The sequence below is a fragment of the Pungitius pungitius genome, chromosome 15 (assembly GCF_949316345.1).
Source record: "Pungitius pungitius chromosome 15, fPunPun2.1, whole genome shotgun sequence".
Classification (NCBI taxonomy): Eukaryota; Metazoa; Chordata; class Actinopteri; order Perciformes; family Gasterosteidae; genus Pungitius; species Pungitius pungitius.
The window spans coordinates 7236173-7305740 of record NC_084914.1 but is presented as its reverse complement, the minus strand read 5'-3'; the positions used below and the strand labels follow the sequence as shown (position 1 = coordinate 7305740).

General features: G+C 42.5%; 6 protein-coding genes across 8 annotated transcripts; 3 read left to right on the top strand and 3 right to left on the bottom strand.

Moving 5' to 3' along the window:
• Positions 1-14845: 14845 nt before the first annotated feature.
• On the bottom strand, positions 14846-24027 carry LOC119204668 (WW domain-containing adapter protein with coiled-coil-like). The gene is made up of 13 exons (XM_037457304.2): positions 23682-24027; positions 23179-23212; positions 22638-22827; positions 22075-22166; positions 20413-20522; positions 20090-20187; positions 19616-19894; positions 18971-19087; positions 18314-18465; positions 18121-18212; positions 17441-17624; positions 16850-16977; positions 14846-16232 (listed from the first exon to the last, which is right to left on the bottom strand). The coding sequence occupies exons 1-13, from the start codon at positions 23720-23722 to the stop codon at positions 16163-16165; spliced, it is 1587 nt and encodes a 528-aa protein (XP_037313201.2). The 5' UTR covers positions 23723-24027; the 3' UTR covers positions 14846-16162.
• A 321-nt stretch (positions 24028-24348) lies between these two features.
• Positions 24349-42748, top strand: LOC119204632 (MAGUK p55 subfamily member 7-like). Of its 2 annotated transcripts, XM_062557504.1 has the most exons (19): positions 24353-24478; positions 24963-25060; positions 25687-25721; positions 25976-26094; positions 26775-26852; positions 27922-28002; positions 30224-30358; positions 32338-32419; positions 32564-32649; positions 33042-33116; positions 33775-33971; positions 34070-34134; positions 34769-34813; positions 36854-37027; positions 38678-38758; positions 38841-38934; positions 39056-39164; positions 39629-39772; positions 41189-42748. In XM_062557504.1, the coding sequence occupies exons 3-19, from the start codon at positions 25697-25699 to the stop codon at positions 41417-41419; spliced, it is 1821 nt and encodes a 606-aa protein (XP_062413488.1). In that variant the 5' UTR covers positions 24353-24478; positions 24963-25060; positions 25687-25696; the 3' UTR covers positions 41420-42748. The 2 variants fall into 2 exon arrangements, with proteins under 2 accessions (XP_037313199.2, XP_062413488.1); XM_037457302.2 differs by having other exon boundaries at positions 24349-25060.
• An 863-nt stretch (positions 42749-43611) lies between these two features.
• LOC119209497 (homeobox protein Mohawk-like) lies at positions 43612-51072 on the top strand. The gene is made up of 6 exons (XM_062557689.1): positions 43612-45328; positions 45642-45801; positions 45938-46091; positions 46204-46542; positions 50212-50245; positions 50488-51072. Exons 1-6 carry the CDS (start codon positions 45099-45101, stop codon positions 50798-50800), a joined length of 1230 nt encoding a protein of 409 aa, XP_062413673.1. The 5' UTR covers positions 43612-45098; the 3' UTR covers positions 50801-51072.
• Positions 51073-52472: 1400 nt separating this feature from the next.
• Positions 52473-56700, bottom strand: LOC119209498 (ras-related protein Rab-18-B). Its single transcript, XM_062557688.1, has 7 exons — positions 56486-56700; positions 56011-56066; positions 55842-55903; positions 55298-55370; positions 54917-55035; positions 54539-54605; positions 52473-53893 (listed from the first exon to the last, which is right to left on the bottom strand). Exons 1-7 carry the CDS (start codon positions 56551-56553, stop codon positions 53721-53723), a joined length of 618 nt encoding a protein of 205 aa, XP_062413672.1. The 5' UTR covers positions 56554-56700; the 3' UTR covers positions 52473-53720.
• Positions 56701-57466: 766 nt separating this feature from the next.
• Positions 57467-60401, top strand: LOC119209783 (patched domain-containing protein 3). Its single transcript, XM_062557563.1, has 4 exons — positions 57467-58186; positions 58272-58393; positions 58473-58618; positions 58882-60401. Exons 1-4 carry the CDS (start codon positions 57467-57469, stop codon positions 60399-60401), a joined length of 2508 nt encoding a protein of 835 aa, XP_062413547.1.
• Positions 60402-60783: 382 nt separating this feature from the next.
• On the bottom strand, positions 60784-69228 carry LOC119209371 (ATP-dependent zinc metalloprotease YME1L1). 2 transcript variants are annotated; one of them, XM_037458657.2, is made up of 18 exons: positions 69015-69228; positions 68472-68609; positions 68148-68325; positions 67354-67443; positions 67011-67120; positions 66270-66420; positions 66091-66174; positions 65597-65770; positions 65334-65486; positions 64747-64879; positions 64191-64253; positions 63895-64007; positions 63486-63641; positions 63138-63289; positions 62889-63015; positions 62669-62742; positions 62318-62404; positions 60784-62203 (listed from the first exon to the last, which is right to left on the bottom strand). In XM_037458657.2, the coding sequence occupies exons 1-18, from the start codon at positions 69045-69047 to the stop codon at positions 62060-62062; spliced, it is 2160 nt and encodes a 719-aa protein (XP_037314554.2). In that variant the 5' UTR covers positions 69048-69228; the 3' UTR covers positions 60784-62059. The 2 variants fall into 2 exon arrangements, with proteins under 2 accessions (XP_037314554.2, XP_037314555.2); XM_037458658.2 differs by having other exon boundaries at positions 65597-65749.
• Between the last annotated feature and the right edge of the window lie 340 nt (positions 69229-69568).

Below are 69568 nucleotides of genomic sequence, written 5' to 3'. Positions count from 1 at the left end.
GAGGCGGCGAGAGGAGAGAGGAGCCTACGAGTGTTTAGTGAAATGAGCGGTCCTTCCCTCAGAAAACTCAAACAAAATGAATTGTGGATTTTATTTCAAAACCACATTTAGCACTAAAGTGTCCAATTCATGTATCATTTAACATCACCACTGTGATGGTGAAAAGAAAATCAGCCAATAACTCAAAACGTAGAAAAGGGAACGTTGAAAATAGTTGCTTGTTTTCCAGCTTTTTGCTTTGCGTGTGTGTGTCTTTAGACGATCATGCAGGTGTGTAAAGGAGGAGGTCAGATGAAGGAAACGTGCTGTCCCTTTCATAGCGACCGGAACAGGCATCCAACACTGGATTCTAGGGACAGACAATCCAATTCAGAATATATGGTTGAATCCGATGCATGTGTAACCCTGGTTAGTTCAAAGGTTTCTGTAAATTACAGTACCATAAAACTAACCAGGGTTACACTCTCTCCCTCTAAACTGCATGAGTCTCTGCATGCATACCTGCCCCTACAGGGACGTGCGAAATGGCAGCTCCTAAAGCCTGGAAGAATGAACTGATGGCCAAGGTTAAAGGCTTCCCCAACTCTTCATAAGTGAGTTTCCGAGGCGGACGTCTCTCTCTAACAGAACGCCTGATACTTGTGGCCTCTGGCTCTAGGCTCACAGATGTTAAATCATCAATGTCTACGACTACAGGGTCTGTGGTGATGAGATCTGTATTCTCATATACCTAAATTTTATAAATGTATCTTAGGTTACATTTTTTCCAAATAAATATACTTAATATTCTCTATTCATGTCAAGTTCAACTCCTGCTCACGGTGCAAATGACACAAGGACAACTCAACTTGCTGACTCACTTTAAACTTGACTTGACTTTTGAAATTTAAACATTTACTTAACATCGTATACTTATAATTTTGAAAAATGAAATATTTAAGCAAAAATCCTTTAACACAAAAGGAGGGAATTTAATGCCGCAATGTTTCTCCCCCAATCTACTCAGTTAAGAGAGTACACTTCTTACATGTACCGTTTTCCGTAAGAGAGGCAGAGGCAGTGTTGTGCCTGAACGCGTTCATTGAACGATAGTTCATGAACTCGTTCATATTTTGGGCGAACGTGAACTGAATATTAATGCCCGATGAACGTTACTGTGAACTCGTTCATTCTGGTGTCTGAACGGCGCGTTCTTTCAGGTTAACGTTGTTCAAATAGGTTGCGAGATTTTTATAGAAAACACACCGTAAACGCGCCTTAATAAGTAGCGGAAAAAATACCCAATCTGGCAACACCAGCCTCCAGCGTTGCACTGCGCATGCGTCATCAAAAAAAGCTGCGTGTAACAAAGAGGCGGCGTATAATAATTTAAATGAGTTTTATGAAGTTACTGACGAGGTCGGTGAGGATGGGAGGAATCTGCCCTTTCTTTGCAAACATTTGCACCTTAATGATAACTGTCGTGTTTTTATTGCTTATTTAAAAAAGAGCATTCAAGCAGCATGTGTTTGAGAATGTACTGTAGGGGTGAACGCTGCAGCTGCTGCTAGTGTGGAGTGAATGGACAGCAACATTAAAGCAACAATCCCCTTAATGCTAATGTAAACCCTGGTTGGATAAGGATTCAAAACTGGATATGAAGATGAAATCTGATGCATAGCTTCAGTGTTAAACCTGATAAAATAATTGCTGTCTGTGGTTCTGGGCTGTGGCAATCATTTTGAAAATAATAGCTTGCAGCAACATATGGGGAAAAAAAGAACTGAACTAGAACTAAACTGTGAACTTAGTTTACATTTTTAAGTTTGAACTATGAACTGAACTAGTTCATTTTAAAATTTGTGAACTGAACTTTGAACTAGTTCATGTAGAAAGTGAACTTTCCCAACACTGGTGACGTGTGCTGGACTTTGCACCCTAAAAGCGGCGTTGCGGTGCAGGCTTCTTGTCTGCACGCGTTAATTTTTCACCAAAAATTTGGTGATCCTTCTTCGTGGCAAGACTGTCTTGCCACAAAGAAGGATCGTTGGACGCAGAAGGGCCCACCCACCACCAGCTGGTCCTCAGGTTGTTCGGACGAACAGCCTGAGGACCAGCTTTCTGTTCGGTCCTTCCGAACAGCCTTCTGCGTCCAACGATCCCTTCTTCGCCGCAAGACAATCTTGCGTCCGAAGATCCGACCGTTGCGGACCATGGGGGTGCGGGCTGCCGCACTCCCAATGCTCCCGTCGTAGGAAGGTCAAAAAGCCCTCCGGCATTTCAAGACACCTGCGCCAAAGCTGTACCTGCCTCTAGTTTGACTACGTGTCAGTTGATGCTTGTTGCATATAATATATACATATCAACAAACAAAAAATGTCTCCATCCCTTTTCTGCAGCTTATTCAGTTGCTGAGGCGTCCTCCGGTTCTGCCTGGGGAGTCTCAAGGTGCTCCCAGGCAAGCAGCGACATTTAATCCCCATTGTGCATTTGAGGTCCCTCCTGTCGCCTTTCCATAGTTGGAAGGAAGCTGAATCACGTTATCCACCAAAAGCAGAAATGTCCCGAGGCAACCGTACCAGACTCTCTCCGCCTCAAGATTGTGTCCACAAAAATCCCCAAACAATGGAGGCGTCCTGTTTTGTTTCCCTAAATTAGTGTAATTAAATACAGTATCTCACTAACTGTCGCACAATGGACCTTGGGCCATTGAAATCCCCAGGGAGTCCTGGGCCCCGGCAGCTGCCTGCTTCCTCAAAGAGTTTGTGTTCAGCTTCATCCTCGTCATCATCAGTTTGGGTTTCTGGTGATGCCTCCTTCAGCGATCTTTTATAAGCCGTCCATCTGAGGAGAAAAAAACAATATTAATTCAAAAACGTGTCTTTGGTTATTTTAAGGATTAAGGAAACCTGCAGAGAGTTGTCTATTTGTCCCCCTTAAATGGACCAATGAGCACAGTTTTGGTGCGTTGAAGAACTGCAGAGCAGTAATGTGGAAACTTCAGCTGTAATGCAGGGCGGCTGCGGCAGTAACAACCTACGTCCTTGGAGACAGAGTTCGTTATACAACCAGCATCACTGACACCACCCCCCCCTGTGAGTCTGACAGGTGAGACGTGAGATTAATGGTTTGATTTTTGCACTTTCGTAGAAAGCCCCTGACGGTTGTGGCTGTTGTGGCAGAGAGATCCAAGGTGATAAAGTTATTTCACACGTCAAAGGTGCAATGAGGCCTGGGATGAAAAGTCAAAAGCAATTTTAAAACAACTGATGAACACCTGTTAGTTCGTGCAACAGGTATCGTTATCGTTATTAGGTCGACGCACCTGTCTTTAATACTGATACAAAGGGATCCATCCCCCAAATTTGGACTTGACTGTCTCAAAGTCATTTCTTCTTCATCTGAGTGTAAACATGTAATAAAATGGTGGCGTTGAGCCCAGAGCAGCAGTGTAACACCCTGTAACTTGTTTCTTCACAGCACCCGGGTAGATTCTCATCTCTTGCAGCGCTCCGTGGACGGCCTCCAAATTGTTCAAAGGTTGGGGTGATACTCTATTCACCTGTATTGCCGCTGCGATGGGGGTTTGTTGTGCTTCGTCATGCCCTTGGTTTGCTTAAGCTATACACCTTGTTCCTGGAGATAAGTCAAGAAAATATTCATGATAAAGGATAGTTTATTAACGGTGTGTGTTTTCGCTGACTCCTCAGCCTCACGGGAATACAATATTGTAGCAAGCTAAGAGACATATTTTTTGTATCCATAGTTTCTCATATACTGCTTTATGCAATAACAACTTCAAACTCTTGTGGAATCAGGGTCACAGCCATAAAAGACAGAAAGCGTTAATGATTGTGTCACTACAATAGCTGGACAATCACCCTCATCCGATTAAGACCTCAAAACACCCCCGTAAGATCCACTCTCGCCCTCAAAAAGCCGCCCGTGCCGGGGGGTGGGGGGGGGGTTGCTAATGGCTGTGGGCTTTAGCTGTTGGTGAAGGCCTCTCTGGATGGGTGAAGCTCATAGATCCCGGAGCCGATGGGTGTCACCAGGAAACAGTTCCCTGGGATTGATATGCCAGCTGACAGACAGACGAGCGCTAGCTGAAACAGGGTGAGACTAGGATGTGGTCACAAGGTCACGACGCAGCATCGATGGCTGGGAGACAGCCAGTCTGAGAGGACTAAACGCATGCACACACACACATACACACACACACACACAATGCGGTTGTGGAAAGTTATTTTGGTCCTGGGCAGGTAGCCTCAAGCTGTTTGATATAATAGGTACATACAAATATTGAGTGAAACAGGAAAGTAAAGTAATGAGTCATGATGCCATCTCCAAAGAGCTGAGGGGGTTCAAGCTTCGTCTCTACGAAGGACCCCTTTCACACATAACTGAGCATCAGATCCTTCTTCAATGAAGAATATTGAACACAGGTGCTTCACACCACTTAACTAATTTAGTAATGAACAGTTAGCAACTAAATTACTTTGAAATCACAGCTAGCACCCGTTACTATACACTAAAGTAAGCTTTAGTACAGGAGGAATAGTTACAACATGTAGAGAAAATATAGTCACTTTGAAGCAACAAATGCCACTTTATTTATTTGCACCATACATCTTGCTGAAGTTGATGATGCCGTCCCTTTGAGAGCATTGAACAATCCCTGCCTTTTCACAGATGTAGGCAATAGAAAAGGTTGTGTGTCGTCATGGCAGCCTGACAAAAAAATTGAAAAGAGAAAGAGTTACGCCTACTCAAAATGGGTTCAATTGTTCAGTGGAGAAGCAATGTTAAAATTTTGTAGTTTCACCAGTTTGATTCACAGCCTCTGTGAATGTGTTCTTCATGTTGTCGTATTATCACAATTAAACATTGTGATTGCTACTTTTGTGAAACCCTGGTATGCTCAGGGATCCTTTGTTTGCTCCCAGATTTAATTCATGGTCACGGTCAAGAACATAATCCAACCGTAGAGTTTTCTGACAATTTGAAATAAATACAATATTGGTGAAACCATCAAAGATTTGGAACAAAAAGACCTTGACGGATCGTTCAACTACACAGCATCGATAAAAAGGCACTGATTTAACAAGCGCAGTTTAATCATCACATGGAGTAGTACACAGTCCATGTTTTGGGAGCTTTGTAAAGTCAGACTGATTTGCAGGTCAGTGAATTGCTCACAATTCTGCCTTTTGTGTTTTATCAATGAAATACTACAAATACAAAAATGGAAAGAAAAATGGGCCGAAAGACATCGATGGGTGAATTCAAATGAGAAACACCTGTTTTTGCAGCGACTCAACCTGCACAAATGAGACAAAAATAAACCGTGTAATCATCAAAGCACCCCCAAGGCGTCAAATGTACCCGTAATCACACTGTAGCGTGTGGCCCATTGGGGCTCCTGTCTTATTTGAACATGTTAATTAGAGTAGGTGACGAGCATCCATTCGGAAGCAAAATTGGATCCAATGCAAATGAGCTTCGAAAAACAATAACATTTTCAAAGATTAGTGCTAACAGCTCTGCACGGTAACAGTGAAACTAATATTCTCTTCAGGGACTTGGTCAATTTGTGATGCAGTGAAGCTGAAAAATAAGATGAATCATATACACAAATAAGCAAATTATGTCTTCCCTTGACTTCCTTTCCAACCCTGCGCCTTCACATCCAACCCAGCGTGAAGCAAACGTATCCCTTCCCCCCCTCATGCAATGAGACTCATTCCCCTCGGTGTGAGAACTTCGCATCTCACATCAATGGGGCAAAAGCCTTTGTGTGTCATACCTCAAAAAGTGACAAATGCGTTCACAATCCATTCTTTGTGAATTCCCAGAGCTTGGGATTATATAGACACCAGGGAGATGAAATTACTTCTATAGTCATATCTCCCAGTGTTTGCGTTTTTCTCTGACAGAGAGAGAGGGAGCCTGAGAGAAGACAAACACTCTCTGTTTCATGGAACACTCCAGATAGTTTTGAGGCCAGTTGATAGGAAGGAGTTTTAGATCAATGTGAGGTGGTCTCATTTCCCGTGGGTGGAAGCAGTAATGACCACAAAGAAGAGAAGTGGGAATGCACTTCCTCTCTGCAGGGCGTCAATGAGATGCTTACGTTTCTGCACAAACAATGCCATCAGAACCCCGAGACCCGCAGCGGTTTGAAGGAGCTCAAAGGGGATTTATGAGTATAAACCAATAGCAAACAACTGCAACGGTGCAGACCGAGGGGAACGCCGCGGCGTCCAACAGACGTCCACTCAGCGTGAGTGCAGAGCGCCACGACCGAGCTGTAACCGCGTGGGCCCTCTCACGTTCACTAACGCACAGACGACGAAGCACTGAAGCAAGGCAGCTTCATTCTCCGCTCAGGTAGATATTTCTCCTCTGTAGTGTCACATTGCAAATACTTCCTACTGTATTATTGCTCTGAATGTCACAGGGAACCTTTAATTGTTGCAGGTGTCCGTCTGCTGTGTGTCGCTCTTTTGATTGACTCTTTTTCTTTTTGCTCTCTCTCTGTACTGGATAAATCAAAGTCCATCATCAAGATAGCAAAATAAACATTAAAGTAGTCTGAAGGTTGACAAGAAAATAAGAGTCATCCATCAAAGGGCTCACACACACACACACACACACACACACAGCCTGTCAGAGGACCCCTTGGGTTTTCCACAAACTCCCCGACCCTCTTAAATGTGGGACGACGGAGCGGAAAATCACCATGAGACGGAGCAAGCTGAGTTATAAAAACTAAATCAAATCTTAATATGCTGTTTGTTTGGTTAACTCCTCTGAACAGTTTGGGGTTGCACCTTTGTTAGAGGTATGGTGGAGGAGGAGGAAGAGGAGGAAGTCTTCATCTTCATATCAGACTGGGATCTTTATCTTCCTTCTACGTCCAGGCTTCCGCTGACAAATCTGACGTCTTGTTTTTTTTTTTACACCATCTGACTATCGCTGCATTTCGCTTTCAGAGGTCAGTGATCATTTCGGTTGTTGTTCATTCCTTTGTCACAGATAAGCTAATGTCGAAACAGTTTTGCCCTCCTGCCCAGATAAACACCACATGATTAATAACTTTTTAATATCCCCTTTAAGTCTGTTCTTTGTAGTGTATGAAGCTACGATGTACATCACACTGTTGGGAATAAACAAAGTATACTGTATATTTGCCACAAATTAATTCAAATCAATTACACAAATAAATGTTTTTAAACGCTCTTTTAGTGACGTTTTTAAAGACAAGGATGAGTTTGTAATACTGCAAATATATACATTTTACAATAATTGTAATAGTGGAGCATAGGCTCGATTACCATTGCGTTACCACCTACGGCGCTACATAAGGTTTATTTCAACTAAGTCTATGAGATTGCTACTTTAGGTGTATAATAATAAATCTTATTGCCATTTTATAATTTCCCTTTGACCTCAAATGTTTTTTTCTTGTTGATGCTGAGGGAAAGAATACACCAACTTTACCGGCGTATGGTTTAAGTAACTCTACTGCCTGTTCCGTCAGTACTTGTATTTGTACTAGTGTAAATGTATACAGTTGAATAAAAGTGAAATACAAGGTACTTAATGCAAATACTTGATAAAATGTACTTCATTGCCTTCCACCACTGACTATAAGATGACATGATCTACATATCATTAACATAATGAAAATCTAATCTTGATTTTCTGCTAAAGTTTATGCTGTTGGCAAGAGTCACTAAGTCTCATCTCAAACTAAAACAATGTCCGCATTTAATCTGATCCCTGTGAGGCCTGCGGACATTCATTTTCATTTCATTTTAGTCATTAATATCAATCTGTGTTGGTTTCTGGGGAAGACTTTATGTTCGGAATGGAGGTTCATGGAAGTCTGCCTCTCTAATTGGACGTATTAAGGTCATAAATCCAGTGACGAACAAGTCAAGCGACGGAGACAAAGGCAGGTCACTCACATTCTGACTCTTTGGCAGAGGACAAAAGGCTGCTGCCACCACCAGGAAACAATCTCGGCGGAGACACACAGTCACCCTGTGACCTCCGCTCTGTTCTACTAATTCACCGGCACTCAAAGTTACTGTATGTTAGGTAAGCACCTGCATGGGTCACATCTGGCATCGTAACGCACCCCGGGCCCTGACGATAAGGAAATTGGCTCCAGCTGACACCGAACGGCGACCCTGCTGCCAGTCACGTCAAGATAGACTGGCCCGATGCCACGTTCGGCCCGGCACATCTCACAGTACTGAAAAAAAAATAAAAAAATCCCTTGATGTCAACAGAGGATTTGCTGGCGGAGCCCATGCTGGAGTGTAGTCCCAGAATCCCAATTACAGCGTGATAATCTTAAAACCCCAGCAGAGACCTACAGCACCATTAATCACTGCCAAGTTGTAGGCCACAACCCATTAGTTTGAAATAGTTTTCCCTTGCACACCAATACTAAGCACCGAGAACAGCACACGCATCCAATATTCAAACCGCTGTGTTTGAGGCCACCAGACGTGCAAACAATGGTACCAAAAGGGCCAATAGGTAATATGCTGCTTTCTCTTCTATTCTCGTAAAAAAAAAAAAAAGCACTTTTTCTCACACTTTGTTGCCACATCAGCATCCCAATTACTTGAACTCCTGCTAGGAGAAACATCCGTCATGGAGCCAGTGATGTATTTTTGTGTGATTAGATAATAATCAGTAAAGAGGCAGATCATTTACTTAGGCTAATTTACCAACCGCTCCATTATTCGTCTGTTTGCTACAAAAACCGATGGTGGCGCATAACCTCAAATCGGAAAGCTGAGCAAATGAGATCTTCATTCCAGTGAGTTTATTCATTTTTATTTTTCCATTAACACAGCATAAAAATAATGAAAATGTAGGGCTTCGATTTGAGTTAATAGATCAGAATTTCTGTGTCACCAATGGTATTGTGTAAGTTCAGCGACCCTTTAATAAGGTGGAAGCTACACCTCTTTTGTGTGTGTGCATGTGTGTGTGTGTCTGCTTGTGAATCAGGGCGGTGAGGGGAACCAACAATGCCCTCTTTTTTACTTAATATTGGTACAGCTGTTTTCTCCTCTTTTCAACATAATGAATAACCCTCAGTTGATTCATTCATTCATTCATAATTCTTTCAATTCTATTTCATATATGCATGTTTAGCCCAATATGGCCTTTACAATCTGCACAGCATCAAACATCCTCTATCCTTGGTCCCAGGCATGAAGAAAGGAGACACATCCAATGGACACAGTTACATCTGCAGGCAGGAGGTGATGGGATCTTGAGTCAATGCTGCAATTGAGTAAACCAGATCATTTTCTAGGTATTGTGGATACACTTTGGTGGCAGATTTAAAAAGAGCATCCATTCTGGGTTTACCTTGAGCCACAGATTTAGAGCGCAGGGATAAAACGGGTTCTTACCTGTCAGGAATCTGGGAGGAAATTACAAGGGGAAAGAAAGTGTTTTTCAGGCAGCCAGCATCCAGATACACAGCTCAGCTCGTATCAATTAAGTATTACAATGGAAAACGATTTCTTTGTGTTTGTGCAGAATGGACAAAGGGAATACTTTGAAGGCATCTTGGGTTGAGATTTCATTGTAAAAGGACGGAAATGAGAAAACCGTATCAGTTACTTATTTTATAACGAAATAAAAACTGATCTTCTACAGTCCGTTTTTTTTTTACACAGACAAATTAACATGCTTTTAAACCAGGGGAACCCTTACAGTTTAAAAATAGAATTCAGAAATAAGCAGGCAGGTGAGGAAGTACAATTTACCCTGTAAGTCTTGTCGTTAATGTTGCCTTGACTTCCTGAGCTTCATTTTGTCAAGTGACTGTGATTCTGGCAGCACTTGAGAAGTGGCTCCACACTGTGATACGTGGCTTGTTTTTTCACAATCAAATTGGCTTCATCAGACAATTGGCTTGCAAACCAGCCGTTTGAGACTGGGATTGAATGTGTATTCATTCCTTTGTGAGTAAGAGTGCTGCTTGGGCAGCTTCACAGACACATTCCAATGTATTTGCATTTAAAGTTGTTTTGTCAATAAGCAGAAAGTGCACATGCACCAAAGGAAGAAAAAGCAGCAAAAGAGAAGTCCATGTTCCTAAAATAAAACCTCTCAAGAACAATAAGCAACTTGGAGCCCATTGAGCTGTACCAATCTTTTGCAACTTTTAAACAAAAAAGAGTTAATAAAAACTAATTAAAAGTAAAGGAATTTGGCCAGCTGGTCGAATAGTGCTCCGGGATGGATTTCTTGGTCTTTTATAGTTATTACGCATTAACATTTAAAGTCCAGCAGTAGGGTACATTCTAATGGCGTTTGTTATAATTTTAAAGGTTCACAGTCGCAGAGAGGATGAGGTGTAATTTCAATAGTTTATGAGAAAATGTTTCCATTGGTGAATGACAATTTCTCCCACAGTGGTGCCAAGATCACCACGATTGTCTACTACATACATATGTAGTAGACAAAATAAATGTTAATTTAAGTGATGCACCTCTGGTGGATATTGTCACTCTGGGATTCTTGCACAAAATATAAAACAAAATTTGAATCGCTCTGTATACATTTGCTGAAATGCTTTCACACATAGTTGGAATAACTGAGCAATATATTCATTATTAGTTATTCAACTGCTGTCATTTGGTGTAACTGAATAATGTTAAGCAGGCCTGTCCAGTCAACTCAAGTTGTGTCAAATAAAGACAGAGTTCATTGCAATTCTCAAGCCCACACACTGCCACCGGTTCAAGGCTGTACAACCAACACTATCATTGCACAAATATGACTATTAATGCACCCGTTTGATCCATGAGACCAGAGCTGGCAACACTCAATGGACAATTAGGACAATGGAGGCCGTACTTGGGGCCCTATCGTGTTCTTATACTTCAACTCTAAAACCTGCATGATTCTTACCCTCAGGCCAAATAGCAAGAAGAACTCTTGATGGCTAAGTATTTAAAAATGCTTTAAGATGATGTGGTCAAAGCACTCCTTTGGTCCCTGGATGGAGAGCAGATGGATGTTGACGGTCCACAGGGAGCTGCTTCCCAGGGTGACTTCATCAGTCGGCCCGGCCCCTGACTAACAGCACCCCCCTGTGGTCGGTCTGTGTCGTTACAGTTTCTCGAGAGACAAAGAGTCGAGACTAAAATCCTGCTTGGATGTTGCTTTCCTACATTTATTAGTTATTTATATTTCTGTAATGTGTATCCTCTGTCTTGCGCACATCCAGGGCTGTGTATGAATATATAATATATAAAGGTCTATTACACAGGTTTGTGTCAGGCCAAGCAATCCATTAAAATAAATAGCTCAGAAGATCTTTTGACATCGAACTTATTATGCTGAGATGTCTTTACGAATCCATTTTGTCTCTGTGATTTCTACACAAGCTATTTTTACCAGGATGACCGCCTGGTTACGCAACGTAATCATTTCTGTGCAATCATCAGCTCTCCAAAATAATGATGTTTTTATGCATTCTGTGTGCAAGTAATTTAAGAGATGAGCAATCACTGTGCAGATGGACAGATTTCAGACGTCCCCGTGGTGGGAAATGTAGATTAGTAAAATGACAAAAGACGCTCACAGTGGAAAGGCAATTTCAACTGTGAGAGCGTTTGTTATAATTTTAAAGGTTCACAGTCGCGGAGAGGATGAGGTGTAATTTGAATAGTTTATGAGAAAATGTTTCCATTGGTGAATGACAATTTCTCCCACAGTGGTGCCAATGACAACATTTTCGTACATATGTAGACACACAGAAAAGTTAATTTGGAGTTTTGTCTCCGGCCGCCTAATAAATTAAAGTCCTAATAAAGGACTTCATGTTGTGAGAGAACAGTGTGGCTCTTCAGTAGATAAATCCTTCATGTTCAATTCTTCTGTAAATAAACAGCTGCCTGTTGAAATAATTGCCAGTAAAGCATGAAATTGATACAGGAAAGATGTACCAATGCCCTGTAGAGCTGAGGGGAACTGCACAATAAGAGAATAATCCTTCCAAATATCTCCCTTGTTGCATATATGACTGTGATGTCACATGGTTTCCAACATAGCCCCGCCCACTTCAAACCAGGGAGAAAAGCCTGTAAACCGCTTAGGGAGAACAAGATGGCCCATAGGTTGAGATATTACATCACAAGTATCACCATTCTATTGGAGACATGACCTACACCAAGGTGTAGTATGCCCCCCCCCCCTACACGTCTCAATGACAGCCCAAACCATGTGAGCCTTATAATTCCCGGACCACCATCATGCGTCAAAAGTTTTACAAAGTCAACCTTTGTTTGCAACTCAGTTTTGGGGGGAGATCGGTCACCCCCTCAAGTACGGAGGGACAGAGCGGCCATTAGAAGAACCACAGGGAACGGGGGGAGAAGAGGAGAGAGCAAGAGTGTGAGATGAGGAAGAGGACAGGGAGGGGGGGCAGAGGGTACGGGTTTAATTGAAAGGAGGGGGGGGGGGGGTGGGAGGGGTTCACTTGGATTCTTGGGGATGAACAATCCTGTGACAACAATAAATAGTGTGAATGGTCATCAGCGCATTACTCACATCCCCGAAGGACATCACCGGCCAAAGGGGCCTGGGACATGGGGGACTGACTCGCACACCCCGGGGACGCAAGAGCTGAGGATCAACGCTCTACAAACCCCCCCCAGAGGAGAAGAAACTGAACACAGGAGGCAGGAGAAGATGAAGAGGACCTTTAACCATGCGCTGGATGAGATGAACCGCGAGGGATCGAAGGCCATCACTCACCTGCTGGGGAGACGTGTATCGGTTCTTAGGGGGGACACCAGTGATCAAGCCGATCAGGATTTAAGGAACAATATAAAGTACAGTGTTTCTGAGCTGCCCCCATGAGCTTGAAGAGCAATATCTTTGTCCAGAGTGCTTGTGACAGCATTTTTCATTTCTGCTGACATAAGAAAATACTTCAAATTTGTAATGCAGAATAATGAAAGGGGTCGAGAAAAGTTCAGTTAACATGTGAAATGACAATGCACTTTGCTATCCCATAAAACTGCTGGTTAGTCACATTTTCATTGCTTTGGAACTCGCAACATTTAACTTTCGTATCCTATATGATGAAGTAATGGGCAAAATTTAGCACATGAATAAAAATAATTGAATCCCCAGTACCTCGTGATGAGGCAGGCACTCTGACACAATGAGGAGGACACTGTGACTTCTGATTTAAAAAGGTGTTGCCTGCCGGAAGAGACCAGAACGATAAATGCTGGAAGCAAAGAAAGCGGTGACCGAGGAAGCAGAGGGAAATGCACAAGTGTGGGGAAAAAAAAAAAGTCAAACTAATGGGTCCACTCAAGAGTCGTAGATCAGATAATGACACACGGGGGTCTTTAATTGTGTCTGCTGCTAGGCCAGTGATGAAGCTGAAGCTATAAAGAGGGCTCGTAATGAGAGCAGCACGCTGGGATGGCTGCCGTGCTCCGTGCCACCTGATGAAGGAAAAATGAACAGCAGACATATTTGGTGGCTGATCGCTGCACATAAAGCTGCTGATGCATCAGCTAAACACTCTCAGGTGAAGACTCTCTTGTGCTTTGATTAAATGGTTGTAGTTAGACTAGGGGTAACTTTTAAATACCCTATAAGGAGTTGAAGATTGTATTAAAAAGATGCCCATGCTGACTAGTGCACATGAAGGTGGACCTTTTATTGGATGTGAAGCCCTGAACTTTAAGTATTGATGGGACACAACACCCAAATTCTTCTACTCTGTTGTAACTCAATTTGTTTTTACAGACACTCGGCTCACGCACATTTTTTGCAATTAATGCAAAATGGAGGAATCAGACATTCGTCTCCACGTTGGATGCAAAATTAAACATTTCAAACCGATCTAAATCATCAGAAGCAACCAGCCTCAGGACTAGTGCAGCATTTAGGTGAAAACAAAAATTCTGAAATCTTCACTGCACATATTTTTTTAGATGAATGATATAATTGAATATATATTCAAACATATTTAGAGAACCATTGACCCCAATCATATCTGCCGTCCCTCTGAGCGTCTCTTGGTAAGAACAGTCCCTTCAAAAGGTTAACTGAATACTTCAGGTACCTCTTAAGATTCCTTTTAAAGGTGAATGGATTGTTTTTAATTGTGATGCTAGTGCAACTACACTATTGTAGCCATTTATAAGTGATTAAACACTCAAGCCTATACACTTAATTATCCTGCTCAGTCCAAATTTTGTGTTTTATCATCAGCTTTGTATTTGTAGAGTGCATTGTCTTGAAATTGAACTCAATTCTGATTTCAGCCAGCTTTCTGCTTTGGTTGAGGCTTTATTTTACATCCCGATAATGAATGGGTTTTAAGAAGCTGAGACAACTAGAAACCACACAAAATAACCTGATGCAAGACTGCTCAACATTATCACCTTGTGGCCATAAGCTGAGGTGCATACCCAACATTAGTGTGGCAACAGTGCGACCACGGCAACCGCTACGTCAGTCAATCACCGACAAAAACGTCCATTCCCTTCAAAGCTCTACTCAACCCTCCCTTAGCTGCATAATTACAAACTTTCATTTAGGAAAATTACAAAATGCATTATTCATTCGGATGAATTACTGAGAATTACTCACATTTGCACTAACGCAAGCACACACAAACAAGTTCTAGAACAGCTGAACAGTGAGTAACTCCTAAGCAAGAGGTGTGTTATAGTATTTTATTCTCATATTTTATGGAATACAAAGCCCCCCCCCCCTCCCCTCAAAGAGTGTGCACATCAGATCTGGTGGAAACTAAGGACGAGGAAAAGAACAGGAGAGAGACCAAAGGAAGTGGTTTCATGGGCGTGGAAGTGTATGACAGCAATTTAATGTGTTGTTCATATAAAAAGTATACCCTCTCATCATGAATGAACCCATTAAAAAAAAAAGGAAAAAAAGCCATGTCTGGCTAAAGTCAGTTAATAAAAGGGAAGCAGCCATAACGGCTACACAAAAAATTATTTAACAAAACACAAGTTTCCTTTTTGTAAAAATAAAACTTTTCATCGATCTTTTCCATCACGACAACAAAGAAGTGTTCAATCATGCGCAACAATAATTTAGCTTTACATGACTGTAGATTCAGTCGCCTTTCCATTCTTTTACAAAATCTCTTGCAAAGCCGCACAACGGGAATGGAATATTTACCCAATCTGACTTGGGAGAAAAAAAAAAATGTATTACACGCACACAAAAAAAAAAAGAAAAGGACAAATAGCAGGAAGGGGTACGAAAACAGCCAGAAGGGCTGCAAATGAATGCAACCCTCGTATGTACTAGCAGCCAACCTAGGTCCAATAATGTAGCCTTCTTCAAAACGGCTCTGAATAATCTGGAGTGCGTTTGACAAACTAGCCAAAACGCTCCGGTGAATCTGTACTACTGGAACCACAACGCGGATTCCCATATACTGGGACAAAACTGAAGCACGTTTATCTATTTTCAGAGAAAGGTCTGGCCGAAGGTCTTTGCTAAACTCATGACATGAAAAACCAACCAGCTCGAAGACACCCTGGTACGGCAAAACCACGGACAAGTATAGTGAATTAAAAATAACATTAGTAACATCACTGCCATTGAATCCATACATTTCAATGGATGACTAAGTCCATTTCAGAAGATTGGGGAACCCCAGAATTGTGTCACACCAATTACCATGACATGGTTTCTTTTAGTTCATTTTCCCAAGAATGAATTGTAATTGTTTCCTGACCACTACACATCAAAACACACCAGAAAACAAGTTAACCCAATACAATACACACAATCCAAGGTTCACAGTCCGAGAAGGTGCTGTTTGAAAAGAGCCTCAGGTCCTATGTCCACGTGTTAAAGAGTCCGATCGGTGACCGGGCAGTTCCACCTTTCAGCCAGAGCAATTCATGTGGTGGACACTGAAAAAAAGACATTAAAAAAAAAAAAAAAAAAAAGCAGAAAAGAGAAAAGATATGTTCTGGAAAAATGGAGCTTCACCTCGTCAGCCACATCTTGTACGTCTGACAGCTTTTCTCAGTTGCTCTGGGAGGCAGAATAAACGGACCGCGGCAGCTCGCCGTCCATGTCTACTCCTCTTCTTCAATCTGCGTTTCAATCCAACCGTCCCAGGACCTCACACCATGTAGGAGTTCTGGTTCTTCAGCTTGTCCAGCTCTTTGCTCTGCTGCCTCAGGAACAGGATTCTGTGATTGAGGAGAAAATGGGTGTGAGAATAATGGTTGGGCCATGATCAAAGTCCCCACATATAAAAAATGATCGCCCGCCATATCCCACAAGGGCATGCTGGGATGAATAAGTCAGATCAACCCACCGGTAGTAATTGCCCTTATGCACTGTGGCCTTCGTTGACCAGCACATTTAGATTTTGTTTCCTTGGTTGATCACAGTAGAAGACTTAAAAATGTTGTTGGACGGTGTGTTAAATGACGGGTTGTTATTCTTTTTTATAGTTATATCTTTTCATTGCATAAATTCACATTTTCTGCACTTTATTTTTTCAAAAAACAAAGATTTGCACAATATATGTAATTGCATTCCGAGGTCCTCATTCCAGCTCTGGCGCCACTGGCTATTATTTAGGCTGTGCAGAAGAGTTTGCCACATAGCATTGACATCCAAATTATTATTATTGTTTATAACATACATATATGTTGTTTTCAATAGTTAAATGTATTCTACTTTAATCCATATTTTTACCACAACACAAACAAACTGTCATGTTGTTCGTGAGAGAACCTGAATGTATGATGTCATTTTTGTCTATTAGCCGAAGCGACGGAAGATGTAACATTCGCCTCACCTCTGTTCTCTCAGTGTGGCTTGAATTTCACACACTCTGACCAGGGAGCGGAGGTTTTTCATCTCTGTGCAGATCTCAGACATGTACAGGCTGCCCATGTTGTGGAGGTCCTCCCGTAACCGAGCCGCCTGATGGGAGAGGGACGAGTGACCACAGATTCTCAAATCACAAACGTTGAAATTTCATCATGGAAAACAAAGATTAATGTTGGTTCTCAACCTTGTAAATAAAAGTAAAATTCACAGAAGAATGTACATCACGAGGACCGCTTACTTGGTCTTTACAAAGCATTCAACTTCCTGTGAGCAACCAATCCTCTTCAGAAGCAGTTGCTCAGTTGTCATGGAGACGATTTAGCGGTTATGGTTTATTGCACTCTGAGAAAGGCCGTGAGATGAGCCTGCAAGCTTCGGAAACAATAAGTAAGTGGACCCTCTGATGATTTTCTTTTTGTCCAAGACTTAAAGTCTAAATTTGGGCTGGCAGCTCTGTGCTGCTGTGATGCTTTGGCAGCTTCGTGATGACTCTACCACTAAAAATGGACTTTACCACTGCTCCGTCTCATGTGTAGATCTCAGACATGAACAATACCTGTTTCTCAATGTTCTCTGAAGGCCATCCCTGGATATGTCTGATGAGGCTCTCGTCAAAATGTGTTGCCAGGCTGGGGGTGAAGGAGCCGGGCTTATCGACCTGGGTGTTGCTGGTGCTGCCGGAGGGGACGTGGGCCAACGCAGCACCAGATATGTTGGCTCCCGTGCACAGAAGCTCTTGACTGACGGAGGGAGACAACCGATTACTCACGTGTAGACGGTGGAAATGAAATCCAGCAGCATTTTCCCCTCAGTGGTAGAATACTGCTCTTTGTGCATATTAGCCATGAATGCTGAGGATTATTAGTCCATGGCATTTCTTTCTCCCAATTTTTTATCACAGAATACCTCAACAACAGCTCATCATTCTTTGATTCAAGTAAAGAACCAACGCAATGTATCTAAAAACTGTCATAAGAACCGTTTATCAGTCTCAGAGACCTACATAATCAGAAGTAGTGAAAGCGTTTATAAGGGATAACCTTTTGAGTACCTGCTAACTAACTCATACACAGAAGTGTAATAATAAACTAATGTAACCTTTTCAACATGCCGCATCTATTGATGTTTGTGATTTTGTTTTTGGGGTAATTCGGATGAGAAAAGCCTTTTTTCCCCCCAATTCGCTTGCTTTACTCCCACACAATGTATCACCACAAAAAAACTAGTGTCTTCTACCTTCTCTGCTGGAGAGTTCTGGGGTCCTCAGGACGCTTCTCTGGGACCTGTGAGAGAGGCGCTGACCCTTGTTTAACTGAAGACATGCTGCCCTGAAGACAGAAGAACGCATGGCAGGACAGAAATAAATAGGAGTGAAATGAAGAAATCCATTATTTCCAATTGGACTTTTACATTTAGTTGGGCCACTCACCCTTGTTTGTGAAGAAGATGTGACGCCGCCGGGATGCCCGCCCAGGAGGGATTTCTGGCTGCTCTGTGGCGTGCCGTTCCGCGGTGAGACGTAGGGCCGCGGTGATGATGCATCAGATGTCAGGGAGACGGGCGACTGACTGGAGTGCTGGGCTGATAGGGTGGAGAAGAGGCGCGTTACTGTGCTTTCCTTTTGCTTTCAATCATCTTGCACACATTCAAATACAGAATGCTAGCTGTGACAAATATCAAGAATTTGGAAAAACAAAGCTCGCAGCAATTTCTTGCTTGGAGTAAAGAATGGTACACAGGCAAATAATTAGATTAGCGACAAGAAACCAGACAAAAACGAGCCATTTAGAAGGCAAGTCATTAAATATAGCTCAGCCTGTGTCAACTTTCTCTGTTTTACTGGTTGCGATTGCTATGTATCGCATCCTCTGCCACCACAATGGGGGCTCAATGGAATACATACATTTTTTTTTCCATCAAGCCATTGTGAAACTTCACTTGCAAAAATAAAGCGCTTCATTGACTGAAGCTCAGCCACAAATTGTGTTTCACCCTGCATTTGAAAACCTGATTAGCAGGTACAGGCAGCTGAAAAAATGAAAAATAGTTGTGTAGCAGGCAGTGAGAAACAGCGAGGCAGCCGTACCTTGATTGGAGTGCTGAGCAGCTGAGAGCAGAGCAGTGACGTTGAAAGCAGGTCCAGCAGCGAGGAGCTTATGAAGCACAGACCGCAAGGAAGCTTGGGTGACAGCAGCTGCCAAGACTGGAGGGAGGAAGGGAGGGAGGGAGGGAGGGAATGTACGCACACATACATAACAGGTGAGTGAGCAAACACATACACACAAAGCTACGGTAAGAAAAAACAACAAAGAAAATAGGATCAAAGGGAAGATTCCTCTTTCATGTACGTCATTTTTTGCTAACAGGCCAGCCTCCTGCGGTACAGCCAGAACTTGATAATTAATGACAAGTGCCCACCCTGGTTAGTAACAGCAGATCACAGGCTCCCCCCGTTAATAAGAGCATCAAAAAACACAAAAGGGATGGAAAGATAATCAGTGTTTGCCGTAAACGTGGCTGTTTGTACTCCCATTGACACCGTTTGGAAAAAGACAAAGAGATAGAAAAAGGCTTTTGACACTGGTCCTGTAACCCAGTAACATTCAACAAGTTTATATATATATATATTAATAAATGTGTAAAACATCGCCATGAGTTCAAGTTTCACAGAAAAAATGAAACTTTGCTTAAAGTTTCATCTGGTGCGTCTCCGATGTGTTGGATCACTCACCCTCGTTGAGTTTGGCCATGTCCATGTTGCCGTTGTTCATCTGCAGAGCAGCCTGCAGCGCCGGGAGGAGCTGATGCAGAAGGGCCGGGTCCTGTAACAGGGCCGGAGACGGGGATTGGACAGACTGAGGCACCTGCCCCGAAGAGGAGGAAGAGGAGGAGGACATAGCGGAGGGGGTGGAGCCCAAAGCACCAGGCGCAGAGTTCAGGCTCTGAGAAGAGGAGGAAGAGGAGGAATGGCCGGAGTTGGTCGCCGCGGACTGGTCCCCTGGTGTGGTCTCTGTGGGGAGCAAAGCTTAACTTAACATAATACGCGTGAGGGGAAATCGGTGCAGGTTGTAGGAAAACAAAGTCTGTGTATTCAATTATTCTCTAGAATAGCGATTAACAGAAGAAGCTAGTGACAATGCTGGACGGGACATCTATTTCAAAACCTGAGCCACATTTGTTGCTTTTACAAATCTGCCACACTTACTTGTTGAGGCTTTGTCCTGCAAGGCCTCTTGTCTGTAGTCCATGTCCCTGGGGAAACTATTTGCCGGCATCTTGACTGGGTCTTTCTGTCGTTGTTCCCTAAAACACATTGAGCAGAAAACCAACAGTGACAATGTCGTGCATTGCAGTAGTTAGTAGTTGTAGTTAGGCTGTATCCTCAGCTAATGATATCCTGAGAAGACAGATGAGCTGTTCGATCTACTGTAGGACTCTGCATGAGGATGAGCATCTCAATTACTCGGGTAAAATGTTGAGTTTTCTCTCAGTGTACGGATGTGTTAACGTCATTTTAAGAGGGCTTGCCTCTCCAGCAGGTCCTTGGGCTTCTCCCACTGGGAGACCTCGGTTCTACAGTTGTAGTAGTACTTCTTCCCAGAGGAGCTGATGTGTTCTGTCCAGTCATCGGCTGGTTCCTGGTGCGGAGAGAGGTCAGACATGAGACGTGATTAAGAACAATGTCTACGTACACTAGAAGGCCTGTAAAAGACTAAAGACAGAAGTCACAAGGCTTTCAGTCAATGACGATTCAAGTTTAGAAAGACTAATGGGGATCTTGCAGTCACCACATGCAAGACACAACTGGATTCCTTTCCATTTCCCATCGTGCTCCTGGTGGACATTTACAAGTAGAGCAGCTGTGGGACAACAGAGCAGAAACAGAGGCAGCTTTTGCCCAGTTTCCCTTGTGTGGGCCCGTGACTTGCCAAAGAAAACCTTGTTCACTCCACTACTATCCGTTTCCCCTTCCTTTAATCAGTCCAAATTGGCAACGTTTCTGTTTAGTGCCTACTGGATTTTTCGAAACCTCCAAAGAACTATAAAGGCCAAAAAGCAATACAATTACCAACTTATTTACTATCAGGAAAAAATGTCAATGCATGCTCCTCAAAGTGACAGCAGGAACGGGCTTCTTGTGTCAACAACCTTCTCTCTCTGCCTCTCCTCTGTAGTATGTGTGAGGCAAGCAAGAGGATGCCTCAGGAATGGGAGTTAATATAGACTATAATAAATCATACTATATCAAGTTCTAGATGAGAGAAGACAATAAAGTACAGTGCATAAGTCTAGCAATGCCTTACAAAGAGAACACTTTGCCAATGTCTCCACAGCTGGGACTGGTAGCATGTCGTACTAAGCCCTATGTCTGTGAACCAAAACCATTTCATAGTTAGAGTATATCTAGTCATTGAGACGGAAAATTGATTTAAGATCTCTTGGATGTTACAATGTTCCTGTGATTGACATTTCCTATCTGCATGAGCCAAGACTGACATAAGACACCTCAAACAACCTTATACCAAACAATCGAAGCCAGAGGAGCTGGCCACAAATCATGATTTTATACAGACATTAAAGCCGTTATTACTAAAGGAAAGCCATCACATCCTTTGCAATGAGAGTTGATCATTTCTTAAGCCTTATATGCAAAACCAGGAAAAATGGCAACACAAATAAAAATGTTACTTCTATACATAAGTCTATATGTATAAATTCTAATCTGTTTACATTAAATACTGCCAAAATATTTTAATTGCATTTACAGTTTTACTACTTGCCCACAAAAGTGTCACAAAACGTATAGTTTCAAACCGCCTTCGATTTATCCTGCATTCACACTACTGTCACTCAACTTAGTTACTTAATTTGTGTTTCTTGGTCTGTCCCTGTGTTAAACCATGAGGAGTAACTTTCCCTTTGGCTGCACAATTCTCAAAGTAAAAGCGGTATCTAGGAAATACCATCAGTTGGAATACATGTATTCATTATGTTGATAAACCAATATCCAATGAGACAATGATGAGCATTGAAAATGTTGCTTCATTGCTCAGTTCAACCAGATACTCTATGTGACATAATATTAATAAAATATTTTGATGAAGTCTAACATTGAGGAAGTAGCGAGACAGCACTTGTTACAGGAAATGCTGAGGGTAAATCAACGGATAACACTTGGCCACGTCTTACCCTGTCTGCAGGCTTGCTCTGAGTCGCATGCGAGTCGGAGCCGGGGTGGGAGCTGTTGTTGTGAGAATTCTCCTGAGGAGATTCACTGGTCCCTGAAACAAATCCACTTATCAGGTCACAAAAGATATACAATGTTCGGGAGAGGACTGAATCTTAATAACAACTACAATTGCCAAATAAGAAACCCTCTGTTTGGGATGGTTTTTGGTTTGCATTATTCACATTCGCACAGCAGTAATAGCTATAATATCATCTACAGCTTTACATGTGGTATGTTTTCAATGTGTTGCTTTTTGTCAAACTCTGCACTCACGTGTGCTAAAAGCTGGTATGGGTGAGTGGGTCTACGCAGTATATCAAAGATTAAGAAAAAATAAAACTGAAATATTTTTAAATATTTGTGTACAAAAATCTGCTAGCAGTAACCATTACTTTGCTTGTATCCACAATAATGCAATGCTTTTTTTGTCTAACAATATTGCATGAGATGCTGCCTTTGCCTTATACAACTATTTAAGATAAAAACGCTCCCGCATGTGAGCGACGACGAGATCCAAGCTTACCATTTTTCCCCCTAACGGCCTGAGAGGTTTTTGCCTTGCCATGCCCTGTGCCGTCCCCCTGTCTGCTAACAGGACTTTCGTCTGAGCGTCGCAGCATCTTGAAAGGGGGTGTGGGGTCTGATGAGGCATCCCGCACCTTGTCATAGCGGTGAGGGCCGCTGGACTGGCTCTTTGGCTGAGATTTATGGGTCTAGATTGAATAAAGCACAGCAGAAAGGGTTGGGTCGTTTTAGTCATATTTCGCAGAACGTCTATGGAAATAATATTTGTTTGAAAAGTCCTTCTGTTGTAAATATTAAAATATGTATCGAGAGCAAAACATCCTGCCTTTCTGCATTCCTTAAATGCAGCCCAAGAAATATAGTCAATTGTTTATGTTAGTGGTTTATTTGGTTAAACTGTATGATTAAGTGACAATAAAAGTACCTTAAGTAAATGAGAATTGATTAACTATCATTCTAAAATGAAAATATTACACCTTGATCGGCTACGTTAGTGGACCGTAATGACAGGTGACTGTTAACAGCTACGTCGGTCTTACCTGATAGGATTGTGAATCCCTTCTCTCGTTGCACCTGAGAAAAACATAGAACAAACGGTGGTTTAAGTTGGCATTTGAACGGTTATGTTATTTTTCTAACGGTAACGACACACTTTGAGGAAAAATTACGTTGTTTAGCTATTAGCTGCCGTTAGCTAAGTAGATTAGCATTTTTGCCACCTTAGCAACAGCTGATTAATTATTATGTCACGAGTATAACATAACGGATCATGTTGAAATCATATCGCACATACTGTGGCGTATACACTAACGGTTACCGTTACCACGTCGGTTAGCTAACGTTACGTTTGATTATTCGTCGAAAAGCTAAAAGCATAAATCCGGAACCCAAAGCTAATTGCTGGCAAGCTGTTAGCTCGTAGCTCTGACAGCTAAGGTTAATAGTTAACGTTTTAGGCTGAAATTACTAACTGTTCCTCGCGAAAAAAAAGGTTTAACTCTACGAATAACTTTGAAAATATTATAGGTTGTGCTGGAATTACCCATCGCTGACTCTTGTTGGTTTCCTTGCATACATCACCATCAAGGCCGTGGTGATGTGTGTGTGTGTGAGAGGGGGAACCGTGGCCTCCTGTCTATCTTCTCTCAACAGTTCTCTTTTCTTCAGCTTCCTGATATCTGGACTCAATCTATGCTACCAAACGGATACCTACAAGCCGTCCGCCGAGCACCAGCACTGCATAGCGGGTGGTCTTTATTGCAAACCACCCTCAGTGCATCACCTGACATGTAGTTACGGTACACGGTTAGCTCAGCCGTTGTTGCTCAGCGAAAAGCAGCAGAGTCAGGAGGAAACGGCGCAGACGAACGCCTCGGTGATGTTTAGCTAGAAAAAACGAAGTTCCGGTTGTGTCTTTCAAATTAAAACTATTATCGAAGAGGTTATAGCTACAACTATGTTAAGTTAAGAAAATTACTAAAATGAAGAACTATTTTATTAAGTACACTTGCACATGAAAACAATTGATAAGTTATGGAACATTGCCGCTAGACTTACCTTTACGTTTTGTTGATATATACAAAATAATGTCCTATTAGCATGACAAAGCAGTACAAATACCTACATGACCTCGATATAACGAACGGGATATTTTTTTCGCACAAAAGGCAATTGTACGTCTCTTATTTTGAAATTAGGTACTTAATTTCCGATGTAGACGTAGGAGTCACGTCTCCGTCTCCAATCCGGAAAGCAATGGCGGATCATGGGGCCTCTGTGCCCGGAAGTTAGCGTCCAACATTAACAGCGGCGTTGTCCGGAATCCGACTGCTCTTCATGGTAAGACCCGCCCGTCATAGCATTCAAGTGCTGGGATTGGCCCGCGTCGTGTCTACGGTCTATGTTTACAGCGGAGGAACAGACGACTGATGCACTTTGAAAGGCCATTCTCTGCACAACTGATTTTATTTTAAATTACAATGTGATACTATAGCCCTTTATTGGATTACAAGCCACTAAATAGAATAATTTAGAGAATGTTAACCGATAACGAATAAAGCTAATTAGGACACTAATTTAACCAGAATACTAGACATTTTTATCACAAGAGAGAAGTCCAAGTGTGAAATTAAAGTAAAATGACAAAAGAAGAATGTAACTGCTGACCTCCAAATAAATCTGTTTGACATATGTGGAAAGTGAACTGGTGAACATAGCGTCCTTTCCCAATTGATTTATTGATTGCCCGTCGGCTCGATTTAGGTCAGACCTAACACACATTGACTGAACAAGGTTCAGTTTTTTTCTTTTACAATCTGACCAGTCGGACACACAAAACTCCTTTCAAGAGTGGATATTCAAATGTTGTTCATTCTCATGACGCATATGGCCTGCCTGAATCTGTGGAATGCAACGTCTCTGGTGAGTGCAACTTAATTTTTTTGTGATTATCCTGAGCTGCTTTACTTAAAACGTGTAGGGGTGGACATACACGTACACCTAATCTGTTCCCCGGGTTAGTTGTGCTAGTTCAAATATATATCTTTGCAATATTTTACCTTATCTGGTATGGAGACATTAGAATATAACAAACAAACCTTATATCTCCGTAGATTGTATTATATTCACTCCATGTGAATTTGGCGACTCTGGAAAATATCTCTTTACAGATTCTGTTAAGCATTTGTGAAAAAATCCTCATGCTTCTCAACGGAAGTAAGTGCATTAATGCAGACGTGCAGAAGTTTATGCAATGAAAAAAAAAACTTGAATACTAGCGATAAAGCATGAACTGGTGTATTACGTTACTTTACCAATAGAGCTGTCTGGAAAATGTTGAAGTATCTTATACCAGCGTTAGGGGGCGGTAATATCTCAGAAAAAGCATTTTTGAGAGCATGTGAGAAAAAAATTCCTTTCTCTCGTCATTTGTCCCACTTTTCTGTCGTGCTCTTGTCTCACTAGTAAAACCCCAAAATATGGATCAATTTACTAACATATATATCCAGGGTTTCCATTTTGCTTGAATACTTCCTTTCTGTTCTCAGAGTGAGGAGGATGCTAAGCCCAACAGAACACAGAGGTACGTCCTCTATTTAGGGAAATATACCTGTAATCCTGCAAAAAAAAGCAATGGTCTCCATAACCAGGAATCTTTTAAAGGCTTTTGTATTAGTGTCTTTTCTTTTGTTGTTAACCCTAACCTAAAAATAATCTCTCTGAGTTAATAACAAGTAGTTGTGTGTGTGTGTGTGTGTGTGTGTGTGTGTGTGTGTGTGTGTGTGTGTGTGTGTGTGTGTGTGTGTGTGTGGTCATGCTCTGCTCTTCCTCCTGCAGGTGTGTGCAGCCTAATATCTTCAGTGATGTCTGGAACAGAGTCTCATACAGACAGAGAGGAGGACTACAGGTTCCTCCACAGCATGTTGATGGAGAAGAAGCTTCATCTGCTCTTCAAGGTGACGACACACTTGTGCTACAGTGATTTGTGCTTTGTTTGTTTCTTTCATTTTAGAGACGGCATCCATTTAGAGACTTATTTTAGGCTACCAATGTGAAAAAAAACGTCATAAAAGATGATTAGTCATGCAATCAAAGTGCGACTTTAGCTAAATTAATTTGTGCTGTCAGAGAAATGTACCACATTTATCCAACGTAACAATGAAACACTATACATTATCTACATATTATTGTTTAACACTGCTGTCAGTGTTACTCTATTTTGTATTTTAGAAAATATAATCAGAAATGTATAAATGGTCTAGTTGCACTTGTTAAAGCTTTAATAAATGCAGCTAATTTAAAAACATTACATTTTGTATAGATTGTTTATTAATAGAATGTGGAGAAATATATCATATTTCATGAGTAATTGATGTAGCTTGTGTGTTTATTATTAATTTAACTAGTATGTTAGTGACAGTATCTGAGCATTTTGTACAATATGTTCATAAAAGTATGTTAGTGAAGTTACTTCCCACAACCATGAAAAATAGAAACAGGTCATGTATACGCACTTTCATCACCATCATCATTTATTTTGAAATTGTTATAGGTTGTGTTCTATCATATACGAAATGAGTGTTTCTAGTTTTACTGCAGAGGAAACCTTTATTGTGGAACTTTCCCGACTCGACAGATCCACGAGCGGCTGAAGCGCTTTGAGAAGCGCAGCCCCGTCCCCGTCCAAGATCACGCAGCGGGTCTGGCCTCACATGTAAGGCGACATCATCCGCAGATAGACTTTCATATTGTATCCTCACACAGATGCCTTTGCCTGACACACAGAAGCACGAGTGGAATGTAGGACTTCTTATATCAAAATGTTACTGTTTGGAGGAATACAATTAATTTTCTGGTCGTAGTGTCGGCGAGAGCTGCCGCTCACTCAAAACGACATGAGCAGTATATTCCCTTCACATGTGCCTTAACTTTTATTCCACTGTCTTCGTGTTCCCAACCAGTCACTTCTGTGCTGCTTTCCCAATCCTGTTCCTGGACGACACGTTTAACAGGCTGTTCTTTTCAGACTTTTCCCCTTACTCCACGCTTCCATCTGTTCATCCCTTCATCCCCAAACCACACTCCCCCTCCATTATCCCTGTTCTTCCTTATCCTCTCACTTCCCTCTCTCCTTCTACCCCATGTACTGTAATTCCCGCCATGTTTCCACTCGGTCTATGTAGCCCTACGCTTTTCCCCCCATAAACTCCACCATCACTTCCTTTGCCTGGGAGTCCGTGAGACAGACGCTCTCCGCCTGGCTTAAATCATCAGGACCTACTGGAATGGGCCAAACCGTGGGTCTGTTTCCCCTCAGAGAGGCTTCTGTTTGCTCAACAGTGGAAACTAATGACCTTCATGCATTGTGTCTCCGGAGTGTGGCTCGACATCTTGAAGCAGTAGGAGTCATTACAGCAATATATGCTCGACAAGACGGGCGACTGTACACGGCCCGTCGCCGCCTCTCCCCTCGCCGATGGGCGGTCAAGGCTGCTTCGTTTTAGCCGTCGCCGCAACTCTCGTGTGGCCTTACGCGCTTTTTTGGGGGGGAAAACTGCTGGTGGCCAAAAGTCACGCAGCCAAAAGAGGAACACGGACAAATGAAAATGTATAAATAACGACGGTGTGCTTCACTACAGTTTTAATAAGATACGAGCTGAATTTCCTCAACCCTCTTTGTCTTCCTGCATCTTTCTCCGTCTCTTTTGGCTTCTTTGAGTACAACTCTAATTATGAAAAATACATATCCTGCCTTTCCTCCTTGCCTGTTTCTTTGTTTGCAGTTGGCGGAGGAGCTGATATGCCAATGCGGGATGGACAAAGTCAAAGAACTAGTTGCCCTCGTTTCCAAACCCAACTTTAAGGTGAAGAGTATTTCATTGGAGCTTCATACACGCGTGTCGACCAAAAACTCTCTCAGCCAAACCAAAACGAGCAAAGAGCAGAAACGATGCAATGATTTGATTTAAAAAAGAAAGCTTACAATTCAATTCAAGCCCACAAGATGGAGTCATACATGACAGACTGGAGCCAAAGTAAACTAGTACAAAACGCCGAGCACGACAGAAGACGGACAAAATAACTGTTCGGTACAGCGACGGAGTAAAAGACTAGTGGTTAGTATCTGGCTATTTACAGCTAAGCAAGTGACTACGAGACGAGAGACTAACGAGGTTGGAGCAAAAGGGAAAAGGAAGCAGACCCAAAACACAAAAATCCCTGGTGACAGAACACCGTCTTAACATTAAAGTCAAAGGGCACGAAGCAGACAGGGACTCTAATTTTTTTCATGATCTCCACATGAAACTTGACGTTTTACAATTGTTTAACATGTTGAACTAATAACTTTATCATAAGCTGTGATAAAATGATGCACGAGTTGGTTACTGCAGCCTACCTTTTTAGGCCACCTTCTTGCTGAGAGTTAGACAAAAAGTATCAATATTGTTCAAAAATGTAAGCATTATATATGAAACTACAGCCAAGGTAAGGTTAGCTCATCATTGTCTTAGATTAGCTCAACATATTGTTGGAAGCAGAGGGAAACAACACACTTTATTCCGTTCAAGGATACAATCAAAACAAAAAACTATTCAGCCCGCAAAAGCCCAAATCTCTCCTTTTTCCCCTCTTTTTTTGTACAAATCGAACAAACTCTATAAATGTGCTAAATACCAGTGGTACCAGTGGAGAATGCCTTATTATATTTGAGCAGAACGAGGCTAATGTTTCCACCTCTAGCTTCATATTAAACCGAGTGGTAGCCTGTATGGCCTCACAGCCTCTTGGCAAGAAAGCAAATACTGTTCCCTAAAGTGACTCTTTAAAATCTGTAATATTACCGCATACCCAGGTTATGCTTCCTGTCCCGGAAGCAAAAAACCTATTACGGTATTGCCATTTCTGAAGCAAGATATGTAATTAGCTCTGAAGATGTTGTTTCTCTTCATTCTTCTTCAGCTCCCCGATGGGTCATGAACAATAAAAGAAACCTAATCATAAATCATGTGGTTACATTTTCCTTCATTCTTTCTGGACCAAGTGTAATCTGAGAGACTATAAATCCATGCAAGGCTACTTCATCTGAGATAATCTGATGCAGCGAAGCAGACTGAACATGAGGTGTACGCAACCTTTATGGCTCACACAAAGGGACAAATCCATCCATCTCCCATTTGTGTTGAAAATATTTTTCCTCTAACAGGTGCTGAAAAATATCAACCACACCGGAATTTAAAATAATCTACTCTCTAATCATGTCTATTAGTGTTCACTTGTGTAAAGGCCCAGACTACTCAAATGCATGTCTCCTAATTTCACTTCTGCTGACAGTAATATTGCGGAAACACACACACACACACACACACACACACAGCGTTTGGTTTTCCAGCTAGCTGCCGGAGTTGGGTTTTTTCTTAATGAGGAGCAAAAGCCAGCTGAGAGCTAACTGGGTTTGTTTGAAGAGGACTCTTAATGACCTGTTTGTTCTTGGCCCAAACGCAGGAGCTCACACATACTTACCAGAGACTCGGGGTCAAACATTCTGTAAATTAATGTTTGTTTCTTGAAAACCTGTCTAGTGTCCAGAGACACATTGCTCAGGCTCTGGCAGCTTCTGAGTGGGGTAACTGTTGATGGACAACATGGATGAAGTAGAAAAATGGATTGGCTGATTGTTAAAACGATGAGCAAAATGTTTTTTCTTTTATTTTCTTTAATTAAATATGATATCCCTTGGTAGGCTTGCAGTGAAAAAAATATGCCCATGTTGGCACCATCAAAAACCGAAAGCAAAGTTGTATATATTTGGATTCAGTCGCTGTAGTGAGTTTGGGCAACCCTGTCAAACTATTGGAGTCTCTATCCTCCTCAACCTCGACCAGATTGCCTAAAGCTTTTAAACTAGCCCTGGTGGGTTCTGCAGTGCACTTCCATCTAGAATGGACGCCATTAAATGAAGAGACCCTTGCAGTGATTGCACGTGATCGCACGTAGCAGATACCATTTGCCATTTTCTCAAAGATCTCAAAGAGATCGATCCGAACACGATTCAGCACCCTCACTGTATTTCTGTTTCCTCCACAGAGCCTCCTGTCTGTCCATGACGCTGTAGCTCAGAGAGACTTTGAGCCTAGTCTGCCACCAATAACCGATGACGCTTTGGAGGATGACGAGGATTCGGTCAAAATTGTCAGTCTGGTCAAAACCAAAGACCCTCTGGTCCGTAAGCATGTTTTTATGTTGAAGCAATCTAGTTAGAAATTACCGAAAAGTACTAGTCCAACATGTTGGGAAATTGATTGGAATACTTTCTTGGTGAGAGTTAATGAGATGATTGTTCCAGTACCATTGTCATGCCTGTGTGCTAAATGTACAGCTAAAGCCAGCGGGAGGTTAGCGTAGCTTTCAAAGGAGACTGAAAACATTGGGAACCCAGCCCCGCTCTATTTGAGAGGTGTGTAGATTCTCTTAAATATTTGTATTTGCTTGACATTTTAGAACATGTTTAAATAATTAGTTTGTTGTGGCGCTTTCCCAAGGCCGACCCATCTGGTTCCTGCATTTCTATTCTCCGAGCTGAGCTTCGATAACCTCCTGCTGAATATATGTGCAAGCACAATACTGGTATAGATTTTCTCATCCGACTTTTAACAAGAAAGTGAGTAAGTTCGATTTTGACTTGCCTCTAAAAAGTGTGCTTTTAGCCCGTCAGCCTGTTTCTCATTTGGCTTACCTGTCCTTGTAATGAACTCAAAAACTCTGTATTCAAGTTTAAGACAAGCGTGTAACGGTGCACCTGCATTTAGCAATGTGTAATTTGTCCATACATCTGACACACACAGGCAGTTCAAAGAAATAAACCACGAGACAGCTGGGTTTTTTTTTCTCTGGTGACTGAATTTCTGTCATGTTGTCGAACTGCGTGACTGCTCCAGCCACGTATGCCAAGGTGTAGCAGGGCTCGCAGTGACAGGACACATCAGGAAAAAGTTCCTGCAGGAGCCAGGAATTTACAGTCAATTCTTCCACATCTTTGTTGCCATATATCTGCTGTGACGCACAGCATACTTTCAGAATTGTTACGCGTGTGTGTGTGTGTGTGTTTGCACGCATGTGCAATTGTATATCCACAGCAAAACTATGGATGAGTCCCTTTAAGCCGCATTGATTGTTGAAATTCGTTTCTGTTTCTGATGTAAATCAACTACTTTCAAGGTCTTTAATCAGAGCTAATTTTCTTGATACCACCTGAATGATCTGCCATATTCCACCTTATTCCAAGTCTTCACTCATTCCTGGAATTTTCCTGGATCAAATGTAGCTGAAAGCAAACCAAACTACTAAGAAGGAATGCCGCTGCCAAAGCTGCGAAATCCTTTAAAATTTGTTGTTTTAATAATATATAAAGATCTTCAGAAAATACCTGCTGGACAGCAGAGGGGTAGATGTTCCAGCTTTTATTCCACTCAAGCATCCAGTAGTTCATTATAAAATAGCAGAAAAAAAGACAGAAAAAGCCCTCAAGCACAAAGTCAAAAAAATCCTTTAAAAATAATGCTGGATCCACATCAAAAACATTTGTCTCCCAGCCAGTGGGTTTATTTTTCAGCATATGTACTTTAAATGTGTTTTAAAGTTTTTAAGATATCCTGCTAAACAAAAAAAAACAACAATAGCGGCCAAAAACATTTCTGAGGAAGAATAAATGAGAATAATCAAGTTAAAATGGACATTTCTCGCTGTGTGTGTGTGCGCTCATATTTAGGGTTTCAGCTTTGAGAAGGTAACGTGCTTAGAACCAATAATAGAGAACACACGTTTGTATCGATCCCAAAACTCGATTGCAAGGGGACTGACCTTTTGGTGACATGGTCTCTTTGATCGATCTAGCATGTTCCCGTTTTCCAGACGACAGGGTTCCGCCCCAGTTTGAGCTGATTGTAGTCAGCTACATAGAAGGCTCTTTCCATTGGGTTGAGTCCATATCCATAACATCTGTTGAAAATAATGCTGATTTGGATAACCTTTCCCAGCGCTTTGTGTGTTACATGAAGGCTGCCGGCTAAAAGGTTTTCGTCTTTGTTTCTAAATAAGAAGCTTGTCTCGTCAACATGTTATTTTCACTGTCCATCACTTGACCTCTTTGCCTCTGCTCGTCCGTTTGTTCATCATCCTCTCATTCACCGTTCATCCTCAAGGGGGCAACAATTAGGAGGGATAGAGCCACTGGCGCTATTGTTGTGGCGAGGATCATGCGAGGAGGTGCAGCTGATAAAAGCGGTATGCTCATTTAATATAGTTATCACGGTGTATTATTGTGTTTAACTCTCTCACTCTGACTTTACGCTGTGTTGGGTTGTTACACGATATCACAATGAAAAGCATGTGGTGCAAATTTCCATATGTACTTCCAACACTTTGAAGGCCTGATCCACGAAGGAGATGAGCTAAAAGAAGTGAATGGAGTCTCACTGGAGCACATGAAGCCAAAGGAAATCCTTCCTCTTCTGGTTAGTCTCACACACATTTGATTCTGTCTCCTCGGTGGATATTTCTGTTTCTGTTCCTTTCCTCTTGCTCTCAACTTTTCTTTTTCTTAACTCCCAAGAAAGAGACATTTTTGTATGTTATTCTTTTTGTCAGTAAATAAGATATAGAAAAAATAAAATGCAGGATTGGGTCTAGGGACAATACTTGTTACATGTTTTAGTTTGTATTGACTTGATAGGTGATGGTAGGTCGGCTTTGTTGCCTTTGGACAGAACTCAGCCGGCTGCTTGTTATTTTAACTACACAGACATTCATTAGATTGCTATTGATTAATCTTCTTATCCAACTCTCAAGAAGCTAAATGCAAATTTACTAAAATGCCTAACTACCAATTGACACTGTTTTTGCACAGACTCGTTCTCAAGGTGAAGTTACATTCAAAATAGTTCCTGACTTCACCAGAGAAGAAATATCATCCACTAAGAAGGTACCGTAACTATTAACTACATAGTATATTTCTGCACCATGTGTCCTTCAATCTGGCCTCATGGGGAATATTTTCCTGCTGGTTTCACTAAAAATAGATGAAATGAGTGGCATGTTGTGTGTTTGGTTATATTTTGTGTTTTTTGCCACGGGGCTGTGCACAACAGCAGCACATGGTCCAAAAGTAAATCCAGCCTGAGACAGTCAAGGATAAGAAACTCACTAACCTCATCAATATATTCAGCTTTTTATGATTTAAACAGCTGATTTTGATCTGCAATTACTTCATTTAACATTAACAATGAATCTGCACACCTTATGTGGATTAATAATAATGTGGAAAATCTCTATTTCCACAATCCAGTTTTTTTGGTTGTATGCGTGCAGTGGACGTCCGAGCTGGAAACTGTTAGAGCAGGGAGCATTTGCAGTATAATTAAGACAAATTATTTTCTATCATCATCGCCATTTCTCAAAGATGACACCAACACGTGTGAAAAAGCCCCCTGACAAAAGATGTTGCGTCGCCATCTGGGATTCAGACGAACCTCACAAAGCTGCATTGGGGAAAGAGTCGAATCAGTGGATCGATTACATTTCCTCTGTCACCTGTTTGTCCGCTTGAACATAACATGGTCTTTCTGTTGGTCTTTCCTCAGCTGTTTGTGCGGGCTCTGTTTGACTACGACCCCAACGACGACCCCGCCGTTCCCTGCAAGGACGCAGCGGTGGCCTTCAGAAGAGGGGACGTCCTGCGGGTCGTCAGCATGGAGGACGACACCTGGTGGCAGGCGTGTCGCCTCGGCGACGGCAGCACTCGGGCGGGGCTCATCCCCTCGCAGCAGCTCCACGAGAGGTCGCCAGCGGCGACGCGTTCGCTCGCTTGAAAAACACCTGTTTTGACGAAGCCTGGTTTCATTCATTTGTGTGTGTGTTTTGTTTGTCTCTCTTCAGGAGAGTCGCCCTGCAGCGGCCCAAAGCCCTGTTCACGCCTCAACGAGTCAGGCCACCGCCGCCAGGTGATGAGACAAAGCTTGTCTGTAAAATCACCACACCTGTCTGGAGTAAAACCCTTTAGCCCTTTCCAATAAACATTTTGAGCTCCTTTAGCGCTCAGCTGAGGGGTGACCGGTCACGTCTGCAGAACCCGGTCAAGGTCACGGGTGAGCTCTGCTGCCGATGTACTCACTGCTTTTGTTGTCTCCACATGCTGAACAGATGAGGAGGAAGGTACTGTCTTACCGTGGCCGTGTTATTTACATAATATAATACATGTGTCCTATTTTGGGTTTTAGTATTTTCAAAGATTTAAAGAGACTGTATCATCCAAAAAAATAAGAGCCCTGTAATTATTCATGCATGTCTTTCCAGCATGGAAAGAATTCTTTTTAATGTTCCTCCAAGTAAGTTTATGGTATCTGTCCTCTGCGGTGTGCTAGTTTGAAGCTAATAATCAATTTGTAATAGTAAGGTAGTTATTAATATTTCTAAAATGTGGGTATATTTTCTTAATTAGACCATTGTAAGTTTTTCTCAAATACATTATTTGGTTTAGTAAACATGCTTTGAATATGAAATGTCAGCATTGCACGTGTCATCCCAATGTGGTTTGCGCTCACTCTTTCCTCTTCCCATCTTCCTATTATTTTCCAGTCATTGAGGACGTAGACTACAGAGCGATAACAGGGATCAACATTGGTGAGATCATTGAATTGTTGTTTCACTCAAATCACACTTATAATAGAGAATGTGAGACAAGACAATAACAAATCATGGCAATTGGACTCAACAGCTCAAAACAACACACACGCATCAAAATATATTGCATTTAGCAATGAAAATAGATGGAGTAAAAACAGTCACAAAAGGAGACCCTGGTTATAGTTTCAGGACAGACCGGTTCATATGATGATGTCGTTTTGTGGTTTGGGGATTTGAGGGAGAAGACTACACCAGAAAATGTGGTTTTAGTCTTGCCATTTATCCCATTTGTCTGGATTTCATGGATTGGATTTGATGTGCTTGTGTGTATTTCCGTGAGTGCAAATGAGCAGTGCAGGATGTTCATATGGGGGCGTGCTGATTGTAAAAAAGGCTCCCTACGTCTGTGCAAGGCAATGTAATTACCGATGTTGCACTGTGTCACTTCCAAAAGCTCATGTCCATTTAATAATGTGCATTTCGTCTTATCTCAGGCCGGCTTTCACCTGATGCCATGGTTCAGTGTGTGTGTGTTTCCCTTTTGTCTGCCACGTAAACGCCCACTAATGCTGCACAACCAAATACAACATGCAGAGTAATGAGACCAGAGTGGCTGAAATGATAATACTGTTAATACTTTTCATACTAATGGGTTTTGTCCATTCTTTTGTGGTGCAGGTTACGACTCGTATCAAATCATCTAAACATGAAGGGCTCAGGTCCATCTCACGACATTACTGCATTCTTCCAGCCGTCCTATATCTACCCAGCATTTCCAACAAAATTTACTACAGAGCATTTTCAGCAACACATGATGAATTCCCCTGCGTGAATTAGTCAAGATTGACATTTCCGATATGTTTTCCTCTATACCTTCTTTCATTCTGGGAAATAAGATATCTCATATGCTGTATAACACATGTTTAATACAGCATGTATTACTCTCTGTTAGTGAAATCATCAGTTTAAATCCAATGTAAACACAGGTTTGAAATCTCTACTCACGGTGCCATGTCTCTTAGAATGAAGCCCAGAAAGGAAATAGACAGATATGCTTACAAAGTGAAATTGCAGCTGACGTGACGTCAAAGAAAGCCTGGCAGCATCACTTAGCAGCAGTTAACATCATGAAAGGGAGCGCGCCTGCCAGAGCCAGACCGCAGTCGCATGACAGACGCTGGCTGTCAGGCGGCCCGCGAGCGGCGCGTGACAGTCCGAGTTGTCGTCCGTTGACTGCGATCCGTGCCATTGGGTGCCTGTGTTTATTTAGCTCGCCCTTTGTTTATTGGCCTTGTGCTCATCCGAGGACCTTTTGTGCTTTTTAACAATGTTGAAGAGTTCTCGTGTACAACTTGTAATCGCGCGTTGATTGTATGCAGCAATGTAAGTGATTTGATGAAGTATGTTAAGAATAATTCAAGCCTTCGGGGGTTCATTAATGTGTGACAGTATGCAAGTCATAGTTTAGCTAAAAAACATGGAAATTAACCAAATCCTTTGTCATTATGGATTTAGAATTCTTAAGTTAAAGTCCTTATGCTTGTACTTACAATGGATCAAATGACAATGTTTAATGTGAAATTGTGTCCCTACTGGACAAACTGTTTTTGTTTTGTTTAGCTTATTGTTTATTTTACATCCTTGTGATGGTTCACTCTCACCGCTCCCATTAAACCCAATTCCAGCCACAGCAGGTAGCTGGTTTCAGAAAGAAATATATATGAAAAATGAAACCAGAAAAACCCTGTATCACAGATAAAGTTGACATACAGCTGGTAGACGTAGTGGATCATTGGTTGGTGGAGACTTGTATATATACGTGTATTGATCTGCACATTCTGCATGTTTAAACTGGTAGGGGATTGTTATAAAAGGACAAAAAGTCAGATGTTAAGTTGTGCTGCTTTCAAATGGCCCAAAATGAAATCTATGAGTTCAGCTTTTAGAACTGTCGCAGTGAGTCTGCCCCCCCCCCCCCCAGCTAGATTTTCATTGATGCAACTAGCAGGTCTGAGGTCCCTCTCTCTCTTTTTCCAGCTGGTTTAAGAAGGAGTTTCCGACTGGGGAGAATGAGCGGCTGGGCCGGGGAAGCGGCTCGGTCCAAGAGGTGGAGCACGGGGCTCCACAGCTCCATCCGTCCTCCCACCTACAAAGAAGTGATCCCCTACCACAGAGACCCCAAAGACCGACACCGTCTGGTTGTTCTGGTTGGTGAGTATGAGCTCGAAAAATACATGTTTATTTTAGCCTTTACAGGACAATGTCAAACGCTTGGAAAATAAGTTCTAATGTTACGAATGGCTCCATGGGCAACTGGTGTGATACATTTACAGCATTTACCAGTGCTATAAACACAAAGCAAGGTAACTAGTGGATATATGCACAACATTTCACATTGTAATCAGTTGTGTTCTGATTAATTTCATTCCGCTGCCCTTTTTCATGGTCCATATAAACCATAAAAACAGCAGAATCTCATTTATTAGAAGGAAAATATCATAGAAGCTGTTGTTGATCAAAAGAAATGCATTGATGAAGATTGATGTCCTGAGTGCAAGAATGCTTTTTTTCCATCAGCGCCACGTAAACACTGTCAGAAAAATCCAAGTCAGAATATATTGTGTTCTCTTAGGTTACAAGTGGCTCCAGATTCACATCGCCGCCAATCCTGCAGGCCTGCTCTTTGCATTTTGTAGCAATATCTCTCCACTAGGAGAGGGGTCTTTTGGGTCTTTTTAAGGTCCCATTATGATTCAACGGGAGGTCATCTGTGACCAATGGAAATCAAAGAAAGAAAGAAAGAAGAGAAGAGCAATAGACAATTGAAATCGGCAGGCAGAGAAAAGAGAACCACAGTGAACTGAAGAGGTGCAAAAACAGAACCAGATAACCGATAGTTAGAAGGGATGAGTGGATTTTAAATAAGATCCTTTACAATTTCAGCCAAGTGCTCCATCTTCAAACTGAATGCAGCTTGGACTTAGATTTGGAGTTTACCTCAACTCTGGATTATATTTGACTGTCTGCAGTGAAGACTCTTTATTGAGAACACACAGCTCACAGACGGTAAAACCCAAACCTGGATCTGCTAAAACAGGACCTGCTGGATAATGTTTGACGCATTGCATCCACACTTTGGATGAAGCAATAGACCACCATGCTCCAGGAAAGCGTTTTTTAAGCCCAACAGATTGCGTAACTCTTGATAAAATGATTAGGGGGAAATATCCTCAGAGCTCAATGATCTGAATGCTCCTCTTCAGTTCTGTGGAGCAGCTGGGAAAAACATCAGCATTGTAACAGTGCAGAGTCTATAAACTTGATATTTTGTAATGTATCAAGCTCATGCAACGCTGTGATGGAAAAGGCAGGTATGTCAAGAATCCTACTTTCAGACTGCGCTCTATTAGAATCTGATGCAATCTGGGGCTGCAGAAACCTGCTCTAGAGGAAAATCCCAGATGCAGCAGTGTGTGTGTGTGTGTGTGTCCGTGTGTGTGCTCCATCCTGCACATCCTACACTACAATGATACTGATACTGTGGGCTTTTGCAGATGTTGCATTTAATTGTGATGCTATGTATTATCCAGAGGAGCATTTAACGTTCGATAGAGAGACACAGGAGGAGGAAGCAAAAGGAGATTCATTCTCAGACTTAAATCGGCATGAAATTTGAGCTCCGTCTGTTCAACTCTCTCTCTCGCTCCCCTTGTGCTTCTCTGATGAAGAGGACAGATGTGTCACCGGATCACCGCATCTATTTGATGTCGGACTTGTCGTGAGGAGAGCGTTAGCGCGCTGAGATATTGAGAAACGAATACCCACATGCAGATCACAGTGCTTTCATTTTCTGCCTCCAAGGGCCCGGCGGCGTCGGCGTCAATGAACTGAAGAGGAGGCTCCTGATCTCCGACCCCGACCTCTTCGGCGTCACCGTGCCGTGTAAGACAGACATGTAAAGCTGTCGCCGTGGCCTCCCTCGCCCCCACAGTGGTTTCTCATCCTTTTGCTGCTCTCGTTTCAGACACCACGCGCGAGAGGAGCGGGCGGGAGGCCGAAGGGGTGGATTATCACTTTGTGTCCGCTCACATGTTCGAAGAGGACATTCTCAATCACAGGTACATGGACGGCTGTCGCTCTCATGGTTTTCTTTACCCCCCCCCCCCCATGTCAACTGCTGCCTAATAAGCATTTGATGCTGTCTCACTGTTGATCCCGTTACTTGTGTTTGCCCTCTAGGTTTGTGGAATATGGGAGGTACAAAGGACACTACTATGGGACAAGTCTAGACTCGGTGCACAGGGTAATGGCGGAGGGCAAGGTGTGCCTTCTGGACGTGCACCCCAGTGTGAGTATTATGCCTTTTTCAAAGGTTTATGTCCACAGAGCCGTCTGAAATTGGCGGACGGTGAGGAAGTTTAAAAACATTTTTTTTTTAAAGGAATCTTTGTAAAGAATTCCGATGTTGTTTCATACAAAATGTCAATCGCGACAATTCTTAGGGTCTGGGATGGAGTTCGGGTAGGCAGAAAAATAGGGTATGGTTTATTTTCACTATTTAATTCAATCCAGAAGTGAGCCCAGTGTTCGAATCCAAGTTATCCCCTCAACTGCAGTTGACAACTAGAAAATTCTGGATTTAATCATATCGAACAATCAAAATATTTTCAGATGGTTGTCCCCGAAGGAAAAACTTACAGAATGTGTATCAATGTAGGGATCTTCGAGACAGAAAAGGTTGAGAACGTCTATGTACCATGAATATTAATGCCGACATCTAACCTCCTCTTTCTTTTGTCCGCGTTACCACAGAAAATAAAACATGTGTACACATCTGAATTCAAACCTTACGTGGTGTTCGTGAAGCCGCCATCTATAGAAGAACTACGCATCACCAGAAGGAGAGCGAAATTCATCTGTGACGAGGAGGAGCAGAACTCAGCCCGGATCTTTTCAGTAAGATAAACCAGAATCTTGGCCTGAAACCCCATGGCGTCGGGTTCATGTGTGAACTCAGGTGCTTGTTCTCTGTCTGGTACCATGAAGGGGACGCTTCGAGGTCAAACAGCCGGGCCTCATTGCAGCCACCCAAACCGCACAGACGTACACACACCTCGCCTCAAACACATAGCTGACCCCCGTCAGGGTTGCGTTTAAGAGACAGGAGGAGTTGCACGGCCGCTCGGTGGGTGGCTTATGGACATTTCGTCAAGGAGATGGAGGGTTACTTCTTGTGTGTGTGATGGATTTAAATAATGAGTCAATGGGGTGATCAAAAGAGACCACAAAAAACAGGTGTATGTGTATTGATGGTAGAATTTGCATAGTCCCCCATCTGGCTTCTCCTTCACTGTCCGACCCCGGCGGCCAATGTTGCCCTTATTAAACCCAGGAGGTCACACACCTGTGCTGCAGCATGGCTTTGGAAAAACCCGTTGCCATGGTGCCATGTACGTCAACCGTTAGATGGTTCAGGCCGTAGAAATGGGATTGGAGCAGAGCAGACTTTTTCCACTCAGATCAGCGAAGCCGGATTGTCGGCCCGAGTGGCGGCCGGTTTAAAGGGTTCCGTTGCAAACACTGCAAACGTTCTAGCGGGTTGACTTCCACGTAAGCACAAGAAACAGAGCGTGGGAGTGAATCACAACGTCGATCGCCTCGTCTCGTGCGGAATTAGCCGCAGCCGACGAAGCACACAGCTGGCTGTTTCGCCGCGCTGGTTACAGAACATGAGCAGCGCATTAAAAGTTCGCCACGGCCTCACTCCCAGATGGACAAGCTGTCCATCGGCCTCTGCCGCTGCGTTCGGTCTCCTCCCAAACGGGCTGCGACAAGACCTCAAGGGCCCCACCGACCTGTCACCATGACCACCAACAACAATTCACGTTATTTTGTTGTCCTCGTCAAGATGAACACAGAAAGCATTTCCCTATCTTTTTTTAGTCCTGTTCTATTTTGTGTATCAAGCATATCTTATAGGGATTGGCCTTCAACTTGTTCCACAGCTGGTGTGAAAAGGTCTCATCCACTCAGCATGTAACGATGGGTTACGCCTTCTTATGTCCTTTTACGCTGCAGTATGTGCAGATTATTGTTAATAGAACTATATGGTCACCATATGGCTTTCTGTTTCAGGATATGGCAGATTCACACTTATATATATATATATATATATATATATATATATATATATATATATATATATAAAATATAATATAATACAAATATTCAGCAATTGCTTGTTTTTTTCTCTTTTTCTTTTCTGTGTCGATTCTTCTCATCTTTAACAAACAAATCAAAGAATGAAAATAACTGAATTTATTTATATGTTATAACGCTTTCATTGTACACTAAATCATTCTCTTTTCACAGGAGGAGGATTTTGAAGACATGATTAACTCTGCTGAAACCATAGAAAGTCAGTGTGGTCACTTGTTTGACAAGGAGATCGTTAACGGGGATCTAGCTGTGGCTTTTAGAGAGCTGAAGGTGGACCTCGAGAATTTGAAAGAGGCAAAGGTCCAGTGGATTCCTGCAAAGTGGATTTGCTCTTTACCAACAAAAGCATTGAGAAGTTTTGGTCATTTGGATGGCTGGATTTAAACTTCGAAAGAATACAATATTTATGTTTAAATGGTTTCTAGTTAGAATTCATCACCTTGAACCATTTCATTTTTGTCATATTTCAAATATTTGTCCTGATTTGTGATGACAACAGTTTTCCACAGTGTCTCATAGTGTGTATCCAATTGGGCAAACAGAATCCATCTCTCTCTCCCTCCGTCTGTCCAAGAGCCAGTTTTCCTGTTGGCATTTGTCTGAAAAAAAACGTCGGCTTGCAGGGCTGAGAAGTAGAAAATAAAGGAAACTGTCCAGAGAACCTCTACTTGTGGCTCAGTGTAATCCCTCCCTGCCAAATCGCAAACATCAGCATGTAATTACTCTGACAGCTGCCGCACTTAAATTAACTGTAATGTACACCAGAGAAATATTATTAGTAGCAGCAGTCGGGAAAGCCTTTTTCCAAAATGCTGTTCAAAACAGTGACACAAACAAGATAACAGTCAATCTGAAACTGTTGATGATGAAGAAATGCCTGTATAAAATGTAAAGAAGCCTTTTATTGACAGTCATTTTGAATAATTGCAGAGTCACCGTTAGAGACACTCCATTAATACATGCTCATGTTTGAGCCTGTTGGATACACATTCAAATGTTTTCCTTCTTTTGCTTAATCCAATTTCTTTTTTTTTTTAATGGCTGCATTCCTCCATATTCATGGTGTTTCCCCCCCCCCCCCCCCCTTTTTGGATGCTGTGCTCAATTGGGTGTGAAGGGGTGTTAATGTGTCTGTCATGTCGTGTTTGTGAGAAAGCGGGAGCGGAGGGACGTGTGCAGACGGTAACGGCTTTCTAGGGACTCGGGCCTTCGCAGACGTACGCAGGGAAAGTAACGAGCGCACATAAAAGCCTACTGTAAAAGCATGGCGAGCCTTTATGAATTGTGAATTAGGCTCCGGGGATGCAGAGCCTGCCAGTTGGTTCCAAGTATTTATTTAAGTCGAGCCAGCTTTTTTGTCAGTGTCTCAAATGGATGGGTAGACCTTGTGCACATCGGTGTTGTGTCCACGTGTCGCAGGGGCCCCCAAAGGAAAACGGGCAGACTCCTCGGCTCGTCCCCGGGCCTCAGGCAAAGCGGAGCGGTGGAACTTCAACACATCGCGGAGGATCTGCAGATCATGAGATCATCACACCGTGCCATTTAAGTGCCATTGGAGTGATCCAATGAAAACCTGCCGTTTTTTCGCCCACCGCGGCTCCCGCTCGAAACATTACGCAGAAGTATGATGTCAATTGGTCTCGGATAATTAAGCCCAATCATCTAACTGTCTATTGAAAACGTGTTGAAAATAAAAATGACTGACTTAAACAATGTCTTTGGATTGGATATTCATAACGTTTAAACAAGCCTCACTATGCACGTGTTAATGTTTATGGGAGTTAGTTATTCAAAACTGAAGCAGGAAGGGGAAAGGTTTTTAGTTTTGAGTCATCTACTGATTCATGTTTCCTCATATTGACACATTAAAGCCAGACTATGGTGAACATTCATAACAATCTACCTCTCACGGATAAAAAGTTGCTCACTTCAATGAACACTGCAGCTCCAGAAAGTTATGATGCTCAAAGCAAAGGTATACTAACATCTCTGACTCAGTTCACTGTCATTAGAACACAGTTGGCTTTGACATGCTAACATATGGTTTAGCTTTTAAATCACATGTTGGCAAGTCAGAGTGAATCATTTAAGGATTCGTTTGATTACAAATTAAAACAGGAACGCAACACGCCTGACCTCACCAGGAAACCTTCTTGTTGTTTTTGGCTTAACGAGACGTTAGCGAAAGACACAGATACATTTAAACTTGCAAGCTTCATTATACAACGATAATATTTGATCATTTTACAGTGATTACGGCAAAAGTATAAACAGACAACTAGCTATCTATTACACATTCAAAATAAACTTTTCTTACCTTTCAGCCCTGTTTTGGGCCCAAATCCCGAGGTAAATATCTGGAACTTTAGTCACTAAATGTTCAAGCTAGTTGCTAACTTTGTCAGTTTTCTGTCTTTGTCATGTTTTTATTAAAATGTCCAATGTGCAAAGCTATCAAATTTAAACTAATTAAAGATCTAGATTTAGCAAAGCCAATTCTTCAGGATACTTGACAACACAATCAATTTCCTTTAACTGACACTTGATAGATGTTTGGCCCTTACACACACACACACACACACACACACTCGTACCAAACTGCCCAAACAAGAGGAGATATATGTCCTTCCCCAGAGCTTTTTGCAGGTCTCCTGCCTGCCGAGTGAAGGTGTGTTCCCAGCTAATATCAACAGTTGAACCGGTGAACACATCACTGAGGGACGGGAGTAAATGGTGTGTGATAGCATGTAGCATTCTCCGACCACTGCTGAGGAATGTGAGCAAGGAATTTACTGCACCTAACGGGGATGCTTCTGGTCCATGTGTTTTTCAGCTTTGAAATCCATTGAAACTCAACCTGCACACCGATTCATCTGAATTACAAACAGGAACAAGACCTAACATTTCATGTGTTTAACGTTTGCGCAAGTGCTGCACGGATTTTAGCCATAATCCTCAAAAGTTTCAGTTTTAGGCAGGAAAATCTCATTTTATGATCAAGTTAAGAGCATGTATGGCAAAGTCATTGCTGTATATCCAAACAGGCTTACATAACACTGTTTGGATGTCAAGAGAAACGGATCATGCACGGATTAGAGCTCAAGTTGAACGCCAGAGTCTCCAAATACTTGTTAAGTACCAGCATGTTGTTACGTAGTTACACTAATGACAAGGCTAAGCTTCTGTCAGACCCACTTTTGAATAATTGTTTACAGACCTGCTTCCATAATTGAGACAAATATGAGCATAACAGTTGGATGTGTGTGCTCACACTGCAGACTGCATAAAAAGATCCACATTTCTGACAGTCGAATGCACACTCTGACTCACACCTGCAAAAATCTGCATCACTATTAACAGGATCATATAGGAAAGGATCCATGTAATTTACCGGTGTTTGTGTTAACTTGCTCAGAGCTCCAAATGAGCCAATTTGTAGTGAAATCCACTTCATCTCAGCAGGCATGCCTGCCTGACACGAGACACAGTTTGGTGGTTTTGCTGGTTGTTATCAACCATGCAATTACACCCCTAAATTTCCAGAGTCCCCTGGTGAAACATGCATTAATATCTGCTGACATGATTTTTGGTGAAACCGCAAGAGATCCATGCGCCTCGTGTAGAAAACCAGAGTGCTTAGCGCAGGCTGTACACAGACCAGAGAGAAATCTCACTAGTAAATCTAATTTTCTGATGTTCATGTGCAGTATTTTTCACATGCCGGAGTGCAGCCGGGATCCACGGCTGCCGTTCAAGCTTCTCCTCGCAGAGCTCTTCCAGAGACGTGATTGGACGGTGGGAGAGCCAATGGGCAGCTGAGCAGCAAGTTATTTGAACTCTCCTCACACAACTCAACCACACCGGACAACATCCTCTGACTTTTAAAACATCGTTCTCTCACAAGAGTCTGCCATCATCTGTCTGCTCAGCCACTGCTCTCGTGGGCACGGAAAGAAAGAAGAAGAAGGAACATTTTTAACCCTTTTCTTTGTATTATTACCTTTACATTGAGTGCATCCAGGATGGGAACCTGCTGCTTCTGTTTACATCTGGAAGTCGACTGATGCACCTGTTGGTCGAGGAAAACTCTGTATGTTCAACAATGATCAAGGTTGCTGAGATGAAGTCCGACACTCTTCTTCATTTTGAGGACCACGTGAGAGCAGAGGAGAGGAGCAGACTGAACTGTGTAAACCTGCCGCAGAGCAGTTTAACGGAGGTGCAGAAGACAGACCTGCGGCGATGCCAGAACACCAGTGGTGACGGCTCTCCTACCAAGTACAGAAGATACGGGTATGCCCTTTTTGTCTGTGTTGGAAGTATGGTTTCGAACGGGCGGCTGTAAAATGTGTCGGAAAATGCAGCAGTTCAAAGAAGTATGAAAAAAGTGAATTCTCTAACCTGACAAAATGTCGTGCTAAAAGGTAGTTTTTTATGTTCTGCCTTCACATACTTTACATTGCTGAAAAGTTCTTTGCAGTCCTTTTGAAATGTCAGTCACACACAGAAGTTATTAAATCTGTTTCATGTGTAAGTTTCGTATTGAAACGGAAGGAATTGTGGGGGTGTCTTTGTGAATCTACGAGGCGACTTGTGATTCCTCCAGGTCTCGTCTGGGTGGGGTCAAAGTTCGCCACAAGAGACAGGTGCTGCAGGACATGGCCCGACCGTTGAAGCACTGGCTCTACAAACACCGGGACAACCCTTACCCAACCAAGACTGAGAAGGTCCTGCTGGCGTTGGGCTCTCACATGACGCTGGTGCAGGTGAGAGAAGAGCTTGTGCAAGAAAACATGGACGGCCCGAATGAAGGAAAAAATGGATTTTAGGGATGTGTTGGTTTGGGGTTTTGGGGGTTAAAATAAAGCCAGTGCCCTTCTATAACAAGATGCATCTGTGCAGGTCTCGAACTGGTTTGCTAACGCCCGCCGAAGGCTGAAAAACACAGTGAGACAGCCGGATCTGAGCTGGGCCCTGAGGATCAAACTGTACAATAAATACATCCAGGGAAACGCTGAGAGACTGAGTGTGTGCAGCAATGACAGCGACTCTGATGGTACAGGCCGCAGCATGCCTTTATGCCGTATTTAAGTTAGTTACTACTTCTTTAGATGGAATCACTGTGGGGACTTTATCCCAATAAAATGACTACGCTTCCTTTGCTGCAGATGAAGTGTGTCCCTTACAAATTCCTATCAGCCAGTCGGACTTCGGCAGGTCATCTTCCCACATGAGCCTAACCGAGAAGCGCGGCGGCATCCTCGCCATGGCGGACTCCGCCAACAGCGATGACGGCGTGTCGCCTCCGTCCAAGTACAAGAGCAGTTTACTCAACCGCTATCTGAACGACACCCTGCGGCACATGATGGCGGCGAAGGCCGACGGCGTCCCGTCAGCCCACAAGAGGAGGAGCCACTCTGAGGCCTTCAGCTTCAACGCGTGCGATCGAGACGCCGTCTCTCCGGCGTCGTCCTACGAAACGGAGGCCAACTTCGTCTACCGCATGGGTGAGAGACGCCACACCGTTAGTTGAGAGGAGCATTGAAAACAAACTCTGCAATGGACATGTCTAATGTAATCTGAGAAAGCCCGTAACGCTGCACGATGGAGGGTAACTCGGGAGGAAAATGGATCCCCCACTTGCACAGGAACCATGAAAGCATATTCCTTGTTGATTGCAGTTTATGTTGAATTCGAGGCAAAACGACACTTTAACAACCTTGCGTCCCCTCTGGTTCATATTGAACACACCACAGCGTACAGTAAAATAAGAACAGACCGAACAGAAACTTCCACATGGCCGCTCAGAGCTCAATGTGCATTAAAAAAGATTAAATTATAGAGTTACTGCGAATATGGGAGGGAGTTTGACACCTGGGTGCCCTTTTAGGCCTTAAGGGAGCCCAGCACACCGACAACACTCAAATCAGTTAAAGGGATAGGAGCCACAACCTGTATAAACATTTCTAAGAACGACTCATGCAGACGCTGAAATCCCTCATTTTAAAATTGGAAGGAGCACCCGCTGGCTGCCACTTCACACCGCAAATACGATTCCCATATACTAGAATGTGGCATTTGTTCCGCTTCAGCTTCTTGCCATAGACGAAAGGCCCAGTCCGGGCACAAGGACAATTACAGAATGTCTGAGACTTTATTCTTCGCAGGGTGAGAAGAGGGAACCTCGGCCAAATCTAGAAATGGAGCAGTCTGTCAGCAGAGCACCGACGACGTCTCGTAGAGTAACTGTCAAAGCCGCCACTCGTTTTTTGACACGAGTCAGAACGAGATCACTAATATCCATTTGCCCCCCCCCCGTTGCCTTTAGTTTAGAGGGTGTGGCTTTGCTTCCCTGCCTCATGTGTGCTTTGGCATGTGGCTTCTCCTATTTGTTGATTCCCCATTCAAAATCAATTTAAATGGACTTTATATTGTAAGAGATATTTTTGAAACCAGTTCTACTCTTTAGCATATTTCATCTAAAAATTCATATTATAGTTACTTTTTTTATTATTTCCAAGCCAACATTAAATTCAGGTCCCTGTTTCAAGACAAACATTTAACGGACATTGTGACCGGTCTTTGGATCTGTATCGGGGTAACTCATTGTGAACTCCAATTGGCCCGGAGATTGGTTACAGGGTAATACATCATTTTAACAGACTTGTATTTTATTAACTTTGACATGTTACACGTAGTGTTTTTTTAGATTGTGCTGTCACTAGCCAATCTATAGGCTTCACCGTGTTGATGACGGCCGGTTGGTTTGAACCAACCAAACAAAACAGATAATAAGAGAGTTTCAGAGATCCTTGACTTATGCTAAGCTAAGCTAATCGCCTGCTGGCTGAACCTTCACACTTCACACCGTAAAGATTTTTGAGACGTGTCAGTCTTTTCTCGTCTGGCTCAAAACAAAGGCGCAAATAAGCGTATTTCCCAGAAATGCAAAACTATTCCTTTGAACATGTTATTGCACTGTTTCTTGAAATGTTTTTGCAAACTTTTAATGCATCCCCGCTGGTCGCGTTAACGGTGTCTGCAGCCACGTACAACTCCTCTGTGAAAAGTGAAGTGGAAAGTAAAGCTGCCAGATTCATGACGCCATTAACACGTTTATACTCCACCCGGGAGACGGTCAAAGCGTAAACCTCGACTGATGGGCTACTAAGTGATGCCACTACACGGCGTTTTGAAAGGGCGCTTTACGCGTATTCAGTCTGAATACCGCGGGCGGTGAAGCACCGTGGAATCGTGGGACGTCGCGATTCGCTGTTGCCTGCAGGAATGTCAGGGCGTTCAGTGCGGTACTCGCATCCACTTCAGTGTTTCGCTCAAAAGGCCCGGAGGGCCGTAAATGTGACCACACTTGTGTTTTATTGGAAACAGAGCGACAAAAAACATACAGTACCAGTCAGAAGTTTGGACACGCTCTCTCATTGCATAGACTGAAAAAAGGTGTCCAAACTTTTGACTTGTACTGTATCTGGACAAACGCCTCGCTGGGTTTTCCACTCATTTTCTTTCCAGATGAAAACATGCGAGGGGTCTCTTAGTAGTGAATACACAGTAACGTTGTATCGGCATTGAGGAAGCAAGGTGTTACGATATTTTCTCAGCACACAGCTGTTTTGCATTGTTGATCCCAATGACACACCTTTGAGATGGAGGTGTAAACATGTTATTTTGTAAACATTTGAATACACTTGTTTCTCCCTCATTTCTCTTAACTAAATATAAAGCCGGAGCCAGCAGTCTGTTACCATTAAGCTTAGTAAAAAGAGAGGGCTAGCCTAACTGTTTTGGGCTGATTTGTTGTTGTTTTGACATTTGAGTTGTCTTTGTACGGATGAAACAAATGAGATAACCCATCACACTGTTAGCATTAGAGGCGCAGCATGTGAATTCAGCTTTGTTCATTCAAGCAGAGAGACAAGCTGTTCTGCAGCCGTCTTGCTAAGCTAAGCTAACCAGCTAATTGCTATATTTATATTTAGAGAGGGTTTGATAAACTCTGATATGAAATCACAAAAATGAATCCCTATGTAGGCTAATATAAAAAAAGGTCATTACCACTTGTCAAATTTAGTAGTGACTGATTCCTGCAATCATTTTGAGACTCACCAGAGGTAAAACAATGTTTTTTCTTGCAAATGAATACACCAGAGGCATTAAATAACTTTCTTGGCAAAGCATAGCGAAACAGCTATAGAGAATGATACTAAAGGATGTTCAGTAGCTCAAAAAAATAAAACAGCAAAATGATATTACTATCAACAACTGGCCTGGCTAAAGAAATTAGAAACAAGGATGTGTCGGGCTGTTAGCATTGAAAGACTGTGTTTCACATCGGGCCTTTAATTTCCCTTGTCGGTTTCTCTCTGAAGAAAAATTCTCTTTTGCTTAAATGAAAAAAGGCATTATTTCAAAACTGAAATGGAAAATATGTTATAATTCACAGACATCAAATAGGGAGTGTGCATATACTGTAATACTACCCCATAGTTATTACTTTTTCTTTTTTTTTAAAGCCAGATGAACTATAGTTTAGTTTCGGGGCATTGTGTAAGTGAAAGAGCATTTCTTCTTCTACAGATGAGGTTCAAAGGTTTTCAGTCAAAGTTCACTTTGAGCTCAGGCCTTGGGCAAAAAAAGATGGAGATGAATAGGGGAAGTTTCTTTGGAAAGGAATAGCATGCGGTGGATCAACTTTATAGGTGCTAGCAGAGCTTTGGAAAACCGAAAAACACGGTCAGGGCCCATGACACATTGCAGATATTGTTTATTTTAGGAGGAAAAAAAGAGAAAAACTACATTGCATTTATTTTGGCCAGAGTAGCTGAGTGGTGCATTTGAGTGAGTCCAACCTTTCCTGCACTGTAAAACGCATCCAGAGAGACACACTGGATAAGGAGCAAAGTGATGCAAACTCACAACACTATTCTGAGTCTATTTGCAAACAGCGTGACATAAACTGAAAGAAAAACACATGCACTAAACTAGTGCAGATGCACACGAACACACACATCGATACTCCCACACGTGCTGCAAATTTAACATACAGTCAGAATATCAGCATTGATTGCCCTGTGAACATTCTGGGTTTGCAATTTCAATGCTGTGAAGTAATGTGAATAAAGTTACATTTGGGTGAGTCCTTTTCGTCTCTCTTTCAGACACAGTGGACTACGCTTCAGCTGTATGTGAAAGGTATGTGCAATTATCAACCGCTCCATCCGCAATCGAATCAGCTGTTTGCATTTTTCAACCTTCACCAGCTTAAAAAACAGTACTCTGCGTAATCCCTCTCTTGAAACTGAACCACCGCCTCTAATTCATCCGCAGCATTCTGGCTGTATATCATAAGAGGAAGCAAATCCACAATTCCTGGTTTGGATTTTGAAAAAAAAAAAAAAATGGCTCTCTGGCTGATTTGAGCCCTTTTTTGACAGGGAGCAGCAGCAGCAGCAGAGAGGAGGCGATCCGGGCTGGAGGGAGATCCACGCCGCCGTGGCCCTCACCAGCCTGGCCCAGGGGCAGAGCTGCAAAGCGGACCAGATCGGCGGGTCGGGGCCCGGACCGGGCCCGGGCAAGGGCTGCACCCGGGGGCCCCCCTCGGTCACGAGGACCACTGTCACGGACGGGACGTTTGCCGGGGGGCCCACCGGCGCTCCGAGGCCCGCTGCCACCAGCCGCATCATCCAGAAGTCTTCTCATATCTCCGAGGTCCAGACTGTTAACGTGCCACTAGCCAACAGCGTGTAGGCAGGCGAATAGAGCACCTGGTCTGTCCTTACGTATGACACCACATGCTTGGTGCCTTGCAGCCTCAGATACTTTGTAATGCTGATAAACTTTGATATTTTAAATCATTTTTATATAGAAAAACCAACCTAATGCAGTTTAATATTTTCTAGTGTTGTTGTCTTCCTATTGTCGTCTGTTGTCGTAAGTTATATTAACTTCCATGAGACTGGATTGTCATCCAATGCTTAAGTTTGACAGCAGCTATTTGAATAAAGCCAATGTGAAATCTTTTAACCAGTCTTCTGATGTAAATCTTCACTTTGCAGAGGCTGCAGCTGCTTTCTTCTGTTTTACTGAACTCTATTTAGTGGGAGTTTTAAATTGTGGGTCTCACAGTTTCATAATATACTTTTAATATGTACTTTAAACAGAACAGGTGGCATAGTGGCCTAAGCAGTGAGACTGCAGTCCTGATGAGCACTTATCCAATCCCAGAGCGGGACTCACATAGCTGGACATTTTTCATATTTGTTGAAAAAAAGGTCAGTAAATTGCTGCTGACATCTAGTCGGCAAATTGGGTGTGTAGAAGCCAAAGGTGACCAAAAACAGGGCGTTAAAAATATTTACCAGATCACAATGAATCCAATTTACAGTGAATGCTTGTGTGGATTAGATTGATGTTTTAAAAATGTTTCTTAAATATTGATTCAATAATATAAGTGCGAGAATAACACAATGTTTATTGGATATTATATTTGTAAAAAACTTATTTTATAATTTTTTTAATGGTAGCTTTAAGAAATTTTAATTTTGCAACATTTCCATCAAACTAAGATCCATCAGGCGTTATTAAAAACTAGTAGAAAAAAGGTATATATAAAAACATAAAAATGTCATAAAATGACAGCTTTCCTGTTCAAATTATTTTCACAATATTTCTCAAATCACTGCAAATGTTGAAAAAAAGGTTCCCAAATTCCATCTAGAGGTCCAACACTATTTTTCACCACCCGACTTCATTAAAACTATTCCATTAGTTAGGAAACCAACCCATATTGGCAACACTCTGTATGTGTTGACAGGCTTCTGGTAGCTGATGTAATTCTCATCTAACTGTGTCCAACAAAAGATTCCTAAAAGTCTTGTTAAAGCAGCCTTTTTCGAAGAAACCTCATAAAGTTCTGAAACATATTTTAATGAGTACAACCGATGTCTGTCTAGGGAACAAAATAGCAGAAAACAACATTATGATTATGGAGGCACACGACTGTCAACAACTTTTCGTATTAAAACATAACGTCGGATATTAAATGACAGCTCAGGAACCGTCTGACCTCAATATGGGGTCATCTGCCAAAGACGCATGTTATTGTCAAGATAGCGACCAAAATGAGCTGAGGGAGAGATTGTGGACCTGCGGCGAGCGTCCCACATCTGGGGGACATCCCGACACCCAACATCAGCTTGTAAGCACACTCCGTCTTCTGCAAATCATTTACAAAAACAAGATTGCCAAGATTTTTTCCACTCTGGCTTTTGGTTGAGAATGTTGTCAGTCCTGCATGTGCAACAGGCCAGTCATCAATAAACTATTATGGAAAGAGCACCTCACCCCCGTTTTCCACTGTAAAGCCTCTTTTTGAATCTCAAACTGCAGTCAAACAATAATCAGTCGTGAGGGGACGGCATCTTGAGGTTTTCATTTATTTCAGTTTGAAACGATACAACTGTCCATAAACCCAACTCCATGTCATTCAATGTTAAGGCAGATATCAATTTTAACAAGTCGCTGAATATGATTCAAGTCGGCGCACGGCAAAAGCAGCAGAAAGAAGTGAAGGAATAACGAGGTCATTTCAAACGAGAAAAAGGAATTCAAACAAATAGCAACAGCACATCAAATGAAAGTTGGGGAAGCTCTTCTACTATAATGTGAGAGAAATGCCCTCAATAAGCCAACGGGGGACATCACATGGACCACAGCAGCACACAGAAACCGATGAATAAACCAAGGAAGAGAGCAGGCTCAGCGAGGCGAGCTGACACTAAATGTGCAAACCGCTTGCTTTTCTTAGGCAAAAGAAAGCTGTGAACTAGAGTGAGTAAAGGACTTCCTACTGTAAACCTCGTACTTGTGCTGGCCGAAGTGAGACGTCGTCCAGGTGAGACGTGCAAAGACAAAAGCAGGGTTCAGTTGCAAGAAATCTTCCAGACGGCTACTCGTCTTGCATACATCGATGTAAATGGGAAGAGAGGAGAAAAACAAAAAGGACACTGTTTAATTTGGAAAGCCTCCCTCCATTTTGAAGCTTTAACAGTAAAAAATAAAGTGGAATGGGTCAGCGGGGTCTTATGTGGTAGCATTTAGTGTCGTGGTGCATTATGACAGACACATGAAAACAAGCTTCTCCCACCACTAGTAATGTGTTATTTATGCATGTTTAAAAACACATGTCTGCTACAACATTTTAACATTCGAATAAGACATTTACACTTTTAAGCAGAGCTCTTTTGGGGACTTCGGTCTTGATTATAACAAACTATTTGGGGTAAAATTGTAAAGCTGTGTACTGTAACCTACAAATTGGTTCATGTAATTAGGCACTGCTACGCTATTACCCTGATGCCTTAATGCACAGCAGAATCACTGCTGCCAATAAGTGCAATTTGAACCAGACGTGCACTCGTGTGACGCACGCCTGGTGGTTTTTTTTTAGTCGATTTAAAACACTATACCTCCTCAGGCAAGAGGGTATTTTTCGCATGATCCTTTCATTCATTCATTCATTCATGTTCTAAACAGAAAGCAGTAACAGATGATGGTCAAAAAGGAAGCGTGCCGACAGCCAAGTCCATTCGACGGACTCCCCTTTCTCTCTGCTTCTGGTCTGTAGTCATTCCTGTTGCTTTAGCGCTTGTTTGCTCGGGGTCCGGTTTCAGGGTATGGAACAGTATCCTCCACATGCCCGGCCACTGCCCTGCTCCTGGTCATCCAGACGGACCCCCTGACTGTGGCTCTCACTCTGCCAAAGCCCCGGAGTCTGGAGGATCTTCTCCACAAGCTCCTCGAAGGCACACTGGACGCCGTCCTTTGTCTTCGCACTGGCCTCTGGACAAAGGAGAGAGGGTCACCGAGATTTAGAAGATCAGCAGCAACAGAAAGCTGGTACGACCCTTGTCAAATGTTTACAAGAAAAGAAATAAAGAAAACACTTTTTAAATCACAAACACCTTTCTTTTTATATGATAGTAACTCATGGCAAAGATTTTTAAATCTGTTGATAAACATGACGTTTAAAGTTTGAAATGACTTCATATTAGTAGTGAAGACATCCTACAGTTAATTAAATCCACGACATCTTCCTGCCCGGCGCTTTTCAAAACCCCGTAATTTAGCCGTTCTAAAATGGAAACTCCATAAACGTTGACACAATTTCCCCGGAGATGACAATCAGGAACACATGTAGACATGGATCAGATGAATGAAAGCCCGCTAGATTGTAATCGCCGTGCGGTTCTTTTGGAGTGGCCGCATCTCTTAGCGCAAAGTGCCAAAGGAGCAAAAAGAACGCAACAAACCCAAACTAAATGCATTGCTCACTAAGGGATGTCTTGAAAAAAAAAAAGAAAAAGAGTCGGACTCTCTAGTAAAGTACAGCACATTTATAGTGGTGCTACAAATGAGGTTCCATGTTTTGGCTCTATTATTTTAAGAGACCACTGTTTGATTTTGATTTCTCCGATGGATACTTACCAATAAAAAGCATGGAGTGTTTTCGAGCAAATTTCAGCCCTTCATTTCTGTCCACTTCATGGTCGTCCTGAAAACCAGATAAAACATCATCAAACAACATGATTTGGCTCAGTGTGGAATACACCTGGAAAAGGATAAAACGCCATGTGAAGTAACACCAATGGACGGAGGATCCATTCATTAAACACATGATTTCTGGTGTGTGTGGTTATTTTTATATTTTATCATATATTCAAGCAGAAGGTATAAAACCAATCTTCACATGAAGACCAACTTTGAGCTTATATTCTGGACAGAATTCCAGGAATGTCGGCCTGACGCGACAGCGACAACTAAAGCTTGCATTGTACGAGTCAAACTGACGTTAACAGCACTCACCCGATCTATTTTGTTCCCAACGAGCATCTTTACAATGTCATTGCGTGTTGTGTAGGTTTCCAGTTCATTCAGCCAATTTTCAAGCTTCGTGAAGGTCTCGCGCTTCGTGACGTCATAAACTGTAAAAAACAATCAAAAAGAGGAAAAAGGACTGAGTGGGAATATTTCACCAGAGTATGATGACATCTTTTGTTTTCATTAGCAACACATCTTAAGAGGATCTTAAGAGCTACCCAATGGCTGTTGATTCACAGTATTGATCCAAATTAAATGATGGGACAATGTGTAGAGTAAGTGCGACGGAAAGCAAAGAGTGGATAAGATTCTTTTACCGGGTGGGGAGTTTATCATGACATTGTGCTTTATGATTTAGCTGTTTACCAAGAATGACTCCCTGTGCACCGCGGTAGTAGCTGGGTGTCAGGGTGCGAAACCTTTCCTGTCCCGCTGTGTCCTGCAAAAAAGAAAAAGACACTTTAAATCAACGGCAGCAAAAGAATCCCTGACTTCAGAGCAACAGGAACGCTAGCCAGCTCACAGACTCTGACAAGTGTTCCCGATAAATCTGCAAGGTTTCGGAACTGTCCAGCAGTGATTTTCTATGGAAATAAAAATAAACCTTAAAATTACGCAGAACCTTTTTATGCAGTTATTAACTAGCAGAAGGATTTTGAGACCCGTTTTCCTCAAACACAAAGACAATCGTGAGGGGTATTTGGCTGTAGTTTAAGGCCGTAGTTAATGGCCTCGCAGTGGACGTTGTGTTTTTCATTGGACTTTAAGACTTCAGGCCTCCTTCAGTGATTCTGTCTGTGCAATGACGCCATCTTGTGGAGAAACCCCGCACTTCACAATGTTGTTATCCCAATCAAGAATAAACTCTAGAAGAAAAAAGAAAAAAAACACCTAATGACTCCAGTCTTACCCATATGGCGAGTTTGGCTTTGTTCCCATCTATTGAGAGTGTCTTTACTTTGAAATCCACACCTGATCAGCGACGAGAGAAAGAGAGCAGAGAAAGGGATGCATTTTAAAATGATGTTTACGTCTGTGTGTGTGTGGCTTATTTCTGTGTATGTGAGCGAGTCCAAAACCTATAGTCGCAGGCTGCTCAGGGTCGAAGGTATCTTCTGTGAACCTCAAGAGGAGACTGTTTTAGGGAAACGAAAAGATACATCCACAAATAAGTTGGCATACAGTACAAACGGTGTTTGTGGGTTGCTTAAAAGGCACATACAGCGTTATATATGGTACGTTAACCATTAACTGATGCTGAGCAGCAGCATTTCTTTATCAAAACCACCAGTTACATAAAAATACCAGTTACATACAAAATATAAAATACAAGTTTCTACACTGACTAACTTTACGGGAGGTTGACGTCATCAGTCACCTAATGGTCAACTGTTAACAATGGCCGGCAGAAGAGGGACATCGACAACATTAGCGGCTAACTGTAGCAACAACTGCTGGGCAATGGGGGGGGGGGATAAACTTAACTTACATAACTAGAAGAATGTCAACATTCACGCGAGGCTAGCTAGCAGCGCGCCACAAACACAGACGCACCTGGACTTTCCGACTCCGCTTTCGCCAATTATCAACAGCTTGAGGGTCGTCAACACGTCGTCGTCCATATTCGCTGTGGTAACTGGTGTGACTTGCAGTTGTCGACGCTTTTTAACGATGAATTGCACTTATCTTTTGTTTTTTTCAAACCAGCTCTCGGCTAGCAGCTCCGCTGACAGCCTGCTGTTCACGCAACTTCCGCCTAACCTTCGACGCGTGACGTCACGCAGGTCCACGTTGGTTGAAAAAGAAAAGAAACAGAAGATAACAAAATAAAAATTGAATTGGTCATCAGTATTTCAACATAATTGTATTGTTGTTCCCTTGAAAATGAGTAGAGTTTTGTTTAAATAAGAAAAACGATTTAATTTAATCGAATGAAAGAATAAAAACGTTATACTTCTGTTTTAAAATAATAAATATACATCGTTTCATGTGTTAGTTTTTTTTGTGAATTTAAAAAAAAGCTTTTCATGTGGATTATAGTTTGTCCTTGTTTTATGTACATGATTTGTATATTTTATGTAAAGCTACATACCCCGATGCCATTGTTGGCCAGTTTACCCTGAAGCAGATGGCGGATGAGGGGTTAGAGTGAAGTCTACCATAGGAAATTACTTTCAACTGACTGGTAGAAAACAAAGAAGGTAAAGATCCATGTTAGTTTAGGTCTTTGTTCATTTGCTAGATTTCATCAATCCTCAAGGACCCATAATTACAATGTTACCCCACCCGTGAGAATGAATCACCTGAGGGTTGAAGCAAATGAAACCCTTGACAGGAACCAGTGAAACATACAATTATCAATCTATTGTTCTACAATAGACTGTTTGACTGAGACCCTCCACACACCTCATCAGTCTCTCTTCATTGCAGAGTAGCCAACCCTGTTATTATGTAAATCTCATCTCATGGAGCAGCAGAAAAGAGTGTGAGGCACAATAAATACAGCCAGTCGAATGTAAGTCTTTTTTTGCAGTCATGGCCAGGCTGCGCACAGACTGCATAGAGAGACCTCTGTGTATGTGTTATGAGATGATGGGTCATTTCATCGGTTCTCACCCCTGGTGGTTCCTGATCGCCCCGCTGATAATCTCTGCCGGTTTGGGGAGCGGATTTTATCTCCTGGAGGACAGAATGTCAAACAATATCGAAGAACAGTTCACACCTGTGGACGGACCAGCCAAGCTGGAGAGGCACTACATCCAAGAAACCTTTCCAACAAACGACTCCGCGTTTTCACGCTCAAGACTGAGCACGGATGGGAGTTACGCAACTCTCATAGCTACAAGCGGCAGGAATATTCTGACTATGGAGTCACTCCAGTACATCCTAGACTTGGACCTTAAAGTTAGGAGCATGATAGTTTATTTTGAAAACCGGTCATTTGAATATGCAGATGTTTGTGCTGAGGTGATGGGATCCTGCACCTCAAGTGACATTTTAGATATCATCCAACACAGTGCCGACAACATAGGCACAGTAAATTTGACATATCCGTGGTATGACTCTGGCTTTAGGAACGTTCCTTTATTTTTAAGTCTGGGGAGCGTCAAGTTGTACGAGGGGAGCTCACTTGTTGAAAGTGCTGAAGCCATACAGATCCATTACTATTTACGTGAGGACAACCAAACAAGGACCGGACTTTGGCTGGAAAGCTTCATCAATTTGTTCGCAAACAAATCATCAACTTCCATTCAGGTGAGAATAACTTTGACACGCTACTTTGCCTTCAATTAAATGCTTTTTGTTACATGAATAACCGTCACCTTGTAATATTTTGTAGGTATCCTACTCCACCTCCATGTCGATGCAGTGGGAATTTATGAAATCTCCATCATCCGTTATCTATTTGTTTTCCATCACCTACGCCACCGCCATCACATTTTCAATTATTTCATGTTGGAGGTTTGTGCAAAGTCAGCGGAAAATGTTACAAGATTTATTTTGTAGGATGGGCTCTTTTTGATCTCCCATCTTCTTTCAGGTTGGACAACGTGAGGACGAAGGTGTGGGTGGCGTCCTGTGGGGCGCTCGCCACGGGTCTGGCGGTCCTCAGCGGTTTTGGCGCGCTGTTGTTGCTGGATCAACCGTTTGTGATGACAGCGGCCTCCTGTCCTTTCATGATATTAGGCAGGTTCTGTTGAACATATCGGGTCTATGAGGTCCTTTCAAAACAACATAACTTCCTGTCACCCTAAGAAGCAAAACAAATACATTGACATCCTGATAATAATTATTTTTTGGTATTTTTACACCAGATGTGATGGCGTTTCACAATTTTGACCTTTGATTGAGTTCATAGTACCTTTTTTCACGTCACGCTGGATCACCCAAGCAGATTGCAAAACAGGAAAGAGCTAAAATCTCCTTCTCCTCTGACCCTCAACCTCAAGGTGTCGGCCTGGACGATATGTTCATCATGATCTCCTGCTGGCAGAGGACCCGCGTTCTGGACGGCGTCCCCAAGCGGCTGGCCGACACCTACAAGGGCGCCGCCGTCTCCATCTCCATCACCACCGCCACCGACGCCCTGGCTCTGTTCCTGGGCTGCGGCTCGCCCTTCGGTTCGGTCCGCTCCTTCTGCTTGTACTCCGGGGTTTCTATTTGCTTCTGCTACCTGTACAGCATCACCTTCCTGGGGGCGTGTATGGCTTTGAACGGACAAAGAGAGGCACAGAACAAGCACTGGTTGACCCGTGCCAGAGTACCAGAAGATCTACCGTCCCGGAGTTCTAAAGCCTTCAGCATTTGCTGTGTTGGGGGAAGCTACGATAGAATCACAGAGAAAGAGGCAACCGAGCCCTTGAGTCTGGTGTTCGAGCGCTTTTATGGCCCCTTTCTGACCCATAAATGGGTAAAAGCTTGTGTTTTTGTCTTCTACGCAGGCTATTTGTCCGTCAGCGTCTACGGTTGTTTCATTTTGAAGGAGGGACTTGACATCAGGAACCTGGCTTTGGATGATTCCTACATCGTCGATTACTACGACGATCAGAGGCAGCACTTCTCCGCGTACAGCTACAACGTGATGGTAGCGGTGAAGCATCCATTCCGCTACTGGGATGAAGATGAACAGAAGCGTCTGCGTTCGTGCATCTCAAATTTCGAGAGTCTAAACTTTGTGAACGGGACTCTAGCTTGGTTCCTTTCCTTTCTGCAGTATGCAAACACAAGCAATCTCCATGTTGGTTCTCCAGAGGCTTTCCACACACATCTGCTACATTTCCTAGAGCTCAATTCCATGTTCAAACAAGACATCAACTTCACCGCGGACAACAACATTCAGGCGTCTCGCTTTTTCGTCCAGACGCTGAACAAAACCACAACGAAGGACTTGATGGTTGGCCTCAGGGACACAGCGGAGACGTGTCCAGTAGAGCTCGTGGTGTACCACCCTGCGTTCGTCTACCTTGACCAGCACACCGTCATGATGGACAACGCCGTTCAAACCATCCTGGTGGCTGTGATTGTGATGCTGGTCGTCTCGCTGGTCCTGATACCAAATGTTCTTTGTTGCCTGTGTGTGGCTTTTGCCATTTGCTCAGTCATGGTTGGCGTGACAGGCTTCATGGCGCTGTGGGGCATCAACCTGGACTCCATCTCTATGATCAACCTGGTCATGTGCATTGGTTTTTCTGTGGACTTCTCAGCACATATCTCGTACTCTTTTGTCTCCAGCTGCAAGAGTGACGTCGACGAGAAAGCTGTTGACGCTTTGGCCCATTTAGGCCACCCGATACTGCAAGGAGCGCTGTCCACTGTGTTAGGGGTGGTGGCGTTGTCCATGTCTGGGAGTTACATCTTTAGGACCTTTTTCAAGATTGTGTTTCTTGTGATTACATTCGGGCTGCTGCACGGGTTAGTGTTCATCCCGGTGTTTCTGACTCTGGTTGGGGTCTGCGGGAAGTGGTGTTAAAGTGGAACATAAACTGGGCCCTGCGAGTGATTGGAATTGCCGCCGCCTCGAAAAATACAGCATCCACAGAAGAATTCTTAATAAGCTTTGTGAAAACGATTCAAATAATTCTTTTGCTATTTCTGTCATTAGTGCAATTATGATTTGAGTGATTACACTAGTGATAGTATTAATAAAAAGCTGTATGTGGTGGGTTAACATGTAAAGGGAAACACACCGGAGAAATTTCTTCTTTTTGGCTTTTATATTTCTCTACAAAGAACACATGTTAAAATACACACACAAGATATATTTGGTCTTCTATTCATTTCTTCAACCAAATAAAATTATTTTTAGTAATTAGCAAGTTATGTAAAACAAAAAAGTATATTCCAACTTACAGATCAAAAACACAAAAAGTTAATTTGGGTTTCTTTTTATTTGTCAAATGCACATTCATTTACATTCATTCACATCCATGGCATTGCAGACAGACTTCATTGTGTTCTCATAAAAACATCACTATACATCTATATACACAATGTCCCCATTACATCTTAATAATATATATACACACAGCTAAACCCCAAACAAAAAGTGTCTCAATGCAAAGCAAAAAACTGAAAAAGGTATCAACCTGAAGTACATATACCAGTAAAACGCTGTAAGAGATATATCATATGGGCTTCGGCATTCATACCTATTCACCTTAAAATTGGAACATTTCAGGAGGCATAACTGCATGTTTTTACCAATAATCTACGTAGATTATTATAAAGTTTAATATTACACAAAGACAGAAAAGGTAAATAGCAGAAGATAAACACAGATATATATATATATATATATATATAGCTCTGTACACGCAGCATAAATGCAATAAATTACATGAAGTGAGCCTTTTCAATTTATACAACCCAAAGTGCTTGATATACTTCCTCCTCCAAGAAAAAAATAAAATAAAAAACACTCAACATTCCCCAAAAGGCCACCATTACAAAGTACCAGGCACATATGCAGCGGTGGACAGGCATGTGTAAATGCATAAATATATACGATTCTCCATCCATCTGAGATACAAAGAATCCAATGGGAAGTCAAAGAGCTGCACGTCCTCGTGACACTTCTTGGTGCTTGTTTAAAACACGCCCGCGCTAGAAGTAGAGTGGTGCATGGCCTTGAAAACATACTACACAAATAACAAAAACAAACCCTGGAGGACAAATAGGAGTTGAAATGAAGTTAAAGTTTTATTACAATTGCACATTAGCTCTTTGGGCTAAGGATCAGCAAACAAAAAAAGGTAAAATCTTTTAACATTTACATAATTCAACATGCTTCTCATCTGTTTGAGGTGCCTAAATACATTCATGTATTATTTATTTCCTCCCTGCAACTGATTGACCTGAATAAGATTCTCAACATTTAACTGGTGAACCAGTTAAAACAGGAAAGCTACGATCAAGTGTCACATGACAGAACTGATCACAGAACGGGGACAGCGTGAGGATACAACGTAGTCCCACTTAAAAAAAAATGCAGACCATGACATCTCAGATAAACTGCTCATCGAGTCCGCCCCTCCTTCCATTACCCCCCCCCCCCCCCCACTCTACAAATGTTCCCTCTTCCCCCCCCCTGTTGCTACCCTGTCAATTGTTGCTGTTGCTTGCAAGGTTTCATTTGGCCTCCAGGGCTTTGCCCTCCAGGACCAGCCGAATCTCTTTGGCATCCAGAGTCTCATACGTGAGCAGAGCGTCTGCCAGGCTTTTGTGCTCTTTGCTGTGAGACTTCAGCAGGGCTTTGGCACGCTCATAAGACTCCTGGTGACGAGCAAGAGAAAAGATGGCGAGAAAAAAAAAGGTTTCACAAGGCTGGTGGGGTTAGGATAGTTTTTTTGTTTTTTTTCCCCCCAGAATCAAAAACATCACACAGACCTTCAATAACAGTCGCACTTCACGCTCCACAGCTGCTTGTGCCTCCGGGCTCTGGGCTGTCATGTCAGTGTAAGTCATCACACCCAGCTGGGAGACAGGGAGGGGAAACAAATACGTGAAAGTACAGATCACTGTACGAATACTTCGAACTAGAGGTCGACCAATAGTGGATTTGAAAGGCCAATATAATAGCAATAGTTTGAAGCAGGACAAAGCCAATGGGAGATTTAAAATGGGTCGAATGTGGTATGAATATTACTAGTTTAGCCAAAGCTTACAATCCTATTGACAGAAAGTAAAGGCAAAAATGTATTGTTCTACAAATTATCTTGCATGCAAAAGTTAGCATACCTTATCACACATTCCATATCTGGTCACCATCAGCTTTGCAATCTTTGTGGCACCATCAAAGTCACTTGATGCACCTGGAGAAGAAGAAATTAAGCCGTAACCACATCTCCTCATGTTAGAGAATAGAAAAAGAGTTTCCTACAAGAGTTTTCTATCACAAGAGTTTCCTATCACCACTGATATCGAAATTGAATCGAAAACTTTGGGAACTCGGCCTTACCGGTTGTTATGAACTCATGGCCAAACATGATCTCCTCTGCAACACGGCCGCCCATACTGACGTCCATCTGAGCCAGCAGCTGTGAGCGGGTCTCACTCCAGCGATCGCTCTCTGGGAGCATGGACACCTGGCAAGGATTTATGCAGTTTAGAATAATGACAGTTTGCACCGGACCTGGTATAAAAAAAATAAAAAAAACGTAACAGGTAGAGTTCAACCATTTAGTTTAGACGCTCAAGGTCTCCTTACATGTCCCAGACTGTGGCCTCTGGGCATGATGGTAGCTTTGTTAATCGGCATGGCATCTTTGGTGTAGTAAGCCACGATCGCATGGCCGGACTCGTGGTACGCTGTGATGAGCTTGTTTTTATCATCTATTTCTGCACTTTTTCTCTCAGGGCCTTAAAGAAAAGAAAAGGCATGAGTAACATCATTTGGTGTGAGTGTCAGTCAAAATAAATGTTATTAGAGTAAATCTGGAGATTGATATAAAACCAGAATGTGGTTTAGCAGGAAGATTAACTACATTTCAAAAACTGCAGGGAAACAAGAAAGGGGTCTGTCTTCTTCGCCTAGCATATCATCCCAATCACTCACCCATGAGGATTTTGTCTTTTGCAAACTCCAGCTCCTTCAGGGTGACCATGTCTTTGCCATCAACTGCTGCCTTCAGGGCAGCCTGGTTGACCAGATTTTCCAGGTCAGCGCCAGAGAAGCCAACTGTGCCCCGGGCAATGATATTGGCCTCAATAGCTGCAGAGATGACACACATCAACCAAGATCTCGCGGGTATCAAACGAGTCGGCCTAAGCCTCAGACGGGACGAGTATAGTAAGGGAACATTAGCAGCTTATGAAATATAGGAAAGCTCAGTGAAAGCTCAGGAGACCAAAGTCAAGCCCTACAAACAATTCTCAGATCTGATTTGCATTATTTATCAGAGCAATACAAATGAGAGAAGAACAGTGCAATAATTGTTTAGGATTAGCAAATGCCGATGTCACACCTGGATCCACTTTAATCTTCCTCAGATACCAGTTGATGATCTCGGTGCGTCCTTTCACGTCTGGTTTGGGGACAGTCACCTGCATGTCAAATCTTCCTGGGCGGATAAGGGCACTAAAAAAAAAAAAAAGAAAAAAAGGAGATCAGCTTGTTAGAAAGGGTCTGATTCTGTGTCCGTATCTGGGTCATTGCACCCAAAAACAGCCTCGGGGTGAGAGTCCATTAGTTATTATCCATGAAAGCTGGGCGTGAATGTGCATGTAAGCTCGGAAATTTTCAAGCAAGAGACAAACATACTTATCCAAAGCTTCCGGGAAGTTGGTTGCTCCAATGATGATCACGCCTTCATTAGGTTTAAACCTACAAAATAATGGCACAGGGTTGATGATACTCAGCAGCGGCTTTCGGTCTCGGTTTTTAAACCACAGCAACGAGCAATTCGTACTTCAAGTCACAATGCAGTACTTTGTTTAATCTTGTTTCTACCAACGCTGTACTGTATAGTATGCACTTGCGTTTTTGATTATGTGTAGTTGAATAACTCAACTGCGGAACACACTTGTTAAAGTTCTGCCCAAGCCCCAGGTAGCATATCCTTTTATTTAATTAGTATCAAGGTTTTGTATAATTGATATCTTTAAGATATAAAGAGCATTTTTTTTTAAAGGTGGATTATTTACACAATGGCATTATAAACACTACATTAATATCACATTTTCTAAAGATATTGTCATTACCAGATTATTGCAACCTTCCCACCCACCCTATGGCCAAATGTCCCTCTAATATGAGTTTAAAAAAATAACCTAACTTAATGCATTCATAAACTGTAAAAATGAAAAATATACATTACCCATCCATCTCTGCAAGCAGTTGGTTGATAGTCTGTCTGGAGTACGGGTGCATGGGAGACTCAATCCTTTTTCCGCCCACACTGTCTAGTTCATCAATGAAGATGACACACGGAGCATTGCTTTTAGCCTCCCCTAGAAAACAGCAGGACAAATACACATATTTACATATGTACCACAATATTCAGCTAAATCACCTGTAATGTAAGGTCACCTATTAGTTCTGGACATTCTGTCCAGTACTAATATTGTCTCAATCTGGAAAGGATATCTTTAGCAAAGTTTCAGAGAAGGTTAAATATTTACCTGGGATTAAAAAGGTTGAAAAAAATGTATGAAAGAAAATGCATAAATTTGAATGGTGCTTCCAAGGAAAGGTAGGTTAGCACATAGAATAGAAAGAGTGGGCATGTCCTTATTGAGAAGACTATTTTGACATTTGCGGGGAAAAAATAGGGCGGAATAATAAATAAAAATTCACAGCAATTACTTTTGTTGCCATAACCACATGGCTATCGTACAAGTAGAGGTCAAATGTACACATTGAGGAAGGAAAAAGGATCAATTAAAATAATTGTAAATATCCCACTGAAAAGGTTCCGGATGCGGCTGGCTCCCACTCCAACAAACATCTCGTCAAATTCAGACCCAGAGGCGTAGTAGAAAGGTACATCTGCCTCCCCTGCCACGGCTCTGGCCAGTAGAGTCTTTCCGGTCCCTGGAGGACCAATCAGTAGAACACCTAAAGTAGGGAGAGGCAAGGAGAAAAGCGTTGAGGAAGAAATAGAGAGACACAAAAAAAAGAATCCCAGAACGTAATGGAGGAAAACATAGCGGGAGAGATACAGATACCTTTTGGCAGCTTTCCTCCCAAGATTGTGAACTTCTCCGGGTTTTTCAGGAACTCCACTACTTCCTGCAGCTCGTTCTTAGCTTCTTCTACCCCTTTGACGTGCTCAAATGTCACATTTTTAACCTGGACAGGGTCCACTGCAGAGTCCAGGCCTGATGTGGTTCGGAACCGTACTATTCAAAATGGTTAGATTAAAGTTCGAAATCACACACATTACAGGCACACTGCTTGTTACTCAGGGATATAAAGCCACGGGTTGCATATATACAGTAATAGTGGGTCAATATATGCAGGTTAGAATATGCTGCTGCTGCTGCTGTTGCCTGCAAATAGCAGAAGGTTCATTGAAGTTCTTTTGTTTGGTTAATAAATGTTCAAGATGGGTGGATTAGTTTAACAGGCAAATGCTGGGCTTTATTATAGACATTCACATTTTGACAGTTTAGGTTTATGAAATTAAAACGCAGCTTTAGAATAGATGAGGAGACTTTACCCGATATGAAGGGGGTCTTGGAGAGACCGTAGAGCCCAACAAGAAGCAGCACCAGCAGGATTAGACGAGTCCTCCTGAGAGAGTCTGAAGCACGGAAACTAAACATCAGCCATGTTTATCGCTTACAAAGGGATAAAGGTTGTGTGACTTCATTTGAGTTTGTTGGCATTGAAACCTGCCTTGTGTGCGTCGTGTCAAGGCTTGGGCTTTCAGGAAACCCTCAGCGAAGCCCCTCTTGAAAGAATCCTGCTGCCCCTCGGGCACGCTCTTGTCCTTCGCCAGACTGTCTAGATTTTCAACTTCCAACCCCTTGTCCCGGGTTAGAAGACCCTGCAGTACAAGTTAAGAATCATCATCAGTACTCACGAAGCAACAACACACCTATACTTTAGCATCATATTCCCTGTCGAGGCCATCAGACCGGACGAGCTGTAAAAACTTAAGATGGCCATGCTCTGCCTTTATTCAGATTTCTGCATGGCCAGAACAGCTGGAGGCGCCTTTTGTGTGGTCAGGCAAGTGCAAAGGCAGCTACTGTCAACTTTTATTCAGTTTAAAGGGTGTAATGCAGGGGTGTCAAAAATATGGCCCGCTGGATGACTTTGCTAGGTGTAAAAATGACAGAAAGACATAAATTGCATGTAAGCAAGTAGCTGCTATTCCTAAAAGGTCCACTGGGGGTCGCACTCTGAGTGAGTGCATGTGTTAGTCCAGGGGGATCGAGACAGCGTTCCTCCAGGCAGCAGAAGTGGCTGCTCGACAGCGCGCAATCCCCCCCACCTCCGGTTGACTGGTCTGGCCAGCGTGACATCCAATTGGACAGTATGTGGCCCCCTACTTAAAATGAGTTTGACACCCCTGGTGTAAAGGGTGTGCTTAATATAATGAGCACACTAAGCACTGCATGCTTAAGGACTTACCTTCATAAAAGACGGTGTGAATGCTTCAGAGTCCAGGGAGCGGTCAGCAACTGACTGCAGTCGTCTAGTTTTGCTCTTTAAAGTTTTAAAACCTCTGTTTGGAACCCACACTTGAAATATGAGGCAAGCAGATGATGTTTAAACAGATAAAAAAGTATACGTTTTAACATAAGCAGTGTACAAATAGGCTACCAAAGATAATACTGACAATCAACTTGAATATTTGTTCTCTGTAACATTATGTACGATGTTGTGAAGTACCATACGGTTTGTAGCTCTAGTAATTCATTAGTAACAATGCCTTGGATTAGTGGCAACACATTATTGAGTTATCTATAGTTACCGGGCCAGTGCTGGAGCTCTGTGCAGACGGACTGGAGAGGCGAGGGCTGCCTCTTGAAATAAGACATGGGCAGTGCACCACACGAGAAGCCTGGGAACAGAGATCAAAGCTTAACTGTCAAACCTGAGATAACCTGGGGAAAAAGTGGTAGCAGAAGCCCTGATTGCTTGTTAAGGTTAGTTTGAAACATTTTACTCGACAGTGGTGTAAAATCATTGACATCTATTGAATGCTCACAAGCATGGAGCAGAGGTGAAACACAAGTCACACGCTAAAGCTACTACTAAGCTTTCCTTCTACAGCTACGAGTTACAGTATATAGTCTAAGGTGACAAACATCTGTGCTGGATCAGCTCCCTCAGGTCACCTCCACATCAAAAGAGAGAGAGATAGCATTGTCATTCCTGATTGAAAGAGATGGAAGAAAACACTGTTTACACCTAGGCAATAAAACTTTACAACGCGAGTTCATTGGGAAAATATCAAGATCCTGCATCACAAATCCTCCTGACCTAATGTTTGACCCCAAAGCACTATTTGGCAATTCTAAAAGGTCATAAACTCTATGTCCACTTTAACAGGGCCTTGCTCAAATTTCTATAACAGTGAAGTAGTAATCTTTGAAAAAAGGGAGTCTGGTGAAACAATATTTGATTCCTTTTGCGCGCTGTGAAGTCAGAAAATGTTGTGTTCATCCCCAAGATAAAATGAGCCCGCAAAGCAAAAGCCACTTATTGAAGAGGTCATATTTCCAGTATGGTAGAGCTGTTCATAACAACGTTGTACATTCTCACCATTCTTATTGTAGTAAAAGGAGTGTGTAGAAAGATGTGAGGTCCTCCAGGCGGTCTGTCCACCCGGTGGAAGTAGTGTCTCAGGTGGACTCCGGCATGGTAACACACGGCTCACCAGCTCATCCAGGTGCTGTGCTCCCAGGTCCGATAGGCCAAGCTCACGCAGACTCCACAGAGGCTGCACACACAGTTACATCACAGCATTTTGGAGATTTAATTTACAGCCCTCGAAAAGTTATCGTGGAATACGCTTAAATTGCATACATGGACTCGGAATAAAACGGTGTCTTGCTAATTACAGCTTATCTCCAGTTAATGTCGTACCTCTGTGCAGTGTAGTTCCGGGTCTGGAGCGTGCTCCTGGTGTTTTCCTGACTTGCGGTGGGCGGAACTGCTGCTGCTTCCCAATGAGCTCTTCATGGAGTGCAGGGCATTGATGAGGTGGCTGAGCGGCACAGTCACCTGTGATCACGTGAAAAAAAAAACTTAAAAGTTGGTGTTTCAATGTCGTCAAGATGTCAGCCAGCTATTTCTGAATGAAAGAGCATAAGCTCGTATCATTTATCGGATGACGTATCTTGTTAGGTAGCTAACGTTTACTAACCTTAACGTCAGTTAAGTTAGCTTCAGGTGAAACTTATCCCAACGAATCAGATATTAAATAAATACTATGCGATAACGATATTGACATATTCACTATGTCCACTGACGTGAATATGAAGGTCTTTTAAATCACCAAACTACAGCAAAAGAGTCGACAGCAGTCTGGGCCACTTTAGGAAACAAGCTGCGGTTAGCATCACATGCAAACAAGCGCGAGTCAACGGTGCTAATGTTAGCTTGGCCTAGCTGTTCCTGCTCACTTACCTGCGGTTGGACTGTCGTCGACAGAGAAAACATTTTGAATTCTCACAGGCACACAAAAGCCGTTAAGCTGCACGAGTTGAGCATCCGTCCTTGAGAGTTGAGAGGTCCGTATTTCTTCTAATATAACGTTTATTCCACCGCAGCTGTCATTGAAAGTGAAACTGCTAACTTCAGCCGTGGCTGAAAATAACCCGGATGTGACCTCTTTCGTAACCCCTGTTTAATGCTCTCCTTTTCTGACCCAGCTCAGTTGACTTGTCTGCAGTTAATATACAACTTTAACATTATCATTCAGCATATTTACCACAGTGTAAACAATTTAATAAACGGCACTAAACACCTCTATTTCCATATACATTTATACAGTTAGTAGTCAATTATCTCAATCTGTAGAGGCCCTTTGCCTCGCACATTGAGTTCCTCTTGGTTGGGGTTTCGTGTGGATTGTTTTTGACGCGTGACAAAGTTCATGAGTCAACCAGTCTTTTTGCTGTCCTTTATTTTGTTCTTCTTTGTATATACATACCATTCCCAATCGTTCACGTTTACCTTTA

Bases quoted from the DNA above. Each gene is read 5' to 3' on its own strand.
- LOC119204668 (XM_037457304.2), bottom strand. From the start codon at position 23,722: ATGGTGATGTATGCAAGGAAACCAACAAGAGTCAGCGATGG. The intron at 19,088-19,615 runs GTGAGTGATCCA...TCCTCCCTCCAG, and splicing joins CATGGCCAAACTCAACGAGG to TCTTGGCAGCTGCTGTCACC. The intron at 18,213-18,313 runs GTGAGTGGCCCA...TTCTGTCTTCAG, and splicing joins CATCTTCTTCACAAACAAGG to GGCAGCATGTCTTCAGTTAA.
- LOC119204632 (XM_037457302.2), top strand. From the start codon at position 25,697: ATGCTAAGCCCAACAGAACACAGAG. The intron at 28,003-30,223 runs GTGAAGAGTATT...TTTCCTCCACAG, and splicing joins TTTCCAAACCCAACTTTAAG to AGCCTCCTGTCTGTCCATGA. The intron at 37,028-38,677 runs GTGAGTATGAGC...TCTGCCTCCAAG, and splicing joins CCGTCTGGTTGTTCTGGTTG to GGCCCGGCGGCGTCGGCGTC.
- LOC119209497 (XM_062557689.1), top strand. From the start codon at position 45,099: ATGCACCTGTTGGTCGAGGAAAACTCTGTATGTTCAACAATGATCAAG. The intron at 46,092-46,203 runs GTACAGGCCGCA...CCTTTGCTGCAG, and splicing joins CAATGACAGCGACTCTGATG to ATGAAGTGTGTCCCTTACAA. The intron at 50,246-50,487 runs GTATGTGCAATT...CTTTTTTGACAG, and splicing joins GCTTCAGCTGTATGTGAAAG to GGAGCAGCAGCAGCAGCAGA.
- LOC119209498 (XM_062557688.1), bottom strand. From the start codon at position 56,553: ATGGACGACGACGTGTTGACGACCCTCAAGCTGTTGATAATTGGCGAA. The intron at 55,904-56,010 runs GTTTTGGACTCG...GTCGCTGATCAG, and splicing joins TGAGCAGCCTGCGACTATAG to GTGTGGATTTCAAAGTAAAG. The intron at 55,036-55,297 runs GTAAACAGCTAA...TGTTTTTTACAG, and splicing joins TGCACAGGGAGTCATTCTTG to TTTATGACGTCACGAAGCGC.
- LOC119209783 (XM_062557563.1), top strand. From the start codon at position 57,467: ATGGCCAGGCTGCGCACAGACTGCATAGAGAGACCTCTGTGTATGTGT. The intron at 58,394-58,472 runs GTTTGTGCAAAG...ATCTTCTTTCAG, and splicing joins TCAATTATTTCATGTTGGAG to GTTGGACAACGTGAGGACGA. The intron at 58,619-58,881 runs GCAGGTTCTGTT...CTCAACCTCAAG, and splicing joins CTGTCCTTTCATGATATTAG to GTGTCGGCCTGGACGATATG.
- LOC119209371 (XM_037458657.2), bottom strand. From the start codon at position 69,047: ATGTTTTCTCTGTCGACGACAGTCCAACCGCAG. The intron at 62,743-62,888 runs GTAAGGCCGAGT...CTTCTTCTCCAG, and splicing joins CCATGAGTTCATAACAACCG to GTGCATCAAGTGACTTTGAT. The intron at 62,405-62,668 runs GTATGCTAACTT...CCTGTCTCCCAG, and splicing joins GATATGGAATGTGTGATAAG to CTGGGTGTGATGACTTACAC.